Here is a 72,089-nt window from a genome sequence, read left to right on the forward strand (position 1 = left end):
CATTAAACATACTTTATTTTGTAGAGACATATTTAAATCCTCAAAGGGAAAACTCTTAATGGCTTTCGACTTCTCATAGGTCAGGAGTGAGATTATTTTTCCTGAGTTATACACGTTACGTTTTGATTAGCTAGTACTGTATTTCTTTGCTGAGATAAAAGTCATAAGGGATTTTTTTTTACTTTAACAATGACAAAAATTGTGCTATAATTTATTATTATAATTTTGTTATATTTATTTTTATTTATTATAATTTATATTTATTATTATATTAATTATCAGCTTGGTCTCTTTTTTGCATATAGTACTGTACTTTTTTAAGCATAAAACATTTGTATCAAAATAATTTTACTTTTTTCTTGGCTTGTTTGCTTTAATACAAAAAAAATAACATAATTGTTCACCTATAAAGTATAACATAACATTCTACTGTTGATAACGTAGGTAACTTAATTATACATCAGTTAATAATGTTTTGTGACTTAGGTTCACAACTCACTGCAATCACTGGCTAACAATTGGCCCAAGCATTATGGGGTAAAAGACATAAATCAAGAAATAAAAAAAATAGTTTCTGCACATTTCCAAAAAAACACGTTGTGATCTCTAAGGTCCTTTTCATTTTAACCAAATCAGGGGGAACTTGTCCTCACAGCAGCAAGGCAGATGGAACAATAAATCACAGGAACCATTGACTGCCTGTAGTGTACTCTCCCCAGCTGTCACTTTTCTGTCTCTTTGGTTTTAGCTGACATGGTTTGAGGTCCACTGTGAACCAATCTGGAATTTTTTTTTACAGTCATATCCATCAAAACGACTAGTAGCCATCAACCTACTGCAGCGATCGATTCGTTTGCTTATTCTCACGCATAGCCAATACTTCGCTCACTAGGTGAGGATTGGAGAAGCACCTCATTTGAGCTGTTTTGCCTCGAGCTATAGCTGTGATTTTCGAAGCAGCTTTTGCTATCGTTATTAAAGTTGCATCACGATAGGTACAGAGCAAAATAACATTCTCTCTACACAGAATATAATAAGTCATAATTTTTAAACCATTTTAAGAAGCTGTTAAGATAGGGATACTCAATTCATTACTTATTTGCCAAGTAAACAAGTAAACGTTATATGCATAACCTTAGCTGTCTTTTTAAAGGTCAGTGTGTATCTGATAATTTCTCCTGTGGCCTTGTGGTGGCAGTCTGAGGCTGATCATTATTTTTGGTGTGTTGGAAAACAAGGCACCCTGTCTTCACAAAGACTCAGCTTACAAAGGAGAGGAAACAAAATTGATTAAATTTGAACTGTAGTATCAAAGTTTACTTTTGTATATAAAATATATGACTGTAAGCAATAAATGTTAAGCTTGCTATATTGCTAGCAAAAGGTGGTGGAAAAAAAACATTTCTTCTTGTTCAACATACCAGCTTATTCACAAAAATAAAATGATTGCTATATAAGGTATTCAAAAAATAAAAATAAAAATCAGAAGTTTCAAAAATAAATGTAGGTGTATGAATTACTATTCATATGTTACTACTGGACATGTAAATAATATATTCAATCATATTCTAATAAAACATTTAATTTTCTATTTGAAATATGTGTGAAATTGTAATGTAAATTAATTCAAATATATTTCTGATATTTTTTATCTTGGTATTTTACATACACACAACACGCATATTATATATATAAAATATATATTTGTATATATAGGAATGTATGAAGCACTCAGTGGAATTGTATAAACTGTTATTCCCAAAATAATAGTTATTTATGAAAAAGGAGCACTTGATTGCTGTAAAAAATAAAATACATAATAGCACCCTGATTAACACCTGGTGATTGCAGTTTACCCTGTGGCTTTATAAATATAGATAGATGATAGATAGCAATATAGATAGGTAGATAGATAGATAGATAGATAGATAGATAGATAGATTGATAGAAGATAGCTGGATTGATAGGTATATATAAAGATAGCTAGAATATAGATATATAGATAGCTAGAGAGGTAAAAAGATAGATAGATAGATAGATAGATAGATAATATAAAGCTAGATAGATAAATAGAGAGATATATGGATAGATTGATGATAGATAGGAGATAGATAGATAGCTATATATTTATAGGTAGATAGAAACATAGATAGAAAGATAAATAGATAGATAGCTAGACAAATTATAGATAGATAGATAGATGATAGATAGATAGAAGATAGCTAGATAGGCAGATAGATAGATTATAGATAGCTAGATAGATAGGTAGAAAGATAGATAGATAATAGATAGATAGATCAATAGATAGATCGATAGATAGATGATAGTATTGGATGCATGTTTACACTCTATTGGATGCATGTTTATTCTCTATTGGATGCATGTTTACACTTTATTGGATGCATGTTTATATTCTATTGGATGCATGTTTATTCTCTATTGGATGCATTTTTACACTCTATTGGATGCATGTTTACACTCTATTGGATGCATGTTTATACTCTATTGGGTGCTTGTTTATACTCTTTTGGATGCATGTTTACACTCTATTGGATGCATGTTTACACTCTATTGGATGCATGTTTACACTCTTTTGGATGAATGTTTACACTCTATTGGATGCATGTTTATACTCTATTGGATGCATGTTTACACTCTATTGAATGCATGTTTACACTCTTTTGGATGCATGTTTTGTTAATACTCTATTGGATGCATGTTTATGCTCTACTGGATGCATGTTTATACTCTATTGGATGCATGTTTATACTCTATTTAATGCATGTTTATACTCCATTGGATGCATGTTTAGACTCTATTTAATGCATGTTTATACTCTATTGGATGCATGTTTACACTATATTGGATGCATGTTTATACTCCATTGGATGCATGTTTACACTCCATTGGATGCATGTTTACACTATATTGGATGCATGTTTACACTCCATTGGATGCATTTTTACACTCCATTGGATGCATGTTTACACTATATTGGATGCATGTTTACACTCCATTGGATGCATTTTTACACTCCATTGGATGCATGTTTACACTCCATTGGATGCATGTTTACACTATATTGGATGCATGTTTATACTCCATTGGATGCATGTTTACACTCTATTGGATGCATGTTTACACTCTATTGGATGCATGTTTAAGCTCTATTGGATGCATATTTACACTATATTGGTTGCATGTTTACACTCCATTAGATGCATGTTTACACTATATTGGATGCATGTTTACACTATATTGGATGCATGTTTATGCTATACTGGATGCTTTTTTATTCTCTATTGGATGCATGTTTACACTTTTCCCTTGTTTGCCTCTAACTGTAATTTTTTTTCTTTTATTAGAGGCGCAGACAATCAGAAGCCTTTTCCCCTGTTTTATAGACTGTAAGCAAAGCCCTCTGATGCAGCAATGTCAGTGAATTCCAACTTGCAATTCACTGTTTGTACTGGAGTGAAAGTTGTATAAGTATTGCATTGTGCCACCTGCCTACTCTTGAATAAAAATAAGTATTTGCAATGAGAGGTTGGCCAGGGTTTAATTATGAACCCTGCTGGCCAACTAGACACTTTCCCTTTATTTGTGAAAAGTGATCAAGCACATAAGATTATTTTTTGCATAAATATTTGAAATTAATTCTTATTTTTTATGGTTTACTGTATATTTAAAGGGACACTGAACCCAATTTTTTTCTTTCGTGATTCAGATAGAGTATGAAATTTTAAGCAACTTTCTAATTTATTCCTATTATCAAATTTTATTTATTCTCTTGCTATCTTTATTTTAAATCCAAGAATGTAAGTTTAGATGCCGGCCCATTTTTGGTGAACAACCTGGGATGTCCTTGCTGATTGGTGGATAAATTCATCTACCAATAAAAAAGTGTTGTCCAGAGTTCTGAACCAAACAAAAAGCTTAGATGCCTTCTTTTTCAAATAAAGATAGCAAGAGAATGAAGAAAAAATGATAATAGGAGTAAATTAGAAAGTTGCTTAAAATTGCATGCTCTATCTGATTAACAAAAGAAAAAAAATTGGGTTCAGTGTCCCTTTAACTATGTTTTTACCTCTTTGCTGGTGAATTGTTTTTAAAATAAAATGCTCTAAAGAAAGAAAGAATTTTATTTTTACACTTGTATGTCCTTTTAACTTATGTTATAACTTGGAATCACTCTCCAAATGAAAAATCAATAACAAATGTTTATTAATAAAAGAGATTGATTATAACTGTATAAAGATTTCTATTAGCTTTCAATAATCACATGAGTGCAAGTTCATAAAGAGATGTATAATCAAGTACTTACTTTTAATATCTATTCTGGACAAAAGGCTGACCTTTCTCAATCGACTTTTAAACACCAAGGTTCTTTATTTCCACGCCTTGGGTGCAGAAAACCTAAGAAGGAGAACAAAATATAGTGCAATACATTTGTTTCACAAAAGGGCGCTAAATGGAAGGTACTCTTGGGTACACAGGAAAAAGGATTCTTTATTCAGGAAAACTAGAATACAACATTTATTTAAATTCCAGTTTAATCGAATGTTAATAAAATGCTCAACTGGAATTTAAACTGGATTTAATGTGCTTAATTACATTCGATTAAACAGGAATTTAAACGTCCATTGTATAGCGGTTTTCCTCAATAAAGAATCTTTGTTCATGTATAGCCATAAGTACCTTCCATTTAGAGTGCTTTTGTGATCCAACTTTATTTCACTATATTTGGTTCTCCTTTTTAAGATTTTCTGCATCCAAGATGCGGAAATAAAGATCTTTGCAGTTTAAAAGTCAATTGATTCATTCCCAGGAGAAAGGACAGCACCACCATTTGTCCAGAATAGATTACAGATGGTCAAGGAGAAAACAAGACAAGCTATGACCTCAGAAAGGAAGTTAATTTGATTATTTTTGATTATTTCACTTTTGTTACATTTACTCTGTAACACATTCTCTTGTTTAATAGATTACTTCTAATATCTTACTCATATAATTCAAAATATAATTAAAGACAACTTCAGAACATTAATATACTATTGAGAGCTAGATAAACACACCTGGTGAACCCATTGCAAGAGAAATATGTGCATAGCCACCAAAACCCCAGAAAATGTTCCTTCATGATTCAGATAGCGCATATATTTTTAAACAACTTTCCACTTTACTTCTGTAACCAAATTGGCTTTATTCTTTTTGTATCCTTTGTTGAATGAGTACTGCAGAGAGCAAATTATTGTGTGCTTGTATTTTCTTTGTGTTATAATGTGCAGCTCACATTTTTTTCTCATTATTCTTGACAAAAGTAGTGTGTCAAAATATCATGTCATGCAATTTATAGAGAGCTACACTTTAGTTGTAGCATCTCCAGAGCATTTTTTAATCTATCCACTAGGTTTCTCTATGTAATAGCAGTTTTTATTTGCTGATGCTTATCATAGGCTGGCAAAGTTGTAAATAATCCCCCAAGGTTTTCTGCTTTGTTAAAACCACTATGAAAAATAAGCTATTTCGAAATTATCTGTTTTAATAATGAGGCATTGCCTAGCAATCAAATTCTGATTATCATAACCATAAATTGGCATTAGTGTCAAATGAGGGTATTTAAAAATGTAAAGATTTATGTTATTTTAAAATGTCATGTCCCTTTATTGAATAAAACATGTTTTTTTTGTTTTTATTATTGTAGGTTTGTGATGATCTGACTACCAAAATGAGTGGGTTAATTGTCTTTAAAGGGACGATAACGTCAAAATTAGATTCCCATGATTCCTATAGAATTAAATTTAAACAGCTTTAAAGTTTATTTTTATCCTCAAATTTGCTTTGTAATCTTATTATCCTTTGTTGAAGAGTAAACTTAGTAAGGCTGCAGCAGCATGCACATGTCTTCAGCAATCTATCGCAGCAGTGTTTGCAACAATGTTTGTTGCAATGTTATACATTGTTGCAAACACTTCTGCAATGTAATGCTAAAAGAATGTACACACTCCCAAGCCCCTATGAGCCTTCCTATGTTTACTCTTCAACAAAGGATACAAAGAGGACAACGCTACTTTGATAATCAAAGTAAATTGTAAAGTTCTTAAAAATTCCAAGCCCTCTCTGAATCATACATGTTTAAACCTGAATGTATTGTCCATTAACAGCCAGTTCACCATCTGTCCTTATGGATCTGATATGCACAAATCATATATTTCCTATTTGGTTCCATATTGATGTGAATAATATTATAAAAAGAATGATTCTCATGCAATTTTTTTAAAGGGACATAAAACCCCACACTTTTCAGTTTCCAATTTTCTACTATAATAAAATTTGTTTAGTTTTTTTAAGAGCTATCTAGATAGGTAGTGTGCACAATATCTGGTCACTACATGGCATGGAAAAGTGCTGCCATGTAGTGCTCTTGCTAATGTATAATATTCACGCAAAACTGCTGCCATATAATGCTCTAGTTATTAGTTTTTAGTTTTCCCCCACCTGAATTTCGCTGTTTATATCTCTGCATAAACACCCACTTGTTTTCCAAAAAGGCTATGAAACATTATTTCTTAAATCAGCAATTCCTGTGTACAAGCAACTCTCTATTGCTGCATGTTTTGCCTTTTATTTTCAGCCCGTGTGCACGTGCTCATCTGAATTTAAACTGTTTTTGGACTAATAATGTTCTAAGATTTGATTAGAGAACCGTTTTACAACTGTGGTGATCAATACAGTGGTGCAGAAAATTGACAATTTAAAAGAAAGCATACAATAAAGTTGGTTGTAATATGAAAGTGACTATACAGAACAAATAAAAAAAAGTTTATGAAAAGATTGTCTTATAAGAAATAATTGGCAGATAAGTTTTATATATTTGTGCTAAAATGGAATATCTAGCTATAAATACTTGTCATGAGAGAGAATTGTAGCCAGTATCCAATAAGTGTGTTATGGGAGGGGCCACCTCTGAAGGGGTGGGGCCAAGAGTGAGCTGTAGGTGAAGTCAAATTTGCTAGGGACAGGGTTGGGCAGATTTGTGAAAACAAGGACATTTGCCTTGACGGGGTTAGTTGCAAGAGGAGTAGTAGGCAGAGCTTCCAACTTTTGAAAACCCCACAATATTTCTAATAATTGTGAGCTCTTTTTTTGAGTAGGTTTAATAACAAACCATTTTCTTTTTTTTCTTTTTTCTTTTTTTTTTATTGACGAATATCAAATTATTAATGCAACAAAATATAAGTTAAAAATAAAAAATAAATACATTGACAATAACTTCAAATCATATAGTCATTTCACACTTACAAAGTATTTTCATGTAATATAACAATTACAATTTAAAGTTGTAGTGGTTTGCTACTTTTAGTCGTTGTTAGAGACAATATAAAATAAACTTCTATATAATATATTATACCTCTCCATAAAAGGGAACATAATTTTATAATAGTATAATATCACATTAAACTATGTATAATACCAATAGCAGGCCAATAATCAAAATATGAATAGATCCATCAAAACTTCTCATTTTGCATAGATGCGCTTAAAGAGCCATTGGTACACTAATTTGTTTTGCATAAATGTGCTGTAGATGATTCATTTATATAGCCCATTTGGAGTGTTTTTCTAAAAATGTATAGTTTTGCTTAATTTTAAATAACATTGTGCTGATTTTCAGACTCCTAACCAAGCCCCAAAAATGTAGATGTATACTGATGTATATAGACTTCATATTGCTTCTGTTTGTATAATGGGGAGGGCCTGCTCTCAACCCCTTTAAGTGGATTTTCCAGAGTCCAGACTAATCTCATCAACAATGCTAAATTGAGAGCTCCTAAGTACGTTTTTAAACGGTTTTATACTGGATTTTTAGATCAGTACCTGTGCATATTATTCTTTATAGCAGTGCATATTACATGCAGTTAAATTAAAATTGGTGTATACTGTCCCTTTAAACAATTTGGCTGGCGGAAAAGGTAAAGTGAGAGGCTATAGAGAGAGGAAAAAAAAAAATCAGTGTAGTCAAAAATAAAAATGTTCAAGGACAATATCTTATTGTCCAAAAGTGAAGGAAAAATAAAAAGTGCTTTACAAGCAAGGATTAAAGTGAAAGTAAACTTGCGTCGACCTATTTAAATATATCTTTTATTATTAATATAACGTTCATTCATCATTTCCTATATAAATAAATATTTGACCAGTTTATTAACCTAAAAGCCATCCAAATTTGTCTCCAATCCTCCGCCCACATCAAAAAAACCTTCTCTCATCCTTGTGATGAACAAGCAATGGATCACTCCGATTGGTCCCTCATGGGCATCCGAAAATTAAATTTTTACGCCCACATGTTGCTATGCACATGCGGCTATCCATGAATTTCATCTCTGATTCGATGCACGTTCGCAATAGCCGCATGCGCATATCAACTTCAAAAGAAAATGTTTAAAGTGACATCAGTGCATCTCAAGAAGATCAGGAGAACTGTACCATTGCGCATGCGCAATAAATGTTCATCATTGGAGAGTGAGCATGGATAGAGACGCACAGAGTGGGTGGGACCGCTCTCACGTCCAAGATCAATGACGCAGGAAGCGATGGAAAGGTAAGCACTACATAATATAAAATACATAACTCTAGGAACATGTGTTGTAAAAATTAACTTAGCGACTAGAGTCTATGCAAGAATCAGAATCCATAACGTTGTGTGAGAATTCCATAAATTACTTCCACTTTAAGGATGTTATCTAATCATCTATAAGTAAGAAAAAAGAAAACCAGACAAACCATTTTCAACACAATGAAATTGTTCTCTTTTTTGTCACTGAGTTATAACAGAAAGCACTATCAGGTAAGTTAGCTGGCTTATAGCTTATTTTTAGATTTTCATAATTCTGTTGCTAAAAGAAGCAGGGATACAGAAAAAAAAATACCAACTCTTTTTCATAATACAATTAAATAGTACATTTTACTATACAGTCAAATAAAATTATGTTAATGTCTTTAAAAAAATATAAACATTTAAATGTTAACATCCAAATATTTGAATGTTACATCTCATATTGAAAGTCATATATGACACATTCGTTATGAAAATGGGAGTTTCATTTTCGTAAAGGAAAACACAAATCCTAATGAATGCACTAATGAAAATGAAAGGAAACGAAAAAAAACGGCAAAAATCATCAGAATTCATTCATTTCCAATATTTTTTAAAGGGTTAAATACTTATCTTAATGTGCCGGAAAGTACACTAACGCGATCCTCTTCTTGTCAGAACCCCACGGCGCTAAAAGTAGGCTTAGTGAGCTCGGCTCCCAGTATCTGCACTAAAGTTAGTGCAGGTCCTGGGAACTGAGAGCATTAAGGCAGAAAGAAGTAGCTACGTTCTTAAACTCTATTATAGACTCAATAAAGAAACTGCAACAAACACACACACCCATGCCAACATACACACATATTGTAACACAGACACACTCCAACACACACCCATGCCATCATATTATAATACAAACACAGACACACTTCAACATTCACACAAACACACACTCCAACACACACATACACACTCCAACACACTACCCCACACCAGCATACACACACACAAACATCAACACACTTCAGCACACAAAAACAAATACTCCAACAGATACACACCACACACATACTCCAACATACATAGATTCCAACACACACCCTCCAAAACACAAACACACACTCGAACATACATACACTCCAATAAACACTTCTTTGCTCACACACACACACACTTCAACACACATATGCTCCAAACATACATGAACTTAAACACCCACACATTCTGACACATATACATTGAAGTACACACAAACATTGTCATACGCACACATGCATTCTGACAACCATACACTTCAACCCACATGTAAACACAATTCAACACACTCATACTCTCCAACACATGCACATTCACAATGTCCAACACTGATGCATTCCAGCGCACAAACAAACTCACACTTTACAACACACACACTCCATCATATTCCAATGTACGCACACATTCCAACACATTAACACAAACATACACACAAAGAAACAGACTTCAGCTCACTCACATGCATAAATATACATGCATGTGTGTGTTTTATATATATATATATATATATATATATATATACACACACACTTGCATATATACACATGTACACTCACATATACTGTACATTCACAAACACATACTCCAACACATACACATGCACGTTTACAAACTATACAAAGGCATTCAAACATGCACATATTTATATTTATTTCAATAAAATCACTGTTTCCCCAAAAACATACAAAAACTCTCTAAGCTGAAATGTGTCTCTGACCTGAGAGAAAAAATGTTTTACAAAATATTATTTTTTTTTCTGTGTGCTATCATAAAAGTTTCCAACATGCATATTTTTAAAGAAGATAAGGAGAACTCAATAGTCTTGTTGAAAGTGAAGTCAATTTTTGTATAAAACAGAAAACTATGACTTTGACTTGAGGTGACAACTGAAAAGCAACAGAAGCCTAAGGAATTTAAGAACCATACATTATTATAACATAGAAATTAAAGTTGCTGTTTTACTATGTACAGTGGTCTGGACGAGCTCAAATATAGCACATTTTGGATGAATGGAAAGCTTTAAATTTCATCTTTTTTAACTAGTTAATCATAAAAAGTTATTTTAATACCCTAATGTATAAGTGTAATGTGCCTAACAACTACAGATGTGTTCAGTGTTATTGTGGTTGCAGAGCGACATATAATATTGTTATACCGTACATTAGCTGTTGTCCAGTGATTGCCTGCTTGTCTCTTAGAACAAATGTAATGAGCTTTACTGAACTGGATACAACAATGCCTGATCTTAACATTAAAAGGATATTAAAGTATTTTTATTTTATTTTTATTCTATGACCTCATATGTCAGCAGTTGTGCAAGTATTATAAAGTAATATAAAGTATTTAAAACCATACATTTTGCGACGTTTGCAGTCCCCTTTGCTGTGGGCGTATTGCAAGATGATAGTATAGAGGTCCACAGGAAGCACTCTAATCGCTATTTTGTGCTTTAAAAAAACAAAACAAACAAAAAAAAACCACACAAATTTCAAATATAAAGTATAGGAGAAACAGACATAATTAGGAAAAATTCAATTTTATAGGTTAAAGGCACATGAAACCTAAAATATTTATTTTATTGTTCAGATAGAGGGGTAGATTTATGAAATGTCACACGGACATGATTCACTGTGGCGAACATGTCCGCCTGACATCGCTGTCAGCATTTATCGGCCGCTAGTAGGGGGTGTCAATCATCCTGATTGTATCCGATCGGAATGATTGCTGTCCGCCACCTTATGACTGCTGATTCTTAACTTTTGTTTCCGGCGAGCCTGAAGGCTCGCGCGGAAACAGCTGCATCTGCAGCATAATAAATCTACCCCATAGAATGCAATTTTAGAAAAGTTTCCAATTTACTTCTATTATCAAATTAGTTTTGTTCTTTTGCTGTTCTTTGTTGACAAGATACCTAGGTAGGTAGCGTGCACATGCCTGAAGTACTACATGACAGGAAATAGTGTTGCCATCTAGTGGTCTTGCTAAAGTATAACATTGTTGAAAAACTGCTGTCATATAGTGATACAGACACGTGCACAATTCAGACCTTTCCTCCCTGCTTTTCAACACAGGATACCAAGAAAACAAGAACATTTGATAATAGAAGTAAATTGAAAGTTGTCTAAAATTGTAATCTCTATCTTAATCATGAAATAAAATTTTGTGGTTTTATGTCCCTTTAATTTCTCTTTAAAGGGACATTATACTGTAAAATTGCATTTGCTTTTATTTGTATTATATAATAATAATGTTATTGTTTTTTTGCCCAATCTTATGAACTATTGTTTTTTATTGTTGTTATCTGTGGTTAGTGGATATTATTATGCTTGTTTGTTCCTTATTAGAGAAGAGCTCACTGATTTCACCAATTATTATACTTTTTAGGAAACACATTATCCTTTTTTTTTTTAATTATCCTTTTTTTATTCAAAATATCTGCAAGGTATATGAAACAATGCAATACATTCTTTTATTAAGTAGTTTTTTAATATTGTTTTACTTGATTTAATTATATATGTCTGCCTTGTTTGTGTGTTTACCAAGTGGCCAGCAATACAACCTACTGTATTCCCCACAACAGTAAGCAGAGCGTTATTCTGCAGCTCTGCATAAGTTGCTAAGGCTCAGTGTCCCCCCAAGGGCTGTGTTTGCAACTCACCGTTTTGCAAGAATGCTTTTAAGCACTAGATGGCAGCGGTGCGTGTACAATGTGTAGCATTGCTAAAAGCATTCTTGCAAAACTGTTGCCATATAGTGCGTCAGACACAAGAACACTTCCGAGCCTTTTTACCTACTTTTCTAAACAAGATACCAAGAGAATGAAATGCATTTAATAATGGGAATAAATTAAAAAAAAAAAAATTTGTTTTATATGAATTTTAAAAGAAGCAATCACCACTTAAAGTGACAGTAAACACCAGAATTTTTTTGTTTAAAAGGCTAGATAATCCCTTTATTACCCATTCCCCAGTTTTGCATAACTAACACAGTTATAATAATATACTTTTTACCTCTGTGATTACCGTGTATCTATGCCTCTGCAAACTGCACCCTTATTTCAGTTCTTTTGACAGACTTGCATTTTTAGCGAATCAGTGCGGACTCCTAGGAGCTTCACGTGCCTTAGCTCAATGTTATCTATATGAAACACATGAACTAACTCCCTCTAGTTGTGAAAAACTGTCAAAATGCTTTCAGATTAGAGGCGGCCTTCAAGATCTAAGAAATTAGCACATGAACCTCCTAGGTTTAGCTTTCAACTAAGAATACCAAAAGAACAAAGCAAAATTGGTAATAAAAGTAAATTGGAAATTTTTTAAAACTACATGCCCTATTTAAATCATGAAAGTTTTTTTACTTCACTGTCCCTTTAAGGGACATTATTTTACCATTGACTCCTTATAGTAATATATTTAACCCCTAGTAATATAATTCTCCATATCCATGGAGCAACCCAACCAAAGAATCCCTTTTATTGTTGTATTGTTATGGAACTTTGACATTTCTATAAATGCAAAATAAATGTTAAACACTTGTTCATGAGGGATACTGGAAAAAGGAGGCTAATTGCCATATTAGAAGTGGTCCGCTATTTTTTTCCCGCTTTCACACTAACTGCACTCAAAGAACAAAATTGGCTTGGCCGCATTGGCGTGTGAGTTAAAGACCAACTCAGGATTTTGGATATTGAGACTGGGCTGACATCTTCTCTATCCAAAGACAAAGGCTAACCCAACATTGCGCTAGATCAACTCTGTTAAACCCAAAGGTGTTAGGAATACTTTACATTTGTATGTTCTTTACATAGAAGAAAATTTTATTTTTATTTTTAAATAGATATTTCTTTATATATCTGATTATTTATTTGTAAAATATATACAGTATATACTCCTATATATCTTACTGAATTTATACATATCTATCTATCTATCTATCTATCTATCTATCTATTTATTTATAGAATTGAATATATATGTGTATATATACGTGTATACATGTGTATTTATGTGTATCTATGTATGTATGTGTGCATATACATATTTACAAATATAAACACATAAATACCCATGTATACACATATAAAGACATATATACACACACATACATATATACTGTATATATAAATATATATATATTATATGTATATATATATATATATATATATACACACACACAAATTCACATATTATATATATATATATATATATACACACACACAAATTCACATATTATATATATATATATATATATATACACACACACAAATTCACATATTATATATATATATATATATATATATATATATACACACACAAATTCACATATTTTATATATATATATATATATATATATACATATACATACATTGGAGCCCTTCCCAGTCAATCACCTTGTTATATACCATATCCCTTTTAACCCCTTTAAAACCTTTTAATTAATATTTCAAATTATATATATTTTTTATTAAAAAAAGTTTATGTGTGTGTAACACTTTATTTTAATGTGTTTTATATGTGTTTTGTGTAACTTTTTTTTAACCCTTATAGTTTCAACTTGTTTTATCAAGCTATAATACCAACGCTAATTAGCATGGTTGCGATATCCATTACAAGTATAGGTTATACTTGAGCGAAGTCCGCCATGCCAACCCTTCTCTGGTTAACGCTCTTTTCCATGGACTTTTAATATAATTTAATATCATAACATTAGCGAGTCACATGCAATCTGGCCCAAAATTTGTAGTTGAAAGACATCCCTCATTATGATGAACTCCAATGAGGATCCATGGCTCAAGCAAGAATGAAGAAATAGCAAAAGAATGTTGTCAATATTATTTAATTAGGATTCTAATTTTTTTTGTGTGGATTTGATAGAATATGGTGTGGGGTTTCAGGGGTATATTGCTTGATTATGGTGAAGAGTTATGTTGATAAATGCTAATTTAAAATGGGATTCCTTGTTTTAATTTATGGTGGATGGAAGATGCACTCAAAAGTTTCATAATGGGTGTTGCAGAGATTGGAAGCAAAGGATTATATTGGTACTAAAATTTTTGTTGAACCCGTACATGTAGAAGTTATGTAGAATAAATATGAGATAAGATTTGTAAGAAGTATCAGGGCATATAAAATTGTTTTAGGATCAAGTAAGGACCTTGTGCTTTGATTTGTGGAGATCATTAATTACTGTTGTTACTAAAGTGCTTAAAGGGACAGTCTACCCCCAAAAACATAATGTTTAAAAAGATAGAAAATGCCTTTATTATCCATTCCCCAGTACATGGTTATATTAATACACTTATTACCTGTGTGATTACCTTGTATCTAAGCCTTTTCTGACAGCACCCTGATCACAAAACTTTTTATTTATTATCTATTGACTTTCATTTTAGCCATTTAGTGCAGTGTCTGCCACAAACCACAGGCGTTAGTACAATGTAATCTATATGGCTCACATGAACTAGCAATCCCCTCTTGTGAAAAGCAAATAAAAAGCATGTCAGAAGAGGCTGCCTGTAGTGGCTTAGAAACAGGCAGAAATTTAGAGGTTTTAAGGTTATAAAGTATAATAATATAACCATGTTGGTTGTGCAAAGCTGGGGAATGGGTAGTAAAGTCATTATCTATCTTTTTAAACAATAGCAATTATGTTGTAGACTGTACCTTTAAATGTAACATGAAGGCAGAAAATTCTAGCCACTGCATAGTGTTAAATAAATTTGACAAATTAAAATAATACAAGGTTCGTTTTTACAAATGTTTTATTAAAGAAGAGGGAGATTTTGTTATGGTAGTGCAAATAAGGCTATAATCAGATAGAGAAACTCATTAAATAACAAAATCTAGAAGACAACAAATTGAAGTGAAAATGTGGGTTCTTGCAGTTGTGTACTAGTAGAAATATTTGGTAAATGATAGAAAATGGAAGAGAGGTTGAAGTTTCCAAGGACTGCAAGCCATGCTTCAAATTAATAAATAGCAACTGAAAGTGGGTAGTCAGACTTACAGGGCCCCTAATTACCAATTAACTCTCCTATTTGCCTAGAACAGTTTATTTTTTTTATTTAAAAGTCTACATTCATTTCAACTGGTTGAAGTTACCCCAAAACATTTAGCATCATTTCCTAATGAGAAATTAACCCCTGATCATACAGATTAAACAAAACTGTCTTCCCATACTAACCAGACTTCTTCTAGATATGATTTACTAGCTTAGTCTACCATCAAATTTTACCCTAGATAGGTTGAAGCTACTGCACAATAGAAGATCCCATTTCAGGTTGGTGCTAAAACATTGATATACACATGCCTAAGCCTACCTCATATTACAATCAAGGAGATCAAAAGCTAAAGCTACATTTGTTAATAGAGGTACATTGGAAAAGTTTTTTTCCCTTTTGGTTTGTTTTAAAGGGACAGTCTACATCGGAATTTTTATTGTTTTAAAAGATAGATAATCCCTTTATTACCCATTCCCTAGTTTTGCATATCCAACACAGTTATATAAATACACTTTTTACCTCTGTGATTACCTTGTATCTAAGCCTCTGCAAACTGCCCCCTTATTTAAGTTCTTTTGACAGACATGCATTTTAGCCAATCAGTGCTTGCTCATAGGTGTGTGAGCACAGTGTTATCAATATGACACATATGAACTAACACCCTCTAGTGGTGAAAAACTGTCAAAATGCCCTGAGAGAAGAGGCGGCCTTCAAGGGCTTAGACATTAACATATGAATCTCCTAGGTTTAGCTTTCAACTAAGAATACCAAGAGAACAAAGTAAAATTGGTGATAAAAGTAAATTGGAAAATTGTTTAAAATTACATGCCCTATCTGAATCATGAATGTTTATTTTGGACTAGACTGTCCCTTTAAATGTATTTTTCGAATGGGATAGAGGAACCAAGGCTGCAGTTTGCTTATTACACTGGGTACTCATGGGATGACTTTTGGAGTATATCTACTTCTGCAGATGATATTCTGATTTTCCAAGAAAATAATTTGAGAAACATTTTGTATTTTTATTTGTATGTACTATTTTATAGCAAAATTTCATAGGTAACACTAAGAAGGACAAAGTATATTTTTATTTGCTTTTTTGGGACCATTGGCCTCTTTTTTACACATATTTTTCTCCTGGGACTCTTTTTTCATATATGTACTTATATTTCCTTGGCCTCCGTTTGGACCTCAGGGCCCCCTGTGGTTTCTTATGTGTATCTGAGCTCAGATTTTACTCTATTGTTCATTTTATATATTGCTCATACAGCTCATTATTTTATTTATGTACACTATTCTACTGGTTTTTCATAGCACTTTATTCTAAGCACACCTACGCCTCTATTGTGTGGCACCTTACAAACACGTTGTATTTAAATTTTATGTACACTCCTCTACTAGTATCTTATCCTTAGCACATCCAAGCACACATAAGCCTCCACTGTGTGGCGCCTTACGATCTTGTTAGCACATTGTAGTTTGTTGACACATTGGCCTCTATTTATCAAGCCGTCAACCGCAAATACGCTGGAATTCCGCAGCGTATTTGTGGCGAGGCTGATTCGCCATAGTTATCAAGCCCTACAGACCGGCAAAAGTAGAATCTAGTGACTAAGATCGATGGTTACGTCACTCCAGATTTTCCAAACGCAAGTTCGGCACAATTTGACTACTTTTGGTAGTTATCAAAGAACAACCAGGTACGCTCGCCACTATTTCGGCCCTGGAGGTGGCGGATCCCATAGGAATCAATGGGTGTCTGACAGCAGCGAGAGCTCATGCTCGCTGCTGCCCGATATCCCATTGATTCCTATGGGAAGTGTCTGCACCTAACACCCTAACATGCACCCCGAGTCTAAACACCACTAATCTGCCCCCCCTACACCGCCGCGACCTACTTTATACTTATTAACCCCTAAACCGCCGCCCGACACTGTCGCCACCTACATTATACGTATTAACCCCTAAACTGCCGCTCCTGGACCCCTCCACAACTAAATAAAATGTTTAACCCCTAAACCGCCGCTTCTGGACCCCGCCGCCACGTACATTATACCTATTAACCCATAATCTGCCGCCCCCTATACCGTTGCCACCTACATAAAGTTTATTATCCCTATCCTGCCGATCCCAGACCCCGCTGCAAATAAATTAATTGTTTAACCCCTAAACCACAGCTCCCGGAGCAACCGCCACCTACATTACATTTATTAACCCCTAATCTGCCCCCCTACACCGCCGCCACCTACATTATATCTATTAACCCCTAAACCTAAGTCTAACCCTAACACCTCCCTAACTTAAATATTATTTAAATTAATCTAAATAAATATTCCTATAATTAAATAAATTATTCATATATAAAACTAAATACTTACCTATAAAATAAACCCTAAGATAGCTACAATATAACTAATAGTTACATTGTAGCTATTTTAGGGTTTATATTTTTTTTACACGCAAGTTTGTATTTATTTTAACTAGGTACAATAGCTATTAAATAGTTATTAACTATTTAATAGCTACCTATTTAAAATAACTACAAATTTATCTGTAAAATAAATCCTAACCTAAGTTACAATTACACCTAACACTATACTACAATTAAATAAATTAATTAAAGTACAAAAAAAACCAACTCTAAATTACAGAAAATAAAAAAAAAATTACAAGAAGTTTAAACTAATTACACCTACCTTTTTGCGGGGCATTGCCCCAAAGTAATCAGCTCTTTTACCTTTAAAAAAAGAAATACCCCCCCCCACCAACATTAAAACCCACCACCCACACCCAACCTTACTCTAAAACCCACCCCTAACACTACCCCATTAAAGATCACCCTACCTTGAGCCATCTTCACCCAGCCGGGCCTAAGTCCTCAACGAATCGGGGCAAAGTGGTCCTCCAGATGGGCAGAAGTTTTCATCCAATCCGGCCAGAAGAGGTCCTCCAGATGGAAAGAAGTCTTCATCCAAGCGGCATCTTCTATCTTCTTCCATCCGACGAGGAGCGGCACCATCTTGAAGACATCCGAAGCGGAGCATCCATCGATCCCAACGACTAAACTACGAATGAAGGTTCCTTTAAATTACGTCATCCAAGATGGCGTCCCTTAAATTCCGATTGGCTGATAGGATTCTATCAGCCAATCGGAATTAAGGTAGGAAAAATCTGATTGGCTGATGAAATCAGCCAATCGGATTGAAGTTCAATCCGATTGGCTGAGCCAATCAGCCAATAGGATTTACCTCGCATTCTATTTGCTGATCGGAGCCAAATTCCTACCTTAATTCCGATTGACTGATAGAATCCTATCAGCCAATCGGAATTCAAGGGACGCCATCTTGGATGACGTCATTGAAAGGAACCGTCATTCATCATTTAGTTGTCGGGATTGATGGATGCTCCGCGTCAGATGTCTTCAAGATGGTGCCGCTCCTCGTCGGATGGAAGAAGATAGAAGATGCCGCTTGGATGAAGACTTCTTCCCATCTGGTGGACTTCTTCTGGCCGGATTGGATGAAGACTTCTGCCCATCTGGAGGACCACTTCACCCGGATTCGTTGAGGACTTAGGCCCGGCTGGGTGAAGACGGCTCAAGGTAGGGTGATCTTCAATGGGGTAGTGTTAGGTTTTTTTAAGGGGGGTTTGGGTGGGTTTTAGAGTAAGGTTGGGTGTGGGTGGTGGGTTTTAATGTTGGTGGGGTGGTGTATTTCTTTTTTTACAGGTAAAAGAGCTGATTACTTTGGGGCAATGCCCCGCACAATGCCTTTAGTATAGGGTAGGGAATTTTATTATTTTGGGGGGGTCTTTTTTATTTTATTAGGGGGCTTAGATTAGGTGTAATTAGTTTAAACTTCTTGTAATTTTTTTATTTTCTGTAATTTAGAGTTTTTTTTTTTTACTTTAGTTAATTTTAGTTATTTTTATTTAATGGTAGGTAATTGTATTTAATAAATTTAATTTATTTAATTGTAGTATAGTGTTAGGTGTAATTGTAACTTAGGTTAGGATTTATTTTACAGGTAAATTTGTAGTTATTTTAACTAGGTAGCTATTAAATAGTTAATAACTATTTAATAGCTATTGTACCTAGTTAAAATAAATACAAAGTTGCCTGTAAAATAAAAATAAACCCTAAGATAGCTACAATGTAACTATTAATTATATTGTAGCTATCTTACGGCTAGATTTAGAGTTCTGCGGCCAAAGGGGTGCGTTAGCTACGCGTGCTTTTTTTCTCCCGCACCTTTTAAATACCGCTGGTATTTAGAGTTCACAGAAGGGCTGCGTTAGGCTCCAAAAAGGGAGCGTAGAGCATAATTTACCGCCACTGCAACTCTCGATACCAGCGGTGCTTACAGACACGGCCAGCTTCAAAAACGTGCTCGTGCACGATTCCCCCATAGGAAACAATTGGGCTGTTTGAGCTGAAAAAAAAACTAACACCTGCAAAAAAGCAGCGTTCAGCTCCTAACGCAGCTACATTGTTTCCTATGGGGAAACACTTCCTAAGTCTGCACCTAACACCGTAACATGAACCCCGAGTCTAAACACCCCTAACCTTACACTTATTAACCCCTAATCTGCCGCCCTCGCTATCGCTGACCCCTGCATATTATTATTAACCCCTAATCTGCCGCTCCATACACCGCCGCCAGCTACGTTATCCCTATGTACCCCTAACATCGCCGACCACTATGTTATATTTATTAATCCCTAATCTGCCGCCCCCGCTATCGCTGACACCTGCATATTATTATTAACCCCTAATCTGCCGCTCCGTACACCGCCGCAACATACATTATAGTTATGTAACCCCTAATCTGCTGCCCCTAACACCGCCGACCCCTATATTATATTTATTAACCCCTAATCTGCCCCCCACAACATCGCCGCCAGCTACCTACAATAATTAACCCCTAATCTGCCGACCGGAGCTCACCGCTACTATAATAAATGTATTAACCCCTAAAGCTAAGTCTAACCCTAACACTAACACCCCCCTAAGTTAAATATAATTTAAATCTAACGAAATAAATTAACTCTTATTAAATAAATTATTCCTATTTAAAGCTAAATACTTACCTGTAAAATAAATCCTAATATAGCTACAATATAAATTATAATTATATTGTAGCTATTTTAGGATTAATATTTATTTTACAGGCAACTTTGTATTTATTTTAACCAGGTACAATACCTATTAAATAGTTAATAACTATTAAATAGTTACCTAGTTAAAATAATTACAAAATTACCTGTAAAATAAATCCTAACCTAAGTTACAATTAAACTTAACACTACACTAGCAATAAATTAATTAAATAAACTACCTACAATATCTACAATTAAACCTAACACTACACTATCAATAAATAAATTAAATAAAATACCTACAATTATCTACAATTAAACCTAACACTACACTATCAATAAATTAATTAAATACAATATCTACAAATAAATACAATGAAATAAACTAACTAAAGTACAAAAAATAAAAAAGAACTAAGTTACAAAAAATAAAAAAATATTTACAAACATTAGAAAAATATTACAACAATTTTAAACTTATTACACCTACTCTAAGCCCCCTAATAAAATAACAAAGACCCCCAAAATAAAAAAAATGCCCTACCCTATTCTAAATGAAAAAAGTTCAAAGCTCTTTTACCTTACCTTTACCTTAAAGGGCCATTTGCGGGGCATGCCCCAAATAATTCAGCTCTTTTGCCTGTAAAAAAAAACATACAATATCCCCCCCAACATTACAACAAACCACCCACATACCCCTAATCTAACCCAAACCCCCCTTAAATAAACCTAACACTAAGCCCCTGAAGATCTTCCTACCTTATCTTCACCATGCCAGGTTCACCGATCCGTCCTCCTAAGTCTTGATCCAAGCCTCCGAAGTCTTCATCCAAGCCCATGCGGGGGCTGGCGATCCATAATCCGGCTGAAGTTTTCTATCAAGCGGCGGCTGAAGAGGTCCAGAAGAGGCTCCAAAGTCTTCATCCTATCCGGGAAGAAGAGGAGATCCGGACCGGCATCTTCTATCTTCATCCGATGACGAACGGCTCCATCTTGAAGACCTCCAGCACGGATCCATCTTCTTCTTCCAACGTCCAACTGAAGAATGAAGGTTCCTTTAAGGGACGTCATCCAAGATGGCGTCCCTCGAATTCCGATTGGCTGATAGGATTCTATCAGCCAATCGGAATTAAGGTAGGAAAATTCTGATTGGCTGATGGAATCAGCCAATCAGAATCAAGTTCAATCCGATTAACTGATCCGATCAGCCAATCAGATTGAGCTTGCATTCTATTGGCTGTTCCGATCAGCCAATAGAATGCAAGCTCTATCTGATTGGCTGATCGGATCAGCCAATCGGATTGAACTTGATTCTGATTGGCTGATTCCATCAGCCAATCAGAATATTCCTACTTTAATTCCGATTGGCTGATAGAATCCTATCAGCCAATCGGAATTCGACGGATGCCATCTTGGATGACGTCATTTAAAGGAACCATCATTCGGCGAGTAGGCGTCGGTAGAAGAGGTTGGATCCGCGTCGGCTGGAAGATGATGGCTCCGGAAGAAAGAAGATTGAAGATGCCGTTGATAGAAGACTTCAGCCGGATCATGGACCTCTTCAGCTCCCGCTTGGATGAAGACTTCAGCCGGATCATGGACATCTTCAGCCCCACGCTTGGGCTTGGATCAAGACATCGGAGCCAGGACGGATCGGTGTGATACCCGGCGAGGTGAAGATAAGGTAGGAAGATCTTCAGGGGCTTAGTGTTAGGTTTATTTAAGGGGGGTTTGGGTTAGATTAGGGGTATGTGGGTGGTGGGTTGTATTGTTGGGGGGGGGGGGTATTGTATGTGTTTTTTTTACAGGCAAAAGAGCTGAATTCTTTGGGGCATGCCCCGCAAAGGGCCCTTTTCAGGGCTGGTAAGGTAAAAGAGCTTTGAACTTTTTTAATTTAGAATAGGGTAGGGCATTTTTTTATTTTGGGGGTCTTTGTTATTTTATTAGGGGGCTTAGAGTAGGTGTAATTAGTTTAAAATTGTTGTAATATTTTTCTAATGTTTGTAAATATTTTTTTATTTTTTGTAACTTAGTTCTTTTTTATTTTTTGTACTTTAGTTAGTTTATTTCATTGTATTTATTTTTAGATATATAGTGTAGTGTTAGGTTTAATTGTAGATAATTGTAGGTAGTTTATTTAATTTATTTATTGATAGTGTAGTGTTAGGTTTAATTGTAGATAATTGTAGGTATTGTATTTAATTAATTTATTGATAGTGTAGTGTTAGGTTTAATTGTAACATAGGTTAGGATTTATTTTACAGGTAATTTTGTAATTATTTTAACTAGGTAACTAGGTTATTAACTATTTAATAGCTATTGTACCTGGTTAAAATAATTACAAAGTTGCCTGTAAAATAAATATTAATCCTAAAATAGCTACAATATAATTATTATTTATATTGTAGCTATATTATGATTTATTTTACAGGTAAGTATTTAGCTTTAAATAGGAATAATTTATTTAATAAGAGTTAATTTATTTCGTTAGATTTAAATTATATTTAATTTAGGGGGGTGTTAGGGTTAGGGTTAGATTTAGCTTTAGGGGTTAATACATTTATTATAGTAGCGGTGAGATCCGGTCGGCAGATTAGGGGTTAGTAATTGTAGGTAGGTGGAGGCGACGTTGGGGGCGGCAGATTAGGGGTTAATAAATATAATATAGGGGTTGGCGGTGTTAGGGGCAGCAGATTAGGGGTACATAGGGATAATGTAGCTGGCGGCGGTGTACGGAGCAGCAGATTAGGGGTTAAAAAAAATATGCAGGTGTCAGCGATAGCGGGGGTGGCAGATTAGGGTTTAATAAATATAATATAGGGGTCAGCGATGTTAGGGGCAGCAGATTAGGGGTACATAGGGATAACGTAGCTGGCGGCGGTGTACGGAGCGGCAGATTAGGGGTTAGAAAATTTTAATAGAGTGGCGGCGATGTGGGGGGACCTCGGTTTAGGGGTACATAGGTAGTTTATGGGTGTTAGTGTACTTTAGAGCACAGTAGTTAAGAGCTTTATAAACCGGTGTTAGCCCAGAAAGCTCTTAACTCCTGTTTTTTTTCTGCGGCTGGAGTTTTGTCGTTAGATTTCTAACGCTCACTTCAGCCACGACTCTAAATACCGGCGTTAGAAAGATCCCATTGAAAAGATAGGGTACGCAAATGGCGTAGGGGGATCTGCGGTATGGAAAAGTCGCGGCTGTAAAGTGAGCGTTAGACCCTTTCCTGACTGACTCCAAATACCAGAGGGCGGTAAAAACCAGCGTTAGGAGCCTCTAACGCTAGTTTTGACGGATACCGCCCAACGCTAAATCTAGCCGTTAGGGTTTATTATATAGGTAAGTATTTAGTTTTAAATAGGAATAATTTATTTAATTATAGAAATATTTATTTAGATTAATTTAAATAATATTTAACCCCTTAATGACCGGACCATTTTTCAATTTTCTTACCCTTAATGACAATGGCTATTTTTACATTTCTGCAGTGTTTGTGTTTAGCTGTAATTTCCCTCTTACTCATTTACTGTACCCACACATATTATATACCGTTTTTCTCGCCATTAAATGGACTTTCTAAAGATACCATTATTTTCATCATGTCTTATAATTTACTAAAAAAAAAATAATAAAATATGAGGAAAAAATGGAAAAAAACACACTTTTTCTAACTTTGACCCCCAAAATCTGTTACACATCTACAATCACCAAAAAACACCCATGCTAAATAGTTTCTAAATTTTGTCCTGAGTTTAGAAATACCCAATGTTTACACGTTCTTTGCTTTTTTTGCAATTTATGGGGCAATAAATACAAGTAGCACTTCGCTATTTCCAAACCACTTTTTTTCAAAATTAGCGCTAATTACATTGGAACCCTGATATCTGTCAGGAATACCTGAATATCCCTTGACATGTATATATTTTTTTTTAGAAGACAACCCAAAGTATTGATCTAGGCCCATTTTGGTATATTTCATGCCACCATTTCACCGCCAAATGCGATCAAAAAAAAAAAAAGTTCACTTTTTCACAAAATTTGTCACAAACTTTAGGTTTCCCACTGAAATTATTTACAAACAGCTTCTGCAATTATGGCACAAATGGTTGTAAATGCTTCTCTGGGATCCCCTTTTTTCAGAAATAGCAGACTTATATGGCTTTGGGGTTGCTTTTTGGTAATTAGAAGGCCGCTAAATGCCGCTGCGCACCACACATGTTTTATGCCCAGGAGTGAAGGGGTTAATTAGGGAGCTTGTAGGGAGCTTGTAGGGTTAATTTTAGCTTTAGTGTAGTGTAGTAGACAACCCCAAGTATTGATCTAGGCCCATTTTGGTATATTTTATGCCACCATTTCACCGCCAAATGCGAGCAAATAAAAAAAAAAACTTTACATTTTTCACAATTTTAGGTTTCTCACTGAAATTATTTACAAACAGCTTGTGCAATTATGACAGAAATTGTTGTAAAAGCTTCTCTGGGATCCCCTTTGTTCAGAAATAGCAGACTTATATGGCTTTGGCGTTGCTTTTTGGTAATTAGAAGGCTGCTAAATGCTGCTGCGCACCACACGTTAATTATGCCCAGCAGTGAAGGGGTTAAATTAGGTAGCTTGTAGGGAGCTTGCAGGGTTAATTTTAGAGATCAGCCTCCCACCTGACACATCCCACCCCCTGATCCCTCCCAAACAGCTCTCTTCCCTCCCCCACCCCACAATTGTTCCCGCCATCTTAAGTACTGGCAGAAAGTCTGCCAGTACTAAATAAAAGAGGTTTTTTTTTTTTTTAAATAAAAATAATAAAGTATTTTAGCTGTGATGGACCCCTGCCTTAGCCCCAACCTCCCTGATCCCCCCTCCAGCTCTCTAACCCTCTCCCCTACCTAATTACCGCCATCTTGGGTACTGGCAGCTGTCTGCCAGTACCCAGTTTGGCCCCAAAAAAACCCCAAAAAGTATTTTTATTTTATTTTTTACTTAAAAAACTATTTCTGTAGTGTAGCAGCCCCCCACAATACCCCCACCCCCACCCCTCCCAGATCCTTTTATATTTTTTTTAAAAAAAATCCCTTTTTTTTCCCCTTTCTGCCCTCATTCATTGGTGTCAGTGTGGCTAATGGGTGCACGTGCACGCTTGCGCATGTGCACACTCGCGCATCGTGCATGTGCATGTGCACGCTCACGTGCACACTCGCGCATCGTTCACGAGCACGCGCATCGTGCACGCGCACGCGCACCCTCACACCCGGCACTATCGCTACCACACCCGGCACTATCGCTACCGGTGCAGAGAGGGCCACAGAGTGGCTCTCTCTGCATTGGAGGCTTGTAAAGTGGTATTGCAGGATGCCTCCATATCGAGGCATCACTGCAATACCCTCAGAGCTGCTGGAAGCATTTGTGATCGCTTCCAGCACTCTGTTAGACAACTGACGTACCAGGTACGTCCATTGTCATTAACTGCTTGTTAATGCATGACGTACCTGGTATGTCAGTTGTCATTAAGGGGTTAAGTTAGGGGGGTGTTAGGGTTAAGGTTAGACTTAGGTTTAGGGGTTAATAGATATAATGTAGGTAGCGGCGGTGTAGGGGGGGCAGGATAGGGGTTAATATATATAATGTAGGTGGCGGTGGGCTCCGGGAGCGGCGGTTTAGGGGTTAAACATTTTATTTATTTGCGGTCCGGGATCGGCAGGATAGGGGTTAATAACTTTATTTAGGTGGCGGCGGTATAGGGGGCAGCAGATTAGGGGTCAATAGGTATAATGTAGGTGGCAGCGGGGTCCGGGAGGGGTGGTTTAGGGGTTAATATATTTATTATAGTTGCGGCGGGGTCCGAGAGCGGCGGTTTAGGGGTTAATATATTTATTAGAGTTGCGGCGGGGTCCGGGTGCGGCGGTTTAGGGGTTAATAACTTTATTTAGTTGCGGGGGGCTTTTATTCATAAATACATATTTCTACATATATCTGTTGGCATTTTTGTACAATACATATCTATACATATATAGATATAATATTTTATATATAGGTATAGATATATATAGATTTATATAGGAATATCTATTTATAAATACTTACAACATATTATGCTATGTACAGAACATTGGAATGTCAAATATCTACAGTAAATACATAATTAAAATCTTTATTAAATAAGAATATTGCATAAATATGCTTTCACATGTTTTCATCTACTTAACTGCAAATGGCTCCAATGCACTTATATATATATATATATATATATATATATATATATATATATATATATATATATATGTCTATATATGTGTACATATGTATTTATGTGTTTATATGTATATATATATATGTCTGAAAATGCATAAATACTCACATAACTACATAAATACATATGTACACACATGTATATACATTATTCTAGCCCTAACACTCATGCAAAACACATAACTTACAACTTGTAATATGAGTGATGTTTAGCATGGCCGCACTATCCATTGAAAGTAAAGGGCGCTAAAGAGATGCTAGCTGGGCTAAATGTTCTTTGGTAATTCTGTTTACCATGGACTTGTGGGTATCATTAATATGTACATCCAGACCATAATTGTCATTAAGGTATATTTTCATGGCTGTATTCATTTATTATTTGGAATATTTCTACATGCTTAATTAAAGCTTATTAGCAGTGGAGGTTTTATTGGGGTGAACAGAAGTTCAAAAACACCTCATTACCTTACACCCTTGTTGGGCTGGATGAGTTGTAGAGGAGGGTTAAAACTGACCCACCACTTCAGTTGTCCTTTATGCCTAGCCACGCCCCCATACCACCCACTTCCTTCTACAGAACACCTGTGAATCTGACTCTACTCATTCTATTTCCGCCAATGGAATAACCATAACTTTATCTACAGGCCTCCTTGATTTAGACACCAGATCCAGGTAATGTTTAATTAACATGATCTTATATATGCAAAATGAATTGCAGGTACAGCAAGCAAGTTCGTAAATTATTTTAGTGCATGGTTTCCCTATAGAAACACTGACTCTTTATAATGTTTGCAGGCTCCCTCAATACCAATTATATACATTATCCTGTACAGCGTAGATCATGAGACTGTAAGACCAAACACCAGAATCCAACAGAAGGACAACATTCCTTACACAAATCACTAAAAAAAAAGTCTAGAACTAAATGCTTAATAAAATGTGTGATCTCCGTATGTAACTCTAAGTTTAACCCTGGCATCTTTGTAATATGCTGCCTTTAAGAAAGTCTCATTATGTTCTGTGAAGCAGCTCTCTGGGACCACAAAGTTCAGCACTTTGTATTTGTGAATCTTATGGAGTCTGTTGTTTGTGCGCTCTTAAAACCCCCCCCAAAAAAACCTGTTAGCTTCTGAAAACAATAAATGAGAATCCATTCAATTCTCAAACTGTATTTATTTACAAGCAGCTATGTTGCAGCGGTTGTTTTACATAATCATGTCATATAATAATTGAAAAATAAAGACACAATAGGAATTTATATAAAAAAGAATAAAAAAAAAGTTCACTTGATTTCATACATAGTTTACTTTAAAGGTAAATTAAATGCAATAATAACATACAGTAAATAATTAGAGCGTGTATATTTTGCAATAATGTTTCCTTTGTGTTTACATCCCAAATTGATTAAACTCACTGTAACTCCCATGAAGAATATAGCTGGTCAGCTAACCAGGATAAATAGTAACATTCAATTATTGGCAGTTTTCTGTTTGGGCGGTGCAATGCTAATGGCTCCTGAGCAGGACTTTACCTATGTGTTAAGCCACTGCAAAGGGGTTGAAAACATCTTGTCATTACCATATCCATTTAAAACATTTATATATATATATATATATATATACATATATAGATGCAGGGACACGGCACACTCCAACAGTTCAATCACCTGGTGCTCTGCAGGAAATATGTATACACGATCACTGGATGTTACCCACGGCTGGCAGCCGCAAATCCTGGGATATCCAAAAAAGCAGGCAGACACAGGATTTCCTCAATCGCCTTTATTCAGCAAGGAAAGGCTAATTTCCAAACGTTTTGGCTCTTGCAGGAGCCTTTCTCAATGGAAGCCAAACAGCCGTGGGTAACATCCAGTGATCGTGTATGTATATATATATATATATATATATATATATATATACACACACACACAAACAATATATATTTAAAATAAAATTAACATTTTCTTCTGAGTGAAGAACAATGCAGTTTCAGCTATTTCTTAATGCACATTAAGCTATAGCGCACTTGGATTAGCGCACCTTCGGGTTAATCCTCATGTGAAAATCAGAACAGGGTTTTATAGTGTGCCCCATACAAGTCCAAGGGGAGAGGAAATTAGCACGGCTGCGCTATTCGGCCTCTAGATTTTAGCATGCCTGAGGCTTTCGCTTCAAGTGATAACTTTTTACTTTCGACTTATAATATGAGCACAAGAATAGGAGTGCTATTGATTTAACTTGAGCAATTTCAGCACCCAATAGTGCTAATATTTTGTGCTCCCTTTTAATCTAGCCTATTTTTAAATTTACTTTATTTTTATTGTGTTTTTGTTGAATAGAATTCCTAGGTATGTAGCATGCGCACGTCTGGAGCACCACATGGTAGCAAACACATCTGCTCACCTAGTGCTCTTGTAAACTTATATAACATTTTCTTTAGAGTGAGGAATAATGCTATTTCAACTATTTTTGAATTCCCCTTATTCTTTAGCGCACTTGGCCTTGTGCACCATCGCGTTAGTGCTCGGGCGAAAGCCAGAACAAGATTTTCTAGCACATCCCATAGAAGTGTATGGGGAGAGGGACTTAGTATGGCGGCAATATCTGACCTCCAGATGTCAGCATACCTGGGGCTTTCATTCGATTGAAGACTGTTTTATTTTCAACTTGTAATATAAGCACAAGAATATAAGAGATACCTAGATACCGTGCACATGTCTGGAGCAATACATGACCGGACTTTGGGGCATATGTATCAAGCTCCAAATGGAGCTTGATGCCCCGTGTTTCTGGAGAGCCTGCAGGCTCGCCAGAAACAGCAGTTATGAAGCAGCGGTCACAAAGACTGCTGCTCCATAACCTGTCCGCCTGCTCTGAGCAGGCGGACAGGAATTGCCGGAAATCAACCCGATCTGGTTGATTGACACCCCCTGCTGGCGGCCTATTGGCCGCGAGTCTGCAGGGGGTGGCGTTGCACCAGCAGCTCTTGTGAGCTGCTGGTGCAATGCTGAATACGGCGAGCGTATTGCTCGCCGTATTCAGCGATGTCTGTTGGACCTGATCCGCACTGTCGGATCAGGTCCAACAGACATTGATAACTAGAGGCCATAGTGTTGACAAATAGTATAATATTGTTGTAAAACTGCTGCCATATAGTGCTGTATATGTGCACACTATTGAGCTTACATCCCTGCTTTTAACAAAGGATAACAAGAAAACAAATACAATTTGCTTATAGAAGTAAAATTGAAAGTTGTTTAAAATTGTATGTTCTGTCTGAATCACAAAAGAAAAAAAAAAGGATTTTATGTCCCTTTAAAGGGACATGAGACTCACATTTTTTCTTAAATGTTTCCGATACAGCATACATTTTTTTTAAAAAAAGCTTCCAATTTACTTCTGTTATCAAATTTACTTTATTCTAATTGTATTTTTTGTTGAATAGAATTATGAATGAAGCATTTTGTTTTTTATGCCCCTTTAACACACGTCATTTTGTGCAGTAGAATCTCCTTCTAATGTGTAACATTTCCCATTCTTTGACAGGCTTCCAAATCTAATATTATAGTGGAACTTGAAAATATTACTTTAATAAACTATTTTCTTTTTTTTAAATAAAATTAAAATCAACCAAGTGGTCGAAGAACTGAAAATCAAGTAAAATGCACGAGCAAAAGACAGCAAAATTGCGCTTTCTGAGATTAATAGGATCTGAATAAGTTATTGAGTACAGAGCCAAATGATTCATGCTTCTTGATTTCAGATATGATGGGTCACTTACTACAGCTCACTGCATTATGGAGGCTTTTCTTGCGCTATCTTAAAGATTGGAGGTTAATATTTAATTAAGTGAAATCCTTCTACTTTACACACTGACTGTAAAAGCCACCAGTTTTATAATATGTTAAGAAAAAGCAATGTGCTGTAAAATATGTCTTCTGAAATGATAAAAAAACTGATATTCACTTTAGATATGTTTTTCACTTGTGGAGCAACTGTAATTTCCTACTTTCCAGCCAACTCAATCTTAAATAATGAAAGTTTAACAAGATATACATGAGACTGTGCAAAAAACTAAGGCTTAAACTGTCACTTAAAGGATCATGAAACGCTTTAAAGGGACAGTCTAGTCAAAATTAAACTTGCATGATTCAGATAGGGCATGCAATTTTAATCAGCTTTCCGATTGACTTTTATCATCAAATAAGCTTTGTTATTTTGGTATTCTTTGTTGAAAGCTAAACCTAGGTAGGCTCATATGCTAATTTCTCTCTAACGAAGTGTGCTTGCTCACACCAAACGCGTAAGAGGCCTTGTTCCCTTCACATGTTTGGGGCACATTGTTTTTGCACTGTCTCACAGCAATAAATTTGGATTTCTAAACTGCCGGTACCTGGTGTCTGCTTCTTCTGTTGTTGCTAATTTCTAAGCCCTTGAAAGCCACTTCCTATATTTCTGTTTTGAGAGTTTTTTTTCCACAGCTAAGCAGCGCTAGTTCATGTGTGCCATATAAATAACATTGTGCTCAATCTCATAGAATTATTTATTGGTCAACACTTATTGGCTAAATTGCAAGCCTGTCAAAAGAACCAAGATAAGTGGCAGTCTGCAGGGGCTTAGATATGTGGTAATCACAGAGGTAAAAAGTATATTAATATAACCATGTTGGTTATGAAAAACTGGGGAATGGGTAATAAAGGGATTATCTATCTTTTTAAACAATAAAAATTCTGTAGTAGACTGTCCCTTTAAGATTGTAATATAAGATCAAGATATTTAGTTAAAAGTAGTAAAAAAAAAAGTTGCAATATAGATCATTTAGTTTGCTTGGTTTTGCTGTAAAAAACCTTGCTTTTCCATAAAATTAAATAGATTTTTCCTTATGCTTTTTAGAGCGGCAAAAAAGCAAATTGTGCAACCTATGCTTCCTTTAAAACACTGCAGATTGCGTAAACAAGCTATATGCTACACAGTGATTGCTTAGAGCAGTGGGCATTAATGGATATAAGATAACCAACCTCACCAGAGTTCTCAATTAACTTTGGAAATCAATAATAAAGCAGATCTCCTATTACCCAGGACGGGTAATGTGAGATTGTCACAGTTTGGGAGATCTCCTGGCCGTACCTTCAGCAATTTCTCCCTTAAGGGCAAATGTCTCTGTTTCCATGGACTGTATCCAACCACAACCACAACATGCCAGACTTCACCCAACCAGAGATTCCAGACCCCATTCAAATATATCAATAAATACATTAAAAAAAGTTATTAATGTGTGCTGATGCTTCCCTGAAGATTTTCCACATGAGAAATTAAATGATAAACAGATTTTAATTAAATTTTTTTGTGTTAAATTATATATCCAAATAAACTGACCTCAATTTATGAGTATTGCTGGATTTTACCTACTATACTAGTAAATATGGTTGGCAGAGTCAGATTTACAGTTTAAAACAAGTTAAAATCCTGGAAAAAAAATTTGTTTTGTGCAGAAACGCGTAGTCATCATCTTATTTTCAGTTTGTGTCAAAATGGAAACGGACCTGTAACAAACAATAGAATTAAATAATGCTTAATACAACCCATTTGAAAGTTGCACAGCAACCATATAATGATAGAAACAGAGTGCACAGTGTGCCCATCCTAACAACCTAAAAGATGCATTTTGATGGGTTAGCAGTGTTGCAGATGGAAACGGATTTTAAATCTCACTCGCATTCTTGTGATTGTCATAAACAGTACTGGCGTTATTAAAAATGTTTTTTAAGGAGAACTTTTAGTAGTGACTTTTGTAGTTAAAGTGAAAGAAACTCCTAACGTTTGCTGAAAGTTACTTTATTTGTCTGTAGTGTTCAACCCACTGAGCACCTTAGGCCGCCAGTAGCAAAGCGGTATTTTCTCATTGAGGTGATGTTTTCACCTCTTAGCCAATAGCAATGCGAGCCATCCAGCATTATGAAAGATAGCTAGCACGCTATTGGATAAGATCATCTCACTGCAAAATAGCACTCTGCTGTGGGTGGTCTGAGGCACTCAGCACGGCGAATACTGAAGACAAATAAAGGAAATTTCACCATGAAGTATTTTATACTTCATCACTGAAAGTCCCCTTTATTTGATGCACTGGTAAATCCTAGCATTTCACAAACGCTAGGCTTTACAATCACTTTAACTAAAAAAGTCACTGCTAAACGTTCTCCTTTAAGAAAACATTTTTAATAACTCCAATACTGTTTATGACAATCACAAGAATGCGAATTAGATTTACAATCAATTATTGAAAATTAAATATAATAAAACGCCATTTGTAGATTTGTTGTTCTGAATTAGTATGCCCATCCTGCCAAGATATGTATGACATTTATATGGCACGCTAAGGATGTTTTCTGATAGCAATAGACTAATGTCACACAAGCAAATTAATATTTTCCTTGCAGAGTCAACAAAGGAGTTGCATGAATAGAGCTCTGTTGAAACTTTAAGAGGTTTGAATGGGTTATTTTATTAGTCAGTTTCAGGAGACCTCCCAGTTTCTATTTTGAAAAGAGGTACTTAACACACAAAAAGTCATTTTGGCTTTTGGTTGTAAATATGTTTGCAGTTATGAGTCTTTAACAAACTATTTAACATAGCATTGTGAGTCTTTTCAGGAGCAAATCGCCAATAGATTGTGATAATACCCAAAATGGGCTTTTACACAAACACCTTTCAGACACACACACTTAAACTCATAATGCTACAAATGTTCTACATCTGCTTCAATAACGATTATCTACATGTATATTGTGTCATCACAGTATCTAATAACAATTGCATCCATATACAGAGATGGCAGAAGCTATGTTTATTCCAAGAAAATTGTTTCTGACAAGAGGTCACAATTTAAGGTTGGAGGAAAGGAGATTTAATCTCCTGCAACGGAAACATTTTTTCACTGTGAGATCAATAAAATTGTGGAACTCATTACCAAAGGAGGTAGTGAATGCCAATACCCTAGATACATTTAAAAATAGCCTGGATACATTTCTGTATAGAAAACTAAATTAATGGATATGATTGCTAGTATTAAATGGATCACCTTTTAGCGGGGTTATTTAAGCTTAACTGGAGCTTTTTGTAAGTATTTTAGATTTGTATAGGTTGAACTCGATGGACCTCAGTCTTTTTTCAACCTTATCTACTATGTTACTATGTTACTATGTTAATTGCTTATATCTGTAGCTAAAAGTATTTTCCCAGAAAATCCCCCCAAAAATTTAAAAAATGTCAAACTTGCATGTTGTTTCAATGCAAATATACATACTTTTTATGGTGTTAATGCTAATATATCAGCTACTACATGGTCTTTATATGGAGCATTGAGTTTTTTGTCTGGAAATAGTGTGCTACTGTATTAAAATTGAGTTGTTAAACTTATCCTTGTGTGGTTTTGTGACTAACCTGTGTATCCTTCTTTATGCAGTTTTTTGTATTCACAAAAAGAACTGTAAACATTTTCAATCAATGTGTGTTCCTCCAGAGTCAATGGGCTCCATTTATCAAGCTAGGATAGCAGCTTTGGAGCTCCAGTGTTTAAGGCTCGCTCAGATCGAGCCTGAAATGTTAGTTAAGTAGCAGCGATCTTAAGACCACTACTACTGAACTTCCCATCAACACTTTAGGAGGCAGATTGCAAATATCCCGATCGGATCGGGATGATTGACAGCCACTTCTTGCGAGGGATTGGCCATGCACAGCAGATTGTGCAATGTTAAATGCAGGCAGCATACTGCTGTCTGCTCGCCACGAGGCTGGGAAGACATGGTGCGTAACAGCAAACCTCATCCAACCGTAGTACTACATCAAAGAAAAAAATACATATTTATTCCATTACTATGCACTTAAAATGTATCTTTTTATTTTATTACCTAAAAGAAAATACTTCAAACTATAAAAGGTATAAACAGTTTATCTTCAGCAGAGATACTCAGCAGTGAGATTTAGATGAGAAAATTCAGGTGATTGAATTATTATTTTTCAATTCTATAAAATTTTGTAATTAAAAATAATTTTGAACTGTTCCCTTTATATAAATACTGTACTGAAAGTCTTGTATAGGAGACTGAAAAGAGGATCATTTATATAACACAGCCTGTCCCTGTATCTGCTTCAAGCTTTTTTTTTATCTCCTAAAATTGCTCCAGGTATCAATATCAACTGCATTTAAATATCATAAAAAAATGCTCTAAGCTATAGAGTCAAATAAAATGCAGCAATTGCTCAGGTCACATGTTCTAACAAACAAGGAAATCATAAACTGTGAGAAGTGTTGTGTTTTATGACAACAACAATATGACAGTTTCCCATATAACGAAAACATGACACTTTTCCAAATATCAGAGGAAGCTGCAGCTGCTCCTGGGATTCCGTTACTGTCATAGAAATGGAAGGTCACAGGCTTATTTCATGATTTCCACAGTTTCAAAATGTTGAGGAGCAGCGTTTGCACTCTAAATGCTGCAGGCAGAGCAATTTTTTATACATTGTAGGCAATATGACAGTAAGAAAAAGGTCTTTCTTTGACAGCAGAGACCTCAGGTTTAAGGGTTGTGCCCTTAGCAGCCCAGAAGTAAAATTACCTGTGTTAACTTTTTAGCTTTGACTCTATTAAATATCTCAAAAAAGTCATCATTGCATATATTTGCTTATATCCCTCAGAGAGCATCTTTCATACCATAAATATTAGCTACAGATAATATTTATACTAACTCAGTCTAGTGGAGGGCAACTGCTTTTTTTCTTTCTTTCTCTCCTTATCTATTTCTTTCTTTACCTGTTTTTTTTTCTTTCTATCTTTCTCTCTCTCCTCATCTTTCTTTCTTTACCTGTCTTTCTTTTTTCTTTCTCTCTTTCTCACTCTCTCTTTCTCTCTCTCTTCCTTTCTCTTGCTCTTCGCTCATATTCTTTCTTTCTCTCTTTCTCTTTCTCTCGCTCTTCTCTTTCTTTCTTATTTTCTCTCTCTCTTTCTTGCTTTCTTTCATTCTTTGTTTCTCTCCCATTCATCCTTTCTGTCTCTCTTCTATTTCTCTCTCTTTATTTATTTATCTGTCTTTTTCTTTCTCTCTCTCTGTTTCTCGCCCTCTCTTTCTTTCTTTCGCTCCCCCCTCTCTCTCCCTCTCTCCCTCTCCCTCTCTCTCTCTCCCTCTCTCCCTCTCTCTCTCTCTCTCTCTCCCTCTCTCTCCCCCTCTCTCTCTCTCCCTCTCTCTCTCCCTCTCTCTCTCTCCCTCTCTCTCTCTCCCCCTCTCTCTCTCCCTCTCTCTCTCTCTCTCTCTCCCTCTCTCACTCTCTCTCTCTCTCTCTCTCTCTCTCTCTCCCCCTCTCTCTCTCCCCCCCCTCTCTCTCTCCCCCCCTCTCTCTCTCCCTCTTTCTTTCTTTCTTTCCTGTTTTCCTTTCTTCCCCAACCTAGATGTGCGATCGGATTAGCAGCAGTTTCTATTCAGGACTTTAACTATGTGATTAACCCTTTTTGTGAGGATTAAACACATAGCATTACAGAATCACTAGTGTAAAAAGAACATACTTTATCAGATTAGAGCATATAATTTTATCACTATAGTGGTATTTTAAATTTGTCTCACTGAGGTTACATTTAACTTCATAAAAGTTCTGTATAATGTTGCAATATATTTTTCTTTAACCTCTTAACAGTTAACAACGTTATTACTGGGTTAAAAACCCCTTAATGAAACCAGATGTACAGGATATGTTGTTAAAGGGACAGCCTACACCAGAATTGTTATTGTTTTAAAAGATAGATAATCCCTTTATTACCCATTCCCCAGTTTTGCATAACCAACACAGTTATATTAATATACTTTTAACCTCTGTGATTATCTTGTATCTAAGCCTCTGCAAACTGCCCCTTTATTTCAGTTCTTTTGACAGACTTGCAGTTTAGCCAATTAGTGCCTGCTCCCAGATAACTTCACGTGCACGAGCACAGTGCTATCTATATGAAACACATGAACTAACACCCTCTAGTGGTGAACAACTGTTAAAATGCATTCTGAAAAGAGGTGGCCTTCAAGGTCTAAGAAATTAGCATATGAACTTCCTAGGTTAAGCTTTCAACTAAGAATACCAAGAGAACAAAGCAAAACTGGTGATAAAAGTAAGTTGGAAAATTGCTTAAAATTACAAGTCCTATCTGAATCATGAATGTTTATTTTGGCCTAGACTGTCCTTTTAAGAGGTTAAAGTAAAATAGTCAGTTTGTTCTTATTGCATCTAAAAGAATATATTTTACTATAGTTAGTATTTTAAAACATGTTCTTTTGCTACATAATAAAAGGACATTTTTAATACACATTGGCCCAGATTACAAGTCGAGTACACAAATATTAGCACAATTTTTACCATCCACTTGTAATACCAGAGAGAGCTCTATTCTTACCATGAAGTAGCGCTAAGGATAACATACCCTTCTCTATCAGTTGTGCTCTACTTGCAAATTAGACCATTGTTTTCAGTACAGGCTTTGTAGCAACTGCCAAGTTATAATCAAACTGGTTCTATTATCAATTTGTCTTTGTTCTCTTGGTATCTTTTGTTGAAAAGCAGGGATGTATGTTTAGGAGCCAGACCATTTCTAGAGCATTATATGGCAGCAATGTTGCAAGAATGTTATCCATTTGCAAGAGCACCTGGTAGCAGGGCTATTTCCTAAAATGTAATATTTTTTTAGCTTAAAATATTATTTCAGGCACTGAATTAAATCAAAATTATTTGTGAGTTTATTTATCAATAGCAGGTTACTTGTAAGTATTTCTGAATTTTCCTTGCTTGCCTTTGACACTATGAAAATTTTCATTTTGTCGAATTTATTGGTAAAGCCATGAGATTTAGGGCTCTAAAACTCTATTGGTCTGGATAGATTATCTTAGAAGTGTTCTCAGTACTGCAAATTATTTAAGATTTTTCTCTATACTGGCAATTTTTTGACCATCAGGCCGTTAGTGAGCAATGAATATTATTTAAAAGGGACAGAAAAGTCAAAATGAAACTTAAATGGATTGGATAGAGCATGGAATTTTAAACAACTTTCCAATTTACGTCTGTTATCAATTTTGCTTAGTTCTCTTGATATCCTTTATAAAAGAGTATTCGTAGGTGAGCTCAGGAGCGTGCATGTGTCTTTGGCCATCTGGTAGTATTGTTTGCAACCTAGTTTATAGCAATGTTATACAAAGATACAAACACTGCTGCTTAAGACGTGTACGCTCCTGAGTTTCTATCAGCATACCTAGCTTTGCTCTTAAAGGGACATTCCAGCTAAAATTGGAATCAATATGGATGGATTTCAGTTTTGAATAGAATCATTTTTGTAATTTACAAATATCAGCAAAAATGCTTCTAATAAAAGCTATAGCTGTTTCAGAAGTGTATTTAAGTATGCTCTGTGCACCAGAATTTTAAACACAGAACTTGCTCAGAGAGCCTAAGGTGCTCTGGTAATGACTCAATTTGTTAATTGCTGACATGAAGCAACCCCACTGGCACTCTGAGCAGCTGCAGCATTTAAAATGCTGGTGCACTGAGAATATCTAGCTATCCTTCACATGCATGTGCGGAGAAAAATGTTAACACTAAGGGGCCGATTTATGAATGTGCAAACGGACATGATACAATGTAGCGTATCATGTTCTCCGCACATCGATAAATCAATTTCTAATTATTAACCCTGATCTGAGTTTCACTCTAATCAAGTGAAATAGCAGAACAAATTAAACTGTCAGCGTATATATGTATCAGTATTAAATGCTCACTAAGGATCCAATTTATTAATGTCTGTCCTACATGAAACGATGTAGGTATAATGTCCGCCAGACATCACTGAATGTCGACAACATACGCTGTCGGCATTTATCATTGCACAATCAGTTCTTGTGAACTGTTTGTGCAATGCCGCCCCTTGTGATTCAGGGCCAATCGGCCGCTAGCAGGGGGCATCAATCAGCTGATCATATAGGATCGTGCAGATTGATGTCCACAGCCTCAGAGCAGGCAGACAAGCTATGGAGCAGCGGTCTTTAGACCGCTGCTTCATAACTGCTGTTTCCGGCGAGGCTGAAGGCTCGTGTGGAATCAGGGGCATCAAGCTCCATTTGGAGCTTGATAATTCGGGTCCTAAAACAGTGATAGCTTTTACTAGAAGCATTTTTGCAAATACATATACTGTATATTGTAACTATGTTTCTATTCAACGATGTAATTCATCTATGTGCATTTCAATTTTGACCGGAATGCCCCTTTAATAAAGGATATCAAGAGAACAAAGCATATTTGATAATAGAAGCAAACTGGAAAGTTGTTTAAAATCGCATGCTCTGTCTGAATCATGTTTAAAAAGTTTAATTTTGACTTTACTGTCCCTTTAACTGTAAAATATGGCTGACTGGAACCTTGAAAAACAATGTTCTGTTAGTAATAAATCATTATAACTGTTCTATTAATTTAAATAGCTTTAACAATATTTTTTTAGGCAAAAAAAGTAAACATTGGAATATTAATATGAGTGATAGAACATGTCTGAGTACAATTTCCCTTTAAGTGGCTATGAATTATCAAATATAATAAAAAAAATAAAATAAAGTTATTCACCCTGTTGTTTAATTGGGCAAGAAAAAAGTTTTAGATTTTGACATTCAAATTAAACATCAAATTATTAATTCCGCCCTGAATAATAAAATATGAATATTGGACGTAAAATAAAATATTTAAATATTATTTTTTAAATAGTGACTCCAATAGGTCTTCTTTAAAGTCTATGGGTATTTATTTCTGAATGTTAAATTTAATATAGGCAAAATGAATATTTATTTACAAATAAAATGCTGTATATTCAACAACCAATCAACATTTATTGAGAATGGACAAAAGAGTGTTAAAAGATTTATTGCATAGAAAATATATTTTAAAAAGAACTTAAACAAGTAAAAACTTTTGCTTATTTTTCAACAGAGTATTTGCAATTCTTAATGCTGCACCATATACCATAAGCTTTCTAACCATATTACCGACAGTAATCTACAGACCACAGCAAACACATCCTTAATGATCCCAAGAAACCCACGCTTCTCATTAGCAATCTGCAAAATCCTCTTGGTGTCTGCTGGTTTCAAATCAGGGCAAGTGTCTTTATTGCTAGTGTAAAACCCAAAAGGATAATAGAAATAATGTGTTCTAATCAGTAATGAACATATGAGATCCCACATTCATAACAGGGAAAGGCAAAATTGTTGCATACTGTCGGGCAGCTTTTAAGAGGGTAAGTTATGCTAGAAATAAGGTGGTTAGTGATAATGAGACAGGAGGCACAGGGGTAAAGTCTTTACAAAGCCTGGCTTGTGTTTTCTTTTGTATGTCTTATACAGCAAACCTGCATGTGAATTAGTAAATTATCATTTGTACAACTGAAACGCTCTCTTTAGGAAGCAGGAGTATCACCAATTCATGACAGTTTTTTACAGCAGCAGTGATGCCGTAACCATTTATTTGTGTTATAACAAATATTGGTAGCTTCTTTATGTTATGTATTAAAGGAATGTGTTAAAGAAATATACACCTAGATCAACAATTAAAGGGGTGTTTATTTTTTCATATATGCATCATAAATGAATCAGTCAATTGCAAATGATCTGTATATAAAATACACATTTCACAAGCATTTATAGCTGTCATTTTGTTAGCAAATTTTGAATTTGTTTTGCAGTCCAGAGATACACCCCTTATGAACCCTCTGTTGCTCTAACCAATTAAAGGGACACTGAACCCAATTTTTTTCTTTTGCATTTTTTACATTCTTGCATTTCAAATAAAGATACCAGGAGAATGAAGAAAATTTAATAATAGGAGTAAATTAGAAAGTTGCTTAAAATGTCATGCTCTATTAGAATCACAAAAGAAAAAGTTTGGGTTCAGTGTTCCTTTAAGGACAGATATAAATAAGAACATGTGCAGCATAGGAGTGTCAGGATTCTGCATTCTATGGAATGTACTCCAGTCTCTCTGGGGGATGTAAATTGATGGAAAAGCAGGCAAAATAAATAATGAATATGCACATGTTGTTGCACTGTATATAAATAAAACATTTTATTGGGAATGTTAATTGCTTTGATTGGCAATCCTGGGACATTTTCCTTGTAAATTCTTGTTTATTTTATTTACTTTAGTTTGACCAGGTAGGAAAATATATAAGTATGCTCATGCACTGATCAAGCAATCACTGAGTAGCATGTTGCAGGGTAATTATTCTGATATTTGCACAATGATGTTTTGAAACTACAATAAAACCTGGCCTGTTGGGGGTACTTATGGACTGAGGTTAAGAAACACTGCTATAGATGAGTCATGAAGATGAGCACTTTGTGTGTTGCAGATAGGAAGAGGTAGATACAAGGAAGAGGAAAGGTATGGAATTATCATAACATGATCAATTACTATGGTCACACAGCCATAAGAAACTTGAATTGGTAGAAGCCCCAATAAAAGTCCTTATAATACATTTGAAATATAAATGGCGCCTGCAGCAAAGAACCAGAATGTCCCTTGAGTCTGCATTTGGGATGTAAATGTAAAGGGACATTCCGGTAAAAACTGAAATACACATAGATGAATGATGTCTTTAAATAAAGAAACACATTTACAATATAGATATATTAGCAAAAATGCTTCTAGCAAGAGTTATCACTGTTATAATATTAGCATTTTTCTCTCCGTAGCATACCTAGATATTCTCAGTGCACCAGCATTTTAAATACTGAGGCTGCTCAGAGTCAGTAACAGCTTTTATCATGTCATGTCATGAATCAAATGTAGTCATTACCAGATAATACAAGCACCTTAGATTCTCTGTATATAGTGTTTAAGTGGTGGTGCACGGAGCATACTTAAGTACACTCTTTAAACAGCTATAGATTTTACCAGAAGCATTTTTGCTAATGTATGTATATTGCAAAAATGATTATGTTCAAAACTGAAATGTACATGTGTGCATTCCAATTTTGGCTAGAATGTCCCTTTAAAGGGTGAAATATACTACTATTAATAATTGCATTATGCATATGATAAAGTAATATTTAAAAATGTTAAACTAGTTTTTGCATTAGTTTTAAAAAGTTTGTTTTAGGTTTATTTTTATATTGAATGTTTTCATTTTTGCAATGCTAGTCGGTGGGATAAAAGATCATTGTCTAAAGCTTTATTGGTGGACAATAACACAACCACAAGCAAAATCAAGAAAAAAAAAAATGATCTTATAAAATCTTCAGCTCATTTTAAAAAAGCCCTCATTTACATTAAACAAACAAAAAGCTCCATGCAGTTTCTTTAATGAATGCACTCTTAAATTATCTTAACATGAAAGAAATCTTAAAGTTTTACCCTAATGTGTTCCTTATTTCTTGTTATAGTAGCTGCAAAGTATAAATGTATGCAATGTTAATCCTTTAAGTTTATTTCTGTATATAAAATTGTCACATTTGCTGATTGATGCCTCAATCCATTGTTCTCAAGAATATACCCATATACATGGGCTGAGCATGCAGAAATAGCAGACTTCCTAATATTATATATAATTCTTTACATTATGCCCTCCTTATCTTAACTCTCCCTCAATACACAATGGTATTTTAAAGAGAGCAACTATAAAGGAAACTTTTATTGCTAATATATCCCATCCCACACTGCCAACTTGATTGCTGCTTGCTGTCTCTTGTATACATAATTTTTTAAAGATAATACTTAAGTATTCATATTTTCAGTCATTTAAAATGACAAAATAAAGATAAAGGAGTTATTTATAAGCAATTTGATGAACTCCAGCATGCAATTCAGATAAATGGGAGCACATAAAAGCAGAGAAATTGAAACTACAATATTCTTTTAAAGTGATGGTAAATCCAAGTGTTTAACAAACGCTAGGATTTACCATCACTAAAAATCAAGCAGAGTTTCATTGATCAACCGTGTAAAAAAGGGTGCTAAATTCAACCTTTCTGTTCCGTTGCACAGCACTATATTTAGCGGCTCCGGGGGAGCCACGGCACAACAATCTCCTTCAATGCGATGATGTTTGCACCTCTGAACCAATAGCCGTGCGTGTCAACTGACAGGTTTCTGTATGTATGCACCGGTTCAGAGGTGCAAGCGGCACCTCATTAATAGAAGATCGTTATACCGTGGGCGGCCAACCCTCTGAATTTAGTGCTGTGCAATGGCACAGAAAGGGTTAGTTTAGAACCGTTTTTTACACGGTTGATCAATGAAACTCCCCTTGATTTTTATTGATGGTAAATCCCGTGATTGTTAAACGCTTGGATTTACCATCAGTTTAAGTCAGAGAACTGTGTAATAAAGGATCTTATTTAATAACTTACATATAATTGGTGTTTGCGTGAAATGGCATTATATGGTAACAGTGGAACAATGTTGCAATTCAAAAACACCACTACAATATAACGGTCAAAACACATGCACACTCCTAAACATACTGGGGTATTCAATCATTGAAAGGAGTATATTTGACAATATAAGTAAATTGAAATTTTTTTTTTTTTATTTAATTGTAACTTTCTAATTGATAAAACTTTTATTTTTATTTTCATGACATCCATTCTGAATCATACATCTTTAATTTTGACTTACATGTTCCCTTAAGGAATTTAATAACGCTGAGCATAAAATTACCAGAATAAGGGGTTTGTATTATATCATATTTTTTTTACTACATTGATAAAGGAATATGAAACCCCCAAAAATTATTTTGTGATTCACAAAAAAAAAAAAAAATTATAATTGTTGTTTGTTTTTTAAATTATATAATTTAAAAAACAAACAACAACAACAAAAAACAGCATGCAGAATAAAGTGCTAAATGTCTACATCACAAAGATCTAACTATTTCCTTTCTTTCTGTTTCTTTTTTTTAGTGATCATTTAATTAGGAATAATAATAATAAAAAAATCTACTTTAAGTGTATAAAGCTTCCTTAGCAAAACATCACAGGATGGATATGAGCCTGCACTGAATGTGTACAGGCTATTAATAAGGGCAGTGTGTGCTTGGCAGAGTATTATACAATTCTGAAGAAACCATCTTTTTTTTATAATACTCTAATTGACCATCTGGTGCAAATTGCCCATTTTATATATAACCCACGCAGAAAACCTATGAAGTTATGTAGCTATCATTTTTTAAAAAAATTTTTTTTTAAACTCCTACATTAAACTGTATTTAGGTAAATCAACTAGTATTAAAAAGTAAAAAAAAAAAAAAAAACATAACAAATTCATAATAATAATTTCACAAATAAAAAGGTTCTGATACATAGTATGCTGAATTAGTTTAGAGTTTTAATATCATAGTACCAAATATTAAATATACAAACTAGTTATGACAATTATAGTGCAATTTGTAGGACAATCCCAAATTGGAATCCAACGCTTGTTTTATTCCCTTCACTTCATTATTACTGGGACTTGCTTAAAGTGAAGGCAAACTTTGGTGAATGAAAGCGCGTTTTTTAAAAATACTATTAAAAACAGGGACACTTTCATTCATCAAAGTTTACAAAGCAGCCGTTTTGTTAAAAAAATTACCTTTCTTTCATGTAATTAGCAAGAGTCCATGAGCTAGTGACGTATGGGATATGCATTCCTACCAGGAGGGGCAAAGTTTCCCAAACCTCAAAATGCCTATAAATACACCCCTCACCACACCCACAATTCAGTTTTACAAACTTTGCCTCCCATGGAGGTGGTGAAGTAAGTTTGTGCTAGATTCTTCGTTGATATGCGCTTTGCAGCAGGCTGAAGCCCGGTTTTCCTCTCAGAGTGCAGTGAATGTCAGAGGGATGTGAAGAGAGTATTGCCTATTTGAATTCAATGGTCTCCTTCTACGGGATCTATTTCATAGGTTCTCTGTTATCGGTCGTAGAGATTCATCTCTTACCTCCCTTTTTCAGATCGACGATATACTCTTATATACCATTACCTCTACTGATTCTCGTTTCAGTACTGGTTTGGCTATCTACTTTATGTAGATGAGTGTCTTGGGGTAAGTAAATCTTATTTCTATTTATGACACTCAAAGCTATGGTTGGGCACTTTATATGTAAAGTTCTAAATATATGTGTTTAAACTTATATTTGCCTTGATTCAGGATAATCAGTATTCCTTATTTCAGACAGTCAGTTTCATTATTTGGGATAATGCATATGAGATATTTTTTTCTTACCGTAAGAATTTTTTTTCAATTGACTTTTTTTCCCTGTGGGCTGTTAGGCTCGCGGGGGCTGAAAATGCTTCAATTTATTGCGTCATTTTTGGCGCAAACTTTTTTGGCGCAAAAATTTTGTAATTTCCGGCGCCTTAATTAACGCCGGAAGTTTGCGTATGGTTGCGTCATATTTGACGTTCAGACGTTTTTTTGCGCCAAAATTGTGGGCGTCGTTTTTTCGTCGTCACAGGATGTGACATCATTCTTGGCGCCAAAAAATATGGGCGTTGTACTTGGCGCCAATAATGTGGGCGTCATTTTTTGGCGCTAAAAAATGTGGGCGTCATTCTTGTCTCCACCTTTTTTTCACATTATTTCAGTCTCATTTTTCATTGCTTCTGGTTGCTAGAGGCTTGTTCATTGGCATTTTTTCCCATTCCTGAAACTGTCATTTAAGGAATTTGATAATTTTGCTTTATATGTTGTTTTTTCTATTACATATTGCAAGATGTCTCAACATGACCCTGGATCAGAATCTACTTCTGGAAAGACGCTGCCTGATGCTGGTTCTACCAAAGTTAAGTGCATCTGTTGTAAACTTTTGGTAACTGTTTCTCCAGCTGTTGTTTGTGATAACTGTCATGATAAACTTTCTAATGCAGATTGTATTCCCATTAGTAATAATCCATTACCTGTTGTTGTTCCTTCAACATCTAATGTTCAGGATGTCCCTGTTAATGTAAAAGAATTTGTTTCTAAATCTATTAGGAAGGCTCTGTCTGTTATTCCTCCTTCCAGTAAGCGTAAAAGGTCTTTTAAAACTTCTCATATTTCAGATGAATTTTTAAATGACCGTCATCATTCTGACTTATCTGTTTCTGATGAGGATCTATCTGGCTCAGAAGATTCGGCCTCAGATATTGACACTGATAAATCTTCATATTTATTTAAGATGGAGTTTATTCGTTCTTTACTTAAATAAGTGTTAATTGCTTTAGATATGGAGGAGTCTAGTCCTCTTGATACTAAATCTACTAAGCGTTTAAATTCGGTTTTCAAACCTCATGTAGTTATTCCGGAAGTTTTTCCAGTTCCTGATGCTATTTCAGAAGTAATTTCTAGGGAATGGAATAGTCTGGGTACTTCATTTACTCCTTCTCAAAGGTTTAAGAAATTGTACCCTGTGCCATCTGATAGATTAGAATTTTGGGATAAAATCCCTAAAGTTGATGGGGCTATTTCTACTCTTGCTAAACGTACTACTATTCCTACGGCGGATAGTACTTCCTTTAAGGATCCTTTAGACAGGAAGCTTGAATCCTTTCTAAGGAGAGCTTATTTATGTTCAGGTAATCTTCTTAGACCTGCTATTTCATTGGCTGATGTTGCTGCAGCTTCAACTTTTTGGTTGGAGGCTTTAGCGCAACAAGTATCGGACCATAATGCTTATAGCATTGTTAAACTTCTTCAACATGCTAATAACTTTATTTGTGATGCCATTTTTTATATCATTAGAATTGATGTCAGATATATGTCTTTAGCTATTTTAGCTAGAAGAGCTTTATGGCTTAAATCTTGGAATGCAGATATGACTTCTAAGTCAACCTTGCTTTCTCTTTCTTTCCAAGGTAATAAATTATTTGGTTCACAGTTGGATTCTATTATTTCAACTGTTACTGGGGGGAAGGGAACCTTTTTGCCTCAGGACAAAAAATCTAAAGGTAAATACAGGGCTGCTAATCGTTTTCGTTCCTTTCGTCAGAATAAAGAACAGAAGCCTGACCCTTCCCCTAAAGGAACGGTTTCCGTTTGGAAACCTTCTCCAGTCTGGAATAAATCCAAGCCTTTTAGAAAGTCAAAACCAGCTCCTAAATCCGCATGAAGGTGCGGCCCTCATTCCAGCACAGCTGGTAGGGGGCAGGTTACGATTTTTCAAAGATGTTTGGGTCAATTCGATTCACAGTCTTTGGATTCAGAACATTGTTTCTCAAGGATACAGAATAGGTTTCAAGATAAGACCTCCTGTGAGAAGATTTTTTCTCTCTCGCATTCCAGTAAACCCAGTGAAGGCTCAGGCATTTCTGAAATGTGTTTCAGATCTAGAGTTGGCTGGGGTAATTGTACTAGTTCCAGTTCTGGAACAGGGTCTGGGGTTTTACTCAAATCTATTTATTGTACCAAAGAAGGAGAATTCCTTCAGACCAGTTCTGGATCTAAAAATATTGAATCGTTATGTAAGAATACCAACATTCAAAATGGTGACTATAAGGACTATTCTGCCTTTTGTTCAGCAAGGGCATTATATGTCCACAATAGATTTACAGGATGCATATCTTCATATTCCAATTCATCCAGATCACTATCAGTTTCTGAGATTCTCTTTTCTAGACAAGCATTACCAGTTTGTTGCCCTTCCGTTTGGCCTAGCAACAGCTCCAAGGATCTTTTCAAAGGTTCTCGGTGCCCTTCTCTCTGTAATCAGAGAACAGGGTATTGCGGTATTTCCTTATTTGGATGATATCTTGGTACTTGCTCAGTCTTTACATTCTGCAGAATCTCATATGAATCAACTTGTGTTGTTTCTTCAAAAACATGGCTGGAGGATCAATTTACCAAAGAGTTCCTTGATTCCTCAGACAAAGGTAACCTTTTTGGGCTTTCAAATAGATTCAGTGTCCATGACTTTGTCTCTAACAGAAAAGAGACGTCTGAAGTTGGTTTCAGCTTGTCAAAACCTTCAGTCTCAGTCATTCCCTTCGGTAGCTTTTTGCATGGAAATTCTAGGTCTCATGACTGCTGCATCGGACGCGATCCCCTTTGCTCGTTTTCACATGAGACCTCTTCAGCTTTGTATGCTGAACCAGTGGTGCAGGGATTATACAAGGATTTCACAAATAATATCCTTAAATCCCAATGTTCGGTCTTCTCTGACTTGGTGGTTGTATCACCATCGTTTAATTCAAGGGGCCTCTTTTGTTCGCCCAACCTGGACTGTGATCTCAACAGATGCAAGTCTTTCAGGTTGGGGAGCTGTATGGGGATCTCTGACAGCGCAGGGGGTTTGGGAATCTCCGGAGGCGAGATTACCAATCAACATTTTGGAACTCCGTGCAATTTTCAGAGCTCTTCAGTTCTGGCCTCTTCTGAAGAGAGAATCGTTTATTTGTTTTCAGACGGACAATGTCACAACCGTGGTGTATGTCAATCATCAAGGTGGGACTCACAGTCCTCAAGCTATGAAAGAAGTATCTCGGATACTTGTATGGGCGGAATCCAGCTCCTGTCTAATTTCTGCGGTTCACATCCCAGGTGTAGACAATTGGGAAGCGGATTATCTCAGTCGCCAGACGTTACATCCGGGCAAATGGTCTCTTCACCCAGAGGTATTTCTTCAGATTGTTCAAATCTGGGGTCTTCCAGAAATAGATCTGATGGCCTCTCATCTAAACAAGAAACTTTCCAGGCATCTGTCCAGATCCATTGATCCTCAGGTGGAAGCAGTGGACGCGTTGTTGCTTCCTTGGAATTATCATCCTGCCTATGTCTTTCCGCCTCTAGTTCTTCTTCCAAGAGTGATTTCCAAAATCCTAATGGAACGTTCGTTTGTACTGCTGGTGGCTCCAGCATGGCCTCACAGGTTTTGGTATGCGGATCTCATTCGGATGGCCAGTTGCCAACCTTGGACACTTCCGTTAAGACCAGACCTTCTATCTCAAGGCCCGTTTTTCCATCAGGATCTCAAATCATTAAATTTGAAGGTATGGAAAGTGAACGCTTGATTCTTAGTCATAGAGGTTTCTCTGACTCAGTAATTAATACTATGTTACAGGCTCATAAATCTGTGTCTAGAAAGATTTATTATCGAGTCTGGAAGACTTAAATTTCTTGGTGTTCTTCTCATAAGTTCTCCTGGCATTCTTTTAGAATTCCTAGAATTTTACAGTTTCTTCAGGATGGTTTGGATAAAGGTTTATCTGCAAGTTCTTTGAAAGGACAAATTTCTACTCTTTCTGTTCTTTTTCACAGAAAAATTGCTAATCTTCCTGATATTCATTGTTTTGTACAGGCTTTGGTTCGTATCAAGCCTGTCATTAAGTCAATCTCTCCTCCTTGGAGTCTTAATTTGGTTCTGAGGGCTTTACAGGCTCCTCTGTTTGAACCTATGCATTCTCTGGATATTAAATTACTTTCTTGGAAAGTTTTGTTCCTTTTGGCCATCTCTTCTGCTAGAAGAGTTTCTGAGTTATCTGCTCTTTCTTGTGAATCTCCTTTTCTGATTTTTCATCAGGATAAGGCGGTGTTGCGGACTTCATTTCAATTTTTACCTAAGGTTGTGAATTCTAACAACATTAGTAGAGAGATTGTTGTCCCTTCATTGTGTCCTAATCCTAAGAATTCAAAGGAGAGATCTTTACATTCTTTTGATGTAGTAAGAGCTTTGAAATATTATGTTGAAGCTACTAAAGATTTTAGAAAGACTTCTAGTCTATTTGTTATCTTTTCCGGTTCCAGGAAAGGTCAGAAAGCTTCTGCCATTTCTTTGGCATCTTGGTTAAAGTCTTTGATTCATCATGCTTATGTGGAGTTGGGTAAGTCCCCGCCTCAAAGGATTACAGCTCATTCTACTAGGTCAGTTTCTACTTCCTGGACTTTTAGGAATGAAGCTTCTGTTGATCAGATTTGCAAAGCAGCAACTTGGTCTTCTTTGCATACTTTTACTAAATTCTACCATTTTGATGTTTTCTCTTCTTCTGAAGCAGTTTTTGGTAGAAAAGTACTTCAGGCAGCTGTTTCAGTTTGATTCTTCTGCTTATGATTTCAGTTTTTTTCATTATTAAGATTAAAACTTTTGATTTGGGTTGTGGATTATTTTTTCAGCGGAATTGGCTGTCTTTATTTTATCCCTCCCTCTCTAGTGACTCTTGCGTGGAAGTTCCACATCTTGGGTATCTGCTATCCCATACGTCACTAGCTCATGGACTCTTGCTAATTACATGAAAGAAAACATAATTTATGTAAGAACTTACCTGATAAATTCATTTCTTTCATATTAGCAAGAGTCCATGAGACCCACCCTTTTTGTGGTGGTTATGATTTTTTTGTATAAAGCACAATTATTCCAATTCCTTATTTTTGATGCTTTCGCTCCTTTCTTATCACCCCACTTCTTGGCTATTCGTTAAACTGAATTGTGGGTGTGGTGAGGGGTGTATTTATAGGCATTTTGAGGTTTGGGAAACTTTGCCCCTCCTGGTAGGAATGTATATCCCATACGTCACTAGCTTATGGACTCTTGCTAATTTGAAAGAAATTAATTTATTAGGTAAGTTCTTACATAAATTATGTTTTTTTTCTTTTCACAGCTAGAGCAGCTTCCCCCACCTAGAGATCCTCTATTCATGCATCAGCAATGACTAATCCTGCTTCCTCCAATCACAGCTTTCACCCCAGGGTAGTCATTGCCTGAGGCCATGCTGTGATTGGAGGAAGCAGGATTAGTCATTGCTGACGCATGAATAGAGGATCTCTAGGTGGGGGGAGCTGCTCTAGCTGTGAAACGAAAAAAAGGTAATTTTTTTAACATAACGGCTGCTTTGTAAACTTTGATGAATGAAAGTGCCCCTGTTTTTAATAGTATTTTTAAAAAACAGGCTTTCATTGACCAAAGTTTACCTTCACATTAAAGGGACATTAAACTCATTTAATTTATTAACTGAATCTAAAAAAGGATATTTTAGAATGTGTATTTTTGTACCTTGTTTGTTCCTGTAAAATGTTTTGCTTTCATGTTTGTAAATCTTGGCAATGTCCAATAAGAAGGTAGCAAGAATTGTGCTTAGCAGCAGCTAGTGAATAATAAGGTTGACATTTATAAAGGCATGAAGGTTGTTTTGGAGCCTTTGAGGGCCAGGACTCTTATGCAAGCCTGCTTACAATTTGTCTAAAGGCCACTGCTTCTATACCTCTCCAACACTTTAGAGATGACGGAGTTAAATAACCCCAAACTTGCTTGTCTTGGATGATTTCAAGGCTTTGCTTTCATTTGAATTGTCGTGCAAGAGCAGGGGGCGGCTCTGCTGGTTGCTTGTGCAATAATACATGCAGGCATAGGGCGCAACTAATCTTCTGCCCACTCGCTGTGAGCACATGCAGACAGGTTTCGTAGCTGGAAATCATTTCTGCCTACCTATTGCTAAATAGGGCCCTAAGCCATTAAAGGGACAGTAAAGTCAAAATTAAACTTAGTGATTTGTTAGTATATGAAATTTTAAGCAATTTTCCAATTTACTTCTATTAACAATTTTGCTTAGTTCTCTTAAATCCTTTGCTAAAAATGTATCCTTGGTAAGCTCAGGATCGTGCACGTGTCTTTAGCCATCTGGCAGCAGTGTTTGCAACATTGTTTAAAGCAATGTTATACATAGTTACAAACACTGCTGCCATATACTGTTAAAGACACAGACACACTCTTGAGCTCCTATCAGCTAACACACTTTATTTTTCAACAAAGGATACCAAGCAAACAAAGAAACTTTTATAATGGAAGTCAATTAGAAAATTGTTTAAAATTCTGTGCTCTATATAAACTATGAAAGTTTAATGTTGACTTTACTGTCCCTTTAAGGTCCAGCAGTACAAAAAAAATGCACTTGCTGTCTGATTCAAAATCAGTCAAGTTCAACATAACCTTAACATATTTTAATATAAATGATATGTCTTAACAGTGCTTGTTCATATCCATGAGAGAACTTTTTAGAATTTAAAGGGCCAAAAACCCCCAATTTTTTATTTCATGATTCAAATAGAGAATGTGATTTTAAAGAACTTTCAAATTTACTTATTTTATAAAACTTGCTTCATACTCTTGTTATCCTTTGTTGAATGAGCAGCTATGCACTGTTAGGAGCTAGCTGAACACATCTGGAGAACCAGTAAAAAGAGGCATTTATTTGCTTCCACCAATCAACAACTACCTACCAGTACATTGCTGCTCCTAAACCTACCTATTTATGCTTTTAAACTATGGATACCAAGAGAATAAAGCAAATTAGATAAAATAAGTAAATTAGAAAGTTGTTTAAAATCAAATGCTCTATTTGAATCATGAAAGAAAACGTTTAACTTTATTGGCCCCCTTAATGCCCCTTTAAACAGACTCCAAACTGTCTACATTGCATTAAGAAAACCCAAACATTAACCTACTTTTTCAAATGTCTCCTCTGACCATCTGGTCCTAGACTGCACAAGCCACTCCCCTATGTATCTAGCTCTGTTTTTAGTTTTTACAATTTTGGGTGGTATGCATATTAAAGGGACAGTCAACACCAAAAATGTTATTGTTTAAAAAAGATAGATAACACATTTACTACCCATTTCCCAGCTTTGCACAACCAACATTGTTATATCATATACTTTATAACCTTTAAACCTCTTAATTTCTGCCTGTTTCTAAGCCACTAAAGACAACCTCTTAGCACATGCTTTTTTATTTGCTTTTCACAACAGGAGACTGCTAGTTCATGTGGGCCATATAGATAACATTGTGCTCACGTCTGTGGGTTGTGGCAGACACTTCCCTATTCGGATAAAATACAAGTCAATAGATAATAAATAAAAAGTCATGTGATGAGGGGGCTGTCAGAAGAGGCTTAGATACAAGGTAATCACAGAGGTAAAAAGTATATTAATATAACAATGTTGGTTATGCAAAACTGGGGAATGGATAATAAAGGGATTATCTATCTTTCTTAAACAATAACAGCTTTTGAGTTGACTGTTTCTTTAAGAATGATACAAGACATCCATTAGCTTGTACACAAAGCACGTACAAAATAGCATTATATCCTCCTTAAATTGCACACTAAAAAAGGAACAGAAAATAATTCATGCAGCATATAATTTTTTTTTAATTATTTTATAACTATAAATATATACAGAACGTAAGAGTGGGCTACAAGTTAAATAGATAAGTTAGAATTCTTATCAATTTAAACATGAGCATATTAAATATAGTTAGTAATATTTTAAAAAAGTCACATAATTACATTAATACTAAAATGTAACTTCATCCTTAAATGTACAAAAACAGGAACATTTTAGTTTTTTTTTATTTAATGTAAATTCTAAACATTTCTGGTTTGTGTCCCTTTAAGTAGCAGGATATTTAATACAGAAACTAAGCAACATATTTGCCTTTATTGTGTATATTGAAAAAAAAATAGGGTTAATAAATCATCTCATATATCAGTCATTCTAAAAATATTTAATATTTGTCTAAATATCTTTTCCTGGAGATTTTTTCCATTTATCAACCATTTTTGTGCTTATAAAATTCAAGATTTTTTCCTATGTAAGTAAATGACAACAATAAAATAGCCAAAACACTCTTAATATCACAGCTTTTAGCTATCATATATTTTCGCACAACAAAAGCCAGCTTAATAGATGATTTCAATATAATCTCTAGAAGAAGATACGTTTTGTTGACAGAATAATTGACCAGGTTCCACAAATGTAGTAGAATATAAACATGTTAAACAATAAATACATAAATAAAAATAATTAATTTTAGATTTACTAGGAAACCTAATTTATTTGTGTATCTCTACAAAATTGTAATCTAAAGAGTTTAAGATAGCTTTGAGTGACAGGCAAGGAATAACCGCATCTCTGTGTACTTTGGCTCAGTGTAATCCCTGGATAAAGGTACTGAGAGAGAATATCAGTAGACACAAGAGACAGGCTGAACAAAAATTTCAGGGCTTTAATTTCAAGTATCTCTGCTGTTCAGAAGTGTACTATACAAGGCGGGTCAGTTCCCATATGTATTGTAACCTCACTGTAGTGGGTGTAGTATATGAAGATAGATGAAAGAAATATTAAAACAGAAAAACGCATGTCACAACAAGGCAGACTTTCCTTTATTAAGTACTAAGTAAGCATTTCTAAAAAAATTTAACAAATTTAAATAACAAGTACTTAGCTGTTCTCATTCGCATATTTGTGAGACAATTGATTGTTTAAGGACAAAGCTAACAAATACTGCACATTATCCACGGTCTTAAAACTTCAATAACGTCTTCATCAAACATGCTAAAGAATTAAAATGACACTTCTTAGACGCGTATCTAAGAGGTGTAGTTAAGAAATGTAGAATTTTAGTACATCCTGCGAGAACAATGTCTGCTTTGAACATTTTTAACCTTGTGTTTCTGTCTTTTTTTTAAGTTCTAAAATCGTATAATTAAAAGCTCCTTGAAGACAGCAAGTGTTTGTTCCGTGACAGTCGCAAACTCTTTTTATGCAATGCTCATACAGCTCTTGTACAGCACATTCTGATTTAAAAAAATCAATCATGTGTGTTAATATTATTTAAAAGCAAAAGGTAGTCTCTTATTTGCTGGAACATTTTTTTAACCTTAAAGGGACACTGAACTCAATTTTTTTTTTTCTTTCGTGATTCAGATAGAGCATGCAATTTTAAGCAACTTTCTAATTTACTCCTATTATCAATTTTTCTTTGTTCTCTTGCTATCTTTATTTAAAAAAGAAGGCATCTAAGTAGTTTTTTGGTTCAGGCTCTGGACAGCAATTAGCAAGAACAAACCAGGTTGTTCACCAAAAATGGGCCGGCATCTAAACTTACATTCTTGCATTTCAAATAAAGATACCAAGAGAATGAAGAAAATTTGATAATAGGAGTAAATTAGAAAGTTGCTTAAAATTGCATGCTCTATCTGAATCACAAAAGAAAAAATTTGGGTTCAGTGTCCCTTTAACAAATTTATTGGCAAAATCGCCTTAAAATCTACAGCAAATACACGTGTGTTAAGATAAAAACATATAGTTTATGTAGTCGTTGCTTATTTTTTCACATCTAATTATATGTGATGTCATTGACAATAATGAACCAGGAAGACTATTTTACATATATGGCATCACTGTACTTGTGCCTGTAAGTGTCAGACTTTTTTTCCCCTTGTGATCATATTTTAATCTGTGATTTAAAGGGACAGTGTACTCTAATTGTTTCCTTCTTTTACTTTGTTCCCAATGATCCACTTTACCTGCTGAATTTCTTATTGTTTACCTTTATCTCAGCATTTGAAATAGCTGCCTATGGAATCCCTACTTTAACTGACATAGGCTATAGAAAAGCTGTGTAAACATAGTCAGCAGAATAAATTGCACTGTCAGTGGGGGTAAGGAGAGATAAGTAGTAAAATGTTAATTTTGACATTTAAAATTGTAATTTTAAAATTTTATAAGTGTTGGGGTTTGGTATACAGACAGGGATTGTATAATGAAGCATGTGTGTGTGTGTGTACAGAAAGTGATAAAATAAAGAGATCTAGTTTCCTTGCAAGTTCAACACATTTTAATGGGATGTGGTTGCAAAAAAACCACCAAACAACTACTTTATATACAAATATAAGCATAAAGTAATTGGAAACCCATTAAGGGAAAAAAATTTTTTACAGTACACTAAACAGTAGTGGTTCTAGGGGGTCAATGTATTGCAAAGCACCTCCATTCTATAAGGTTGCTATAATTATATAGTAACTATTTGTATTAAAGCTTCTCACTAAAATAACATATTAAAGTGATTGCAGACTGGTAATAACTGGTATATTTTTTTTACTGGTTTAGTAAAATTATAGGGCCGGTTTTCAAAACTTCACTGGGTCAGACGTGAAAAAAATAACACTCGCAGCAGCTGCCCTCAAGAAATTCTTCTTAAAATGGTCTGTCCCTGTGAGTTGTCTCCCATAGAAAGTATTAGAATGAAAATGAAAACTTTGCTCAAGAGAGCAAAGTTAGCAGGGAATATGGGTCACATTTTAAAAATGTAATACTGCAGCCAATACAATTAAGAATACCCTCTTTTCATCATATAGTATTTTGCAATCACCTCTAATTTTGTATACATGTGTTTTTTGATAAGGGTAACAATTGCTTTGCACATTTTGAAACATTCTCACCACCTTTTAGTTTATTAGAAAAAAACAGCAAGACCTGCAGGGACCAAATTTCAAGAGAATACTGCAGACCTGACGAAAAACATTTCTCCTACTTCTATGTAACTCTTCTGTTCAGCCACTAGCAGACGTGTTTAATGTTTTTTTTAAATTTGTAATCATAAATGAATTTTCTGATTATATTTAGTTGCATACATATTTAATTTTAAGAAATATGACTATATTTTTAACTTTTTTATTAAACAAGGGAACATCTGTGTTTATCTACATGTGAACAGAATATGCTTAAAACACTCTTTCAAAATAGACCAAAATAGTTCTATGTAGGATGTTGGCTATTAAACTAGAAAAAAGCTTTTATTCTATTCTACTTGCATAGTAATAAAAAATATTGGGCTAAATTGCGAGTGAGGCACTATCTTAAAGTGCGCCCGTATAGGGGCAAATTTGCCTGTTTACGGGCGCACGTTAAATAACCAGTCATTACAAGTGGCTGGTTAATGTGCCTGCGAGCTCACATTTTCACTTTGCACTAAGCGCAATTAACCACAGGTCAGACCACTGGTTAAAAATAAAAACCTGCCCCAATTGCCTCCAAAATAAAGAGGACAGTACTGCATGAAACAAAATCCAAATCTTATACCAGTAGATCACTTTGACAATGCTAGTTTGAATTCATGAGATATTTAACCATGTTAAATGTACATAAAAGCACAGAAAGTCATCCATTCTTCTTATTGGTTAATTATTTTATCCAACCAGAAGTCAGTTAGTCAGCTCATAGACAATCCTGATTGGTTAACCTGGTGAATAGAAAGGAAAAACTCTTTGAAGAACCTGAAAATACCAAAGATCTGTGTAAAGATGTCTCATTGTTGTAGCTTTTGAAGAGTTTTCAATGCCTAGGGACTTCAACCAGACTAAAATAATAATAATAATAATAATTATACAATATTTAAAGTATTTTCCCTTAAAATAAAGACTTTGTGTAGTTTAGTGAGTAGGGAGTTTATCTATGTTGTGGGTTCATATTGAGTTAGTCAGCAGATATCATATGCAGGTAGATTAAGTGATCATTTAGATTGAATGGCAGCTTAAGATAGGGGTATTGATAGAAGGCATGGTTAATGTTAATTGTGTGGGGATTGAGTAAGTGGCAGTTTGGGTTACCAAACAATAACCAATTGAATTGTGGTCAGAGTTAGCATCTTGTTGATTGAGCATAGTGGCATAAAATACACTGACACTAAATAATAGCAGTCTACGATCAGCTTGCTTAAGGAGCTGCTTTGAGATATCTGCTGTCTGTAGATATTTTTCTTAGTATCTCCATTGAGATTTCATAGTCACCATCAAGGCACCTTCCACTGATTTCAATGCATTCTCGCAGGATATCCTTGTTTATGCAAAATCTATAAAAGTAGGTTTTATCAATATATCAAGCTACAGAAGCATTCTTTTTTATTGTTTCATCACCAATAGCCACTCTTTATCCAAGTTAATACCATATAGCCTAAGAAATTAGCTGTCTTAACAAACCCATCTGCAAAGTCAAGTGTTTTGGAAGCTAAAACAAGCACTTTTAGTTGCATGTTTAATTTAGACCATATCCTACTCCTTGGATTGTAGAAACTAAGAAAAATTACTCATCCACACATATTTATTTTATCTATTCAATGTCTGAAGATTAGTGGTCTATTAACCTACCTTCTAGATGTCTCATCATCCTAGAAATGAATATTTGCTCTCTAACTCTCTTATATGAGAAGGATGCCCTCAAATTGTATTTAACCAAAGAAGCCAGGGACTATGCACCCTACAGCAAAATCAAAACATTGTGGCTAGTATATGCTTTTGGAACACAGAACCACTGATCTGAAGGAGTTGGATATCCCCCATTTTAAATCAGGAGTCTAATTTCTCTTTGTGGGCCATATGATGAAAACATCCTGAATGGGACGTGAAAACCTCACTGACACACACAGGGACTGACATCAAGGAATTATATAAAAAAAGACTGTCCCTGTGAGTTGCAAGATGTCTCCCATAGAAAGTAAAGGAGCTTTCTGGGAAGGGAAAATTTGCAGGGGAGAATTGAGTTAGCAGGGATCAGTGGACACACATTGTAGCCAATACACATAGGATTACTTTGCTTTCAGAATATAGTATTGTTTTGAGTATTTTGACACAATCTTAACAGGCAGTGAAACTAATTTTAAAATGAGGAAAAATGCTTTGAATTATTGGAGGGAAGATAAAGACTTATTTACCCCCGCTTAAAACTTCCAAGCACCTAATCATATAAGTGATTGCTATTTCTTATAACCTTCAACTGCATCTTAAACTAGCATGCAGTTATGTCACTGCAATTGGTGTGGTGGCCCAGCCACTGGGTCTGTAAAAGCTTGTCATGCCTGGAAGTGAACCAGAGTTATTGGAGCATTGGGCAGCTGCTTAACCCTTTCATGACAGGATCAATTTGTCTACATCGGGAACAACATTCTGATGTAGACAAATTGAAATCCTGCGATCGTGCACGCAATCGCAAGATTTCAATGATGGGATCAGGTCAGGGTGGCGTCCCTGTGACGATAGGCATGCCCTCAAGACTGCAATCCCATCCTGGAAGTGCCGATGGATTCAGGACAGCCAAACGGCTAGGATGTTTTATTCCGTCCTAACGGAGCTAAAGCCCGGCCCGGTTAGGATGGAATACAATGTCATAACGGCCTTAAAAGGTTAATATTTGAGCTACCTGTGGTCTGCGACATTGTTTGCTTTCTTTGCATGTAACTTGTATGTAACTTGTGTTTTTTGCATTCACTAGCTCCACCTATATGCAGCTGATGGTAATTTGCAACCCTGTCAAGTTTATTTAAACTAAAACTTCCTGCTTCCCTTTGCCCAATTATTGAGGTTTCCTCTAGGTGTGCTTTGTTCCTGTATTAGTTTGTTGGCTGTGTATGAACCTTCCAGTTTTTGACAATCCCTTTGCCTGCTCCTGTATTATTGCTGACTGATCCCTGCTGACCTGTGGTGAGTTCCTAGACTATTCTTTCTGATTCTGATTTTGGACTGTTTTTTCCTGTGCCAGTAATTACCGTTGCTTGAACAGCTCCACGTCTGCCCGAAAGTCCTCTGTGTCCTTTTTGTTGTGGATCAGTGCTAACTATGTGGTTTGGAGACCTCTGCACCTGACACCAAAAAACAGCAAGGCATTAGGCATGATTATCCTCTCCTGCAGTTGTTGGGCTAATCTGACAAAGCCTCTGCTCACATTCATTGTATTGAGGAAGTGCCTCTTCCTCTGAGAGCTTTCTTATTACATGTAACATAATTAAAGTGTCAGTCTACACTTTAGTCATCTTAAAGTCTTACCATAGATTAAGCTGCAAATAGCCTCCTGCACCCCTTTTTATATAATGCAGTAGGAACGGTAAACAAGTTATTTTAAGTGAATATTGTTTCTGGCCACTTTGAAATGGCTGCCAAACTCCACCCACTGATGACAGCACAATCTGAGCTGCATCTAGGCACTGAATAGCAGAGTGCGTAGATCTAACTAGAGAGCTTTTGTGATTGGATGCCATATGGAGCCCAGATTCTGATGTCATAAGTGGGTGGAGCTTGGCAGCCATTTCAAAGTAGCCAGAAACAATATTAATTTTAAAATAACTTTTTTACCATTCCTGCTGCATGTTATAGAAAGGGTTGCAGGAGGCTATTTGCAGCCTAATCTAAGGTAAGACTTTCAGATGACTAATGCGTAGACTGTCCCTTTAATGCATGTGATGACATTATCATGCATTTTTGGAATTCAGCAATGCATATAAATAACAAGGGATTGATACTGTCTTGCCATCTCAGCACCACAAGAAAAAGGAAGCAGGTGTATATGGATGATGACTGGGAGATATTCTTCACACAGAGCAGAAAAAGTGGAATTCATCCCCCAGTTATCCTCTGGAACCAAAGTGAGTACGTTCATCATTATGTCTAGTGTGACAGGACCCTATCACAGTAAAAAGACCTCTTGAAGGTTATACAACACCACATTTGAAGGCAACGTTCCATAGTTTGATCACACCTCTTATAAGTAAATAAAAGCAAACTATATCACACTCAGCATTCCAGCAGCTCTTAGTTACTTTCTTCTTCCAATATTTATTGACTTTAGCTTTATCTGATCTTTCTGCAAGCTGCCCTTTATCATTATAGTTTGATTATGATTTCCCATCTAGAATTATGAGATTGTACCTTCTGCTACCCCATAACCAGATCTGGTACCCCTGGGGTCCTTACATACTAAAATATTTCACTTCCTTTCACACACTGCATCGTGGTATCATATTAAAAGGCAACTTTATTCCAACAGATAAAATTAAAGGCACATGGATCCCCATTTTTTTTTTCATGGTCCGAATAGAACATACAGAATTAAACAACTTCCTAATTTACTTCTATGATCAATTTTGTTTAATTCTGTTGATATCCTTTATTGAATGAGCAGCAATGCATTATTGGGAGCCAATTGCACACATTGGTAAGCCAATGACAAGAAGCATATATGTGCAGCCACCAATCAGCAGCGAGCTCACAGCCCCTGAGTCTACCCAGGTATGCTTTTCAACAAAGGATACCAAGAGAATAAAGCTAATTAGATAATAGAAGTAAATTAGAAAGTCGATTAAACCTGTGTTCTCTATCTGAATCATGAAAGGAAAAAAATAGGTTCCATGCGATTTTAACTCATGAAGAAATAACAAATGCATTTTAGTTTATATTCTTTACTGATAGACTGATACTATAAAGCATCATCCATTTACATTTGACCATAGACTCCCACTGGTATATCCATTTCTAAATATTAACCCTAATCTGAGTTTCACTCTTATCAAGTGAAATAGCAGAATGAATTAAACTGACAGCATATATATGTATCAGTATTAAATGCTCACTTAGGGGCTGATTTATCACTGTCTGTCCTACATGATACGATGTAGCGTATAATGTCCGCCAGACATCGCTAAATGCTGACAGCATACACTGTCAGCATTTAACATTGCACATGCAGTTCTCGTGAACTGCTTGTGCAATGGTGCCCCCTGCAGATTTGCGGCCAATCGACCGCTAGCAAGGGGTGCCAATCAACCCGATCTTATAGGATCAGGCAGATTAATGTCCGCAGCCTGAGGCAGCGGGCCAGTTAAGAAGCAGCGGTCTTAAGGTTCGTACAGAAACAGGGGCGTCAGGGGCCATTTGGCCCTTGATAAATCGGCCCCATGTATCTTTCAATGCTATCAAATAAATGTAATATGCATAATATATCAATTATAACATCTTACATATTAGGAATGATCAGTAAAAAATGCATGTGTACAAATACATCATTTTGGTGAGATCCCAAAAGATCTAAAAAAAAACACAATAATTAAATAAATAAATATAATAGCTTTAGTTTAAATGCACAACGAAGCATTTAAAATAGCATTAGAAACATTTCTTCACTGTGCATATCCTTTTGTTTGCAAAAGATACTTCGGTTTAAAGTTGTATTGCATATAACCTATTATTTATTTATTGGAAGTGGGTTATGTGCTTGTTAAAGGGACACTCAATCAAAATTAAACTTTTATTATTCAGATAGAGCATGCCATTTTAAACAACTTTCCAATTTACTTCTATTAACAAAATGTGCACAGTATTTTTATATTTAAACTTTTTGAGTCACCACTTCCTACTGAGCATGTGCAAGAATAAGTGTGTATGCATTTGTGAATGGCTGATGGCTGTCACATGGTACGTGTATGCATTTGTGATTGGCTGATGGCTGTCACATGGTACAGGGGGGAGTGGAAAAATACATAACTTTTAAAATTGTCAGAAAAAAATCTACTACTCATTTGAAGTTCAGACTAAGTGCTATTGCATTGTCTTGTTATCTTGCATTTGTTGATTATGCAAATCTACTGTGTTGACTGGTCCTTTAAATGCTGTCACTCTACCTGTACAAACTTTTAAAAAAACTATTAGGGGAAGTGTATTGCAAAATGCTTGGAACTGTATATGAAAAACATTAGTTTTTCCCTTTAATGAAATGATATATACATTTTGATCTACTACTAAATAAACAAATATGTATTAAATCTATGCAGAGTTGAGAATTTCTTCTAAAAAAATAAACTAAATAAAAATATATAAAAACTTTAACATAATTCCTGGTAATTCATCACATCTCTTTCCCTTCTGGAAGGGGTATCTTGAGAGAATACATGGTCCTTCTTAGTAGCCTGTGCCCCAGCATAGCATTGATATGAGACATTGTTCTGGAGAATGAACCAAAAGCACTCAAGTGAAATGGTTAAACTAAAAAGAAAAGCATTGGTTCTCCAGTGACTAAATACGTTATTGTAAGAAATCTATGAAAATTTGAAAATTACCAATTTAAAATCATAGCTTTATCCACCTGTCATTTATGAAGAAGCAATAGAAAAGAGATACTGTCCTGTCTCAGTTTTTTCTAAATCTTATTTATTTTTTCTCTAAAATATAATTTAGTCCCATAGTGGCTACTGGAAAATAAACATATACCTAATCAACTTTGTACATAATTTCCATGTGTACATTTCTCAATTTATTTCTGAATATCAGAATCTATAAAATGTCCATTTAACCCCTTAATGACCAGACCATTTTTCAATTTTCTTACCCTTAATGACAAAGGCTATTTTTACATTTCTGCAGTGTTTGCGTTTAGCTGTAATTTTCCTCTTACTCGTTTACTGTACCCACACATATTATATACCGTTTTTCTCGCCATTAAATGGACTTTCTAAAGATACCATTATTTTCATCATATCTTATAATTTCCTATAAAAAAATATAAAATATGAGGAAAAAATTGAAAAAAACACACTTTTTCTAACTTTGACCCCCAAAATCTGTTACACATCTACAATCACCAAAAAACACCCATGCTAAATAGTTTCTAAATTTTATCCTGAGTTTAGAAATACCCAATGTTTACATGTTCTTTACTTTTTTTCCAAGTTATAGGGCCATAAACACAAGTAGCACTTTGCTATTTCCAAACCCCTTTTTTTCAAAATTAGCGCTAGTTACATTGGAACCCTGATATCTGTCAGAAAAACCTGAATATCCCTTGACATGTATATATTTTTTTTAGAAGACAACCCAAAGTATTGATCTAGGTCCATTTTGGTATATTTCATGCCACCATTTCATCGCCAAATGTCATCAAATAAAAAAAAAGTTCACTTTTTCACAAATTTTGTCACAAACTTTAGGTTTCCCACTGAAATTATTTACAAACAGCTTCTGCAATTAAGGCACAAATGGTTGTAAATGCTTCTTTGGGATCCCCTTTGTTCAGAAATAGCAGACTTATATGGCGTTGGGGTTGCTTTTTGGTAATTAGAAGGCCGCTAAATGCTGCTGCGCACCACACGTAAATTATGCCCAGCAGTGAAGGGGTTAATTAGGTAGGTTGTAGGGAGCTTGCATGGTTAATTTTAGCTTTAGGGTAGTGTAGTAGACAACCCCAAGTATTGATCTAGGCCCATTTTGATATATTTTATGCCACTATTTCACCGCCAAATGTGAGCAAACAATTAAAAAAAAATTCATTTTTCACAATTTTAGGTTTCTCACTGAAAGTATTTACAAACAGCTTGTGCTATTATGGCACAAATTGTTGTAAAAGCTTCTTTGGGATCCCCTTTGTTCAGAAATAGCAGACTTATATGGCTTTGGCATTGCTTTTTGGTAATTAGAAGGCCGCTAAATGCTGCTGCGCACCAAACGTAAATTATGCCCAGCAGTGAAGGGGTTAATTAGGTAGGTTGTAGGGAGCTTGCAGGGTTAATTTTAGCTTTAGGGTAGAGATCAGCCTCCCACCTGACACATCCCACCCCCTGATCCCTCCCAAACAGCTCTCTTCCCTCCCCCACCCCACAATTGTCCCCGCCATCTTAAGTACTGGCAGAAAGTCTGCCAGTACTAAATAAAAGGAGTTTTTCTTTTTTAGCTGTGATGGACCCCTGCCTTAGCCCTAACCTCCATGATCCCCCCCCCCCCCCCAGCTCTCTAACCCTCTCCCCTACCTAATTGCCGCCATCTTGGGTACTGGCAGCTGTCTGCCAGTACCCAATTTGCCCCAAAAACAAAAGTATTTTTTTCTCTTTTTGCCATTATTAATGTTTTCTGTAGTGTAGCTGCCCCCCACAATACCCCAACACCCTCCCCCTCCCAAATCCTTATATATTTATTTTTTTAAAATCTTTTTTCCCCCCCTCTTCCCTCCTCATTGGTGTCAGTGGCCAGCTAATCACGCGCGCGCACGCGCGCCCCCGCACACACGCGCGCGCGCCCCCGCATGCTCCCGGCACCCGGCGTGCACATTGCACTTACAGGAACCGGATGCCGGGTAGCGATGGGCCGCCCACCCGCCTCCCTGTTATGCTCCCACCCACCAACGAACGGCACCATCGCTACCAGTGCAGAGAGGGCCACAGAGTGGCTCTCTCTGCATCAGAGTCTTCTAAAACGGTATTGCAGGATGCCTCCATATGGAGGCATCACTGCAATACCCTGAGAGCTGCTGGAAGCGATTGCGATCGCTTCCAGCACTCTGTTAGACAACTGACGTACCAGGTACGTCTATTGTCATTAACTGGTTGTTTTTGCATGACGTACCTGGTACGTCAGTTGTCATTAAGGGGTTAATATTACAATCGTTTAGCTGTCCACTATGTTTGGTCAAACATTTTGATGCAATATTAATAAAAACGAGTCAATAAGCAGCATACACTGAAATGAAATATTAAAATAGCTAAAAAAAAAGTCAAAAGAGAGTTATTGTGAAGACATTTATATTAATTTATGATGTGTGAATTGTCAAAAGCATAAAACAATTTTAAAGAATGTCTGATACAATGTGATCATTGTATCAAGGTATCTTTGGACTGCCATTCTACATTCAGTGTCTTTGAAGCCTACAAACTATAAAATTTTAATCATTAGAAGCCTCTTGAGAATCCGGAGTTAATACCTATAGGAAGGCTTACAGATTCTCTGTCAGAAGTCAGAGATGCCAAAACACAACACTTTGAGTGCTATATAGGTCTTGTTTTCAGTTCTTGAATACACTGCTTTCCTGTTCATTTTCAGAGCACGATCAAGCTTTACTTTTTATAACATGGTAACAATAAAAATGTTAAATGATCAGACATATAGCAGTCCTAATTTTAGGGGGTTTTCTCTGAATTTAAATACGTTTTAACCATTTGTATATTATTTATACAGCAATATTTCCTCCAAAGAAATTACACAGAGAAGCTTGCAGTAAATAACTTTTAACTCCAAATCGTCTACTGATATATCATAATTTATCTTAATTTTACCCAATATAATTTGCTCTTCAGGATAAGAGGACTTGTCCAGATTCAAACCTGTGACCTAGGGGTTTAACCAGATGTTGCAGTTGATGAATAAACCAGGTTAAAAAAAAAACCTTTACACAATCACAGTTTTAATAAGCAGTTACAAGACTCTCTCATACTACCCTGTAACAAGAAGTTAAGGCTCGCTCATGCTAGCCTTCAACCAAAAGTCAAAGTTCACTCATGCTAGCCTGCAGCTAAAAGTCAAGACTCACTCATGCTAGCCTGTAGCCAAAAGTCAAGGCTCATGCATGCTAGCCTGTAGCCAAAAGTCAAGGCAGTGGCGTCACTAGGGGGGGGGGCGGGGGGCAGGCCGCACCCGGGTGACACCCTCCAGGGGGTGACACCAAAAAAAAATAATTTTTGCATTTTTTTTTATTTTTTTTAATTTTATTGAAATTCAAAGAAATACAATGTTGAGATGCATAGATTTTTTTTTTTATTAGAGGGGCTGGCATTTGTGAACATTGGTGGGACTGGGGAAGTTGTAGACACACAATTTTTTTGCCCCTTGAGCCAGTGCTGCAATTTCAACAAATAGTTTTCCCGGCTGCTTTTGCTTGTTTGTACTTTGCTTCTCCCCTGCCCAATTTCGCTATGAATGTTGTGGGCATGCCGTGGGGCTTGCAAAGTTGCGCTGCTAGCCTAAACCTGCCTGCCTATCTGTGCTCACTGCTCAGTGACATGTGGAGCAGTGGAGTCACTCACTGCTGTGCTGTCTCTCTAAACGGGAACTGGCAAATCATGAGGGGGATGCCTGGCACCTGACCGCATGACTTTTTGACACTGTCTTTAAAGTGAAGGAGCCACATATGATGCCCACCAGACCATTACGGTTACGGTACACTAAGTGCACACTGAACAGGTAGGAGGGCGGGCGGGGGTCTGGGGGTGGGCAGAGTGCAGAGGTGATTGGCCATAAGCGGTAGGCACACGGCCCGGGGCTGTGCACTGACAGGCTTGGAACAGAGTCAGAGAGCAGAATTTTCATAGTTTGCGCCTAAACCTTTTCTTTAGTGATTTATTTTTAGAGTGCTCTGTTTATCTTTCATTTGATGCTCTGCTGAACCAGGGAGCAGCTCTAGGCATGAGCTTTATAATTAATGCAGTGCAGTATACATATTTTGTAAGTGTGTGTGTCTGAGTTTTTGTGTGTGTGTGTCTCAGTGTTTTTGTGTGTGTGTGTCTGAGTGTGTTTCCGAGTGTTTGTGTGTGCATCTGAGTATGTTTTTAAGTGTGTCTGAGTGTTTGTATGTGTGTGTGCCTGTGTTTTTGTGTGTGTCTGCTTTCTGGGGGGGGGGTGACACCATAACTTACCGCACCAGGTGACACCAACCCTAGTGACGCCACTGAGTCAAGGCTCATGCATGCTAGCCTGCTGCCAAACGTCAAGGCCTAATCATGATAGCCTTTAGCCAAACGTCAAGAAGCCCTACAACTTCTGCTTTTAATGTGTCAGCATCCAGAAGTTTTTGCTGTCAAACATCTCAAACTCATTTGTCCAGGATGACTAAATCCTGTGCTTACATAGGTAATTTGCGCTCTCGTGTTTGAGTGTTAACACAGATAGAAGACAATTTTTTTGCACTCAGAGATTTGTGCTCGTATTATGAGTTGAAAGTAAAAAGTTTGTGCTCTCGCATTCGCAAAGTCGTGGTAACAAGTAGACTTTGAGAAGTCACAAACGCAAAATCGCATTCAACCCTTAGACTTCAATGTAGCTGAAAAAGTTGGTGAAAAAAACACGTCGCACATTATCATGATCGCTGTTATTGAAAGCACAACATAAGAAGAAAATATTGCATATGTATGTATCTCTATGTTAAAGCACGTTGCATGCCTTTTTTTGAAACCTCATCATTTTTTCTGTAATTTATTTTCAATAATTATTATTAGATATTGTTATTATGAGTGTAACTGTACTTTTAAATGTATTTTTGATGTGTTTTATGCAACTTTTTATCCAGCATAACAGTTAACCAGAGCTCTGAGGTAGTGGTAATCATTCTAGCGTAAATTGTGATTGCGCTCATGTGTTTGCTATGGAATTTTGTGGCGCTATACAAATAAATAATGATAATAATAACTTGTAATATGAGTGGAATTTAACTTGTGCGCAAACAGCCTCAAAAACCCAACATCACTTGCGCACAAACGATATCGCTCCACTCGTAATCTAGCCCCATAATTGGTTGTATGAGAGTGAGGCCCTAATTTATAATGTTGCTTGTGGATAATGTTTCCAGAAAGGAACCCTGTCTGCATGCTAATGCAGCATTATATTTCAGTATGTGCAGACAGGGTCCTTTGTCAGAATCTTATCCAAGAGAACCATGATAAATAGGGGCCTATATTAGGAATACTGTTTCAAACATTGTTCGAAACACAGCTGCCATAAAGGGCTCAAGACACATGCATGCTCCTGAGCCTCCTTCATCATGCATTTACAGAAAGGAGCTAAGATTCAACAAAGGATTCAAATAGAAATAATTACATTAGATAACAGAAGCAAATTGGAAAGATTTATTTTTATAATGTGTAGGGTCTGTCTGAATTATGAAAGTTTATTTTATAAATTCCATGTCGCTTTAATACCTGTACCCTGTGGAAAAGGAGATTTTAGTTACTTATTTTTGCCAAAGCATGCAGGCTTACCCGCCCACATTGAGGTTACCCTGATACATGATTTACCAATGTGTATAGGCTTTGTTTATTCTCATTTGTGCAATATGTAGCAAATGTTACCTAGAAGTGTGGTTGCCAGATGCCCTCCATAGAAATACTGAATTACCTGCAGGTGGCTGGGTACAGATAGTAGGTGGAGGGATCACTCAATGGTCCAGTGAGCAGTGATTGTAACCCTTGGATGCCATTAACACCCAAATAAATGAGTTTGCCTCTTTGACTGCCAGTAACACATATAGAGCAATGTTTTTTAAATCCCAAGGTTGACAGTAAAAAACACAGAGCTCAGATTTTACCTAAGTGTAGCTGTCAAAAAACTGGACATTTAAGTGCTCAGTATTTGTGTGTAAATTTTACTGGACACCTTGCTGAAATACTGGACTGTCCAGTTGAATACTGGATATCCGGAAAACTTACCTAGAAGCAACCTACTTATATGTCTCTAACAGGGTTAACTTGTTGAAGTTTAAATTGACCCACCTCTGTTCTTATAACAGATAGTTTGCATATTTTGTAAATATTTTAAATGCATCCTATATTTAAATGTATTAGTTGGAGTCACATAGGAGCTTTGCCTTGACATGGGTAAGTATATTTACATGCTTTGGCAAAAATATCTTACCAAAAATCCAATATTTTTCTACAAGGTTGGAGATAATGCTCTGGTATTATCTTCCAATAATTACTAACTATATACTGTAGATTGCCTATCCACTCCTCGACCTCTCAGTGTTCAGAGGGTGAGTATTAAATAAAAACATTTCATTGTTTTTTTAATTTTATTTTTTATTATATACATTTTTTATTGATATAATACAGAATGAACTATTCCATGATTCATTGATTACATAAAAGAAGTACCAATTATTACATTGACATTATACAATTTATATGACATTATTTGAACATGTACATTATTAACAATTTCATTTTTCTTTATCACATTAGATATGTTATTCTAAAGCACTGAGTATCGTCCCTTATCTTAAGCCTAATTCGAAATAAATATGGCATTAGATACATTTTTTCTCCGCTCATCCAATGTGACATATTTATTTATTTGGGCCTATAGAATTAAGACATATAAGAATTTTTTTTTTTTTTTTTTAAATAATTTTTATTTTTATTAAGACATGTGAAATACATATATAGTAATATAGATAACACAATAATGCCAGATAGTTATTATCAACAACAGAGGGTCTATTACAATAAAGGTGTTTCATCGAGCCCAGTCCGTACTTCACAATGACCCCAAGCTCATTAGATAGGTAGGGTCTAGTGTCCTCTGTTAGTATCAAGACAGTGATGTTTATGTTCATTGGCAATGTAAGGTTATGACAAGATAAACAACAAGCATGAAACAAATATATAACTATAAAACACCTAAAATTAGCATGTGATATACAAACATATCTCAACAAAAAGTATTAAAATAAAAAAATACTTCAGTATCTGCAATCGACCAGTAGTTACTGATCGAAAAGAGATGAGTGAAGGAAAGAGAAAAGGAAGAGAGAGCGAAATCGGAGGGAGAAGAAGAAAAGAAAAAAAAGCGGGTGGGAGGTGGAGTGAGAGGGAAACAGCCGTAGGGACATGATTGGTGCAGGGTAGGTGCCTATGGTACAAAGTATCATTTTAGTCTAGGGTATTAGAAAATGAAGGCAAAGGGAGGACTCATATGGGGCTATAGTCCCAGACCAAGGTTTGGAGGTCTTCGGAGCCATGTATGTGGGAAACATATGCTTCCATTGATTTAATATATCACAGGGTATCTACAACCTGTCCCCAGAGCGGTGAGGCTGACTGAAGCCACATTCGGGCTATGGATAATTTGATTGCTAGAAATAGATAAATACAGAACAGTTTTTGCGGTAGAGTTAGGTTTGCGGGTAGGATGTGAAATAGGCCTACACTTGGTGTGATCGGTATTTGGATATTTTTCGTATTGCAATGTTGAATTGCTTTCTGCCATAGTGGAGTAATTATCGGACAAGTCCACAAAATGTGTAGTGGAGTGCCCAACACATCGCAGCCTCTCCAACATTTAGGCGAGTTAGTATGTGAGATTTTGAATAAATGGACAGGTGTCATGTGCCATTGTAGTAATATTTTGAGAAACAGCTCATAAAGAGTAATGCAATGGACCGCTTTTTTAGTTAAGTGAATTGCTGATTTCCATAACAATGGTTCATGTGTCATATCCAGGGCAGCCTCCCAGTGTTTTACCGGTGGAGACTTATGAAAAAAGTGAGGGGTGCAAGATATCCTGGTATGAGGATGAGAGCAACTTTTTGAGTGAGATTTTTGAATCCCATCTCATTTCCCACTTAGTTTTAGGTCTTAGCAGGCCCTTATCAAAGCCCTAAGACTGGAGAAAACTCTGTAATCTCCAAAATTCAAAATGTAGGAGTAAAGGCGGATTATATCTCTGGAGAAAGGTCTGGTATGTGATTAGCTGGGTACCTTCATAGAGGTCTACTATATTAGTGATGCCTAAGTGAGTCCAGAGAGATGGGTGAGTATCTGGTAACGCAAGAAGTTGCCCCTTTATCTTGTGGGATGGAGACGGATGTGGAGCAATTGTAGACAAGTTATGGATCTTGTCCCAAAATTTCATGTTCGAGGCTATAATGGGATTTAGCAACAAAGCTTGTGGTCTGGAGTGTTTAGGGAGCCAAATCAAGTCTCCTAGGGAGTACCCCAGTGGGAGTGAAGCCTGCTCTATCTCTGCCCATCTGCTTTGCGTAGATATGCCCCAATTCGATACTTGAGATAGCCGGGCAGCCTCGTGATAATAGAGTATGTTAGGGGCTGCTGCCCTCCGGACAATATAGGTTGCTGCAGGGTACTGGTGGCAATTCTAGGGGCTTTATTATGCCAGATGAATTTATTACACTGTTGTTGAAATTAGCGGATCAAACACTTAGGGATTGGAATAGGTAAAGATCTAAAAAGAAAAGTCAATTTGGGAAGGAGACTTAGCTTGAATGCCGCTATTCATCTCATCCAGAATAGCGATGGAACATTCCAAGCCTCTGTGGACATTACGATATCGGACAACAAAGGAGAAAATTTCATGGTAATTATAGTTGAAATATTGTGTGACAGGTAGATGCCAAGATGTTTAATGTGTGATGTGGACCACTGGAATTTATACGCACTCTTGTGAGTAGAAAGGGTGTCCTCAGGTATGTGAATGGCATACGCTTCTGTTTTAGAAACATTAAGTTTGTAATAGCTGACCAATGCAAATCTCTCAAGCAGAGAAACAAGGTGGGGCAGGGAAGCGACCAGGTCAGGGTATTCAGCCCTCTAATATTTTGAGCAATACAATTGTACGGCATTGTAGTAGGGTTCGTTATGAGGCTACTGAAGGGGAGGGGAGAGAGAGAGAAGAAAAAAAAGGGGGTAGGAGAGGAGGAAGAAAAGTCAGGAAGAAAGGAAGAGTCAGAGGTCACTCAGCGAAAGTCTGAAGATAATCGTAATCGAGTGTTATTTAATAAAATTGTGCGGTAGTTGAAAGAGATAAACCATGTTGGTAGCCTCTTAAATGGTATTCAGAGTACTTTGGGGGGGGGGGGAGAACAGAAACCAACACAAGTTGGCATCTAGATAATAGCAGAAACTAAGAAATACCAGCAGAAGAGAAAATGAGGGGGGAGAAGCCACTGGTCCACAAATAAATTGGGAAGACACAAAAACACACACTACACTAGGGAACAAAAAAAAAGAAGAAAAAAAAAGGGAGA

The sequence above is a fragment of the Bombina bombina genome, chromosome 9 (genome assembly GCF_027579735.1).
Source record: "Bombina bombina isolate aBomBom1 chromosome 9, aBomBom1.pri, whole genome shotgun sequence".
Taxonomy (NCBI): Eukaryota; Metazoa; Chordata; class Amphibia; order Anura; family Bombinatoridae; genus Bombina; species Bombina bombina.